The 72089-nt window shown below is 33.5% G+C and overlaps 1 pseudogene; it reads left to right on the top strand.

Annotated features, from left to right (window-relative positions):
- The first annotated feature begins 12459 nt into the window (after nt 1-12459).
- Nucleotides 12460-54476, top strand: LOC116422533 (annotated as a pseudogene).
- Nucleotides 54477-72089: the final 17613 nt, after the last annotated feature.

Genomic DNA, 72089 nt, shown 5'->3' on the forward strand with positions numbered 1-72089 from the left:
TTATGATTAGTTATACCAAAGAGTAATTATTAATAATGTGAAACAGATTAGTCATTTAAAATATGTAGCAATCAGGGATGCAATATTACAAAAATATGAGGCTCCAGTGCTGTCTTTAGGCTGCATAATAAAAAAATTAGATTTTTCTTTTCTTTTCTTTTCCACTCTTCTCTCCATTCAGTTTCTACTCTTCTACAAAGCATCCAATATATAATTTCTGTCTATGAGAATATTTCCTCATTAAAAAAAAAACAGTTCACCTGAAATTGTTACTAAATTAATGGAATATGCCTCCTGGAGAATTTGCATGGAGGTATGTGAATAACATACATGGTTTAAATTAACATACTTTAAGATTAATAAAATGACAGAATCAAGTCAAGTCTAAATAGTACCTGTATGTAAAGCTGGGTAAGTTTTAAATGCAGTATAATGAGTCTTGGAATGGGACTCAGGACATGTCTCATTGTGTCTTTGCCCTAAATTGATGAGGAATAGGAAAAGCAATATTTTTTTGTCTTTGAGATGGAATTTGTTAGCCTGTCAAATGAAGAATATGAAATAACAGATCTTCAAAGTCACTTTGTTAAAATTCTCTTATTTTGTTAAAACAAATTCATTAAGTTCATAAAGCAGAATTGCTATATGTCTAAAAAATATATATGCATATATATACATATACACATACACATATGTGCAAATATAAAAACAGGCACATGTGTATACATATGTGTGTACATATCTATATACATCAATGAAAGCATTGTTTCAACGTCACAGAGAATTAAAAATTAAAGTCAAATTTCTCCTCAACAGTTGAATGTGACTGGTGATATAGTCTTTATTTCATAGACAATATAAATATACTAAGTACTAAATTATATATTGTATACTAGTATAACTAGTATATATAAACTATATACTAAAATCTTTATTTTATAGATTGAGTAAACTGAATAGAATTATATTGAATCTCATTCAAGTTTTGGAACAGAAAAGATCAATATTCAGTTTGGAGAAGTGTGGTTGAATTTGTTGTGACTAATTTATATATAATGGCTTTGTGATTCCCTAGCTATGAGTCCATTTGACTCTAAAAGATTGAAACAAATTTATTTATAATAAAAATGGGAAATCAACAATTTTTATGATCTTTACTATGTGCCATACACACTGTGCTAATCATTAGTTCTACAAAGCTAGGCAGAAGAGGGGGCCGTTAAATCAAAGAACACACATCCTAATGGAGACATAATGTGAAAAAAAAGTGCATGTATGATAGACACAAAAAGATGCTGGCGGAGAGAAAAGGGGCTCCTACAGAAAGTAGCATTCAAGCAATGTTTTGAAAGAAGACTAAGATAAGAAGGGATATAGATTAAAATAGAAAACTTTCCAGGCATAAAGGGCATACTATTTATGGCTTCCCTAATTATTCCCTCCTAAAACACAATTTTAAAAGATGGAGAAAATATATCTTTAGTTACTGACAGAAAAAAATAATGAAATATGTGGAAAAAATTTATTTAGCTAATATTTTTTTCCTGTTTGCTTAAAATCCTTATGTTTATTAAAGACTTAATCAAAAGGTAAGGTCTATGGAACATCTCTTTTCCTTCTTTAGTCTTTCCAATTTTATTTTAAGAAAGGAGGGAAAAACCTCTTCATTTATGATAGGTAAAATATTTCCTTAGAGTATGCCATGGCTCCCATATAGGGAATATTTTGCAACACTTCTAGTCTTCCTCCTGATAGTGCTATTGTATCTGCAGCTGATTTTTATCTTATTTTTTTTACTAATTAAAAGGAATAATTATATTCTAGAGCTGATTTCAGCTAAATTAACAAATTCAAAAGGTAGAATTTAAATTTTATTTCCAAAATATCATGTAAGTTAAAGAATATACATATATTATTACCCCAAAATATCATTCTGATATCATCCTTTGGCCTATGTCTTTGAAAATAATCATTCACATTTAAAATGAGAATTTTATATCCTAAGGGAGAGAAAGAAAAGGATTGTGATTTATTGCTTGACTTTTGATTTCTCCACTTCAAAATTCTAATGCCAGTGGAAATGCTAGAAACAGCTGCTCTTATAATATCTTGTTTTATCATTAAAATTTTTTAATGACTAAAATGCTGAAGTCCACTAAGATTGAAAGTATAATTTTCTAAAGTTGGGAAATTGAATACATAAGAATCAATGGGGTTTTAAGGGACTTGCAGGGATTGACTTTTTATCATAAATTTAGGGAGCTTTATTTAGAGCAGCAGCAAGACTAAGGGCACAATGGAGGAGAATCAGCGTGACTAAGATAACCTATATATTCAAAGTTGTTTGCAATGTTAATGTATTTGTTTTATTAATCTTGTGCATTAATCTTTTTATTGCAGACAAAATGGTCAATATTTAGTATTATTTTTCTGAGAAGAAAAGAACTATGTCAACTACTTATTGAATTCAAAGCCTCAAGTTAAATGACTAGAATTGACTCTGTTTTCATTCATTATAGATGAATAAAGTAGCCAAAGTATTCATCCTCCTTTTCTTACCTATTGTGCTGTGGGTTCACTAGTTTATTTGTAATTGGCACATTTTTTTTATGGATGCATATGCCACTATAGTACTATACCTCATAAATATTGCCTTTTTGGAACAAGGCAATTCATTCAATAAATTTCTGTGTAAACTGAAAAAATCTTATTTAAGTTGAGCTAGACAGTATTGGCTAGACAGAAAAGACTATGAGTAGACAGAAATTAGACCTATATTCTTTTTATACATTAATACACAATTAAATACAGTGTATTCAGTAGTGGAAGTCCATTAGGCTTTATGAAGTTATATGTACATCAACTTACAAGAGCAGAAGGGGAAGTGAAAATCAATTTCTGAGTTGTCACTACTGAAAAATCTTTTTTCTCCCTGAGTTTGATACAAGATGTTCTCAATAATTAATATGCTTTCCATTGACTATGATTGTGAGGTTTGCAGTAGAATATGATCTCCTCAATAGAAGGCAGTCTTCATTAAGGCAACAACTATATGTATGCAATTTGATTCTGATGTTTTGAAAGTTCCTTCTGTCTTGGTATCTCCTGCTGTTACTACATTTCAAAAATGTAAATCTAGGTCCCAAGATGAAGGGTTTTCTCCTGCATTCTAACTTCCCTATCACTTAAGGTGAAAAGAGGCTGACTTTAATTACCCATGATCATGCTTCTTTGTTCATGCCAAGGACACTCATCACTGGCTTATTTGTTTAAAGAAATTTAAGTTAAGCCTAATGTTCAAATTTCTTAGTTCTGCTTAGGAGATATTTCTTTAGGTTTATTCCATAATGATAAATCCTAAAATGGGCTTTTTAACCTTCCAGTACAAGTTCTGTCCCAGAAAAGCATTCAAGTGCAACATCAATGAGCTGTTTAAGGCTAGAAGAGTATATTCATGTAAAAATATCATGATCCTACATTTGCAGTTATACCTACTGCCCCCCCCCCCCCACACACACACATACACCCTCTAAAATCCTCATTCTTTGAATCAATAGATTTTTATTTAGGTGAATCAACTAACACTCTAATAATTTTCACAATGTCCAGTGAAAATTTAAATTATTCCAGTCTGGACACTAGCCTATTATGCACGTAGTGGATAATTAATGGTTATTAATTGAATAAAAAACTTTATTTTGTGGCTTAAGGCACTATAAAATGGAAAAACAAAACACCAAGGTGAAGCAAGATAATGAAAACAATGGCAACAATATTCTTAGCTTCAGTCAGTGGGGTATTTCCCTGGACAAACAAAAATAAAAAGGTCTCAGAAATTCAATTAGAAATCTCTGCTATCATCTCCATTTGAAAACACCCAATGATTGTATCTGGCCTTCAAAATATCTTTATAATTTAGGCACAAAGCTTCTACACTGTGTATTCTCTGTTATCTTATCCATATCATAAATATATTAATATATTATTATATTATATATGGGTATCCAATTCATCTTCCAGAGTGCATAAATTCATAGGTGGAAGGCTAATTTTCCATTAACCAGAAGATAGCTGCCAATGATAAAAATAGGCTTATCTTGCCAAGAAGAGCTTACAGTGATGATTTCTTCCATATAAGGTATACTCTTTTTGTATACATGTTAATTAAGTTAAATAATTAACTGGTAAGGTATTGAAATAGATGCTAATAGTGATATATCACATCTTGTAGAAATGTGTATGTGTATGTGTATGATTGGTTGGATGTCTGTGTGTGCATGTGGGTGGTGGCTAAATGTGGATGGGTTGATGGGTGTGGGGATGTGGAAAAGGAAGTCAGGAGAGACTCAGACAGACAGAGACAGAGATAGAGTCAGGCAGAGAAAGAGTCAGAGACAGAGAAAGAGACAGAGAGATAGAAGCAGAGAAAAAGAGAGAGACTGAAACATTCAGATGATAAGCTTTTATAAATGTTGAAGCACAGTAATTGCTCAGAAAAACAAATAGACCCTTAAAAACTAGGAATGACAGAAAAAGAAAAAGAAAAAGATATGCTTGGGAGGGTATATATATCCATATATATATCCCATATATTGGGATATATATATATATCCCAACAAAATATATATATATATATATATATATATATATATATGTATATACACACTAATACTCTGTTGGTGGAGCTGTGAACTGGACAACCATTCTGAAGAACAATTTGGGACTATGTAAAATCTTTTACTAAGCAATACCAGTCTTTCTCCCAGTGAAAGCACATATTCTTACCTTTATTTTTCTTGCTTTTTTCACATCTTGGTTAATTTGGAAATATTTTACATTGCTTCAATGTATAATGGATATCATATTCATTGTCTTTCAATGTGTGTAGTAGAGGGAAGGAGAGAATGTGAAACTTGAATACAAATTTTTAAAAGATGTCACAAAAATTAAAAAAAAAATTCAGAAATGTTTTGCTCTTTTAGCATAGTAATTCTAATCTAAATGCAGGCCACTACGTGAAAAAAATATTTTTATGTCACAATATGTGTTATTTAGTATTTTTCATAGTTAATCTCTTACTAACAAAGTTGCAGATTGTATTGTTTACCAATTGTTTGATTTATAGTTTTCAGAAACAATGTGATTTTTTTCTATTAAAACTGTTTGCTGAACCAACCAAACAAAAACAATAGATTGTACTTATATGTGATCCTTCTTCCATATGGCATAAAATTATTTCAATTTTATCCTATTTTTTAAAAAAAAATTAATAAAGTATAATAGACAAGGATAGCACACTCTCTATCACACACTTTCCTACTACCCATTTGAACTGGTAAATTGGACAAGTAGGTGATAACAGTTTTTTTTTCCTTCTTTTTTCAGTGTTTTAAGGAGCATGAAGATGTGGGTGTAAATTTAAAGTACTATTTCTCGAGATGCCCCATTGACTAGTCCATTGATTACCTAGTTCAAATTAATTAGCAAGTCATTGTTAATTCACTTTACATAAAATATTTATTAAGGTATTACAGTTAATCCCAGTTAATACAAAATAATATTTTCCAATTTTAGGATACATTCATTCACTAATACAAAAAATACCCAAGGAAAATTGGACATAAGCTTAAGGGGTACATATGACAAAATGGCAACTCACAGATTCTGGCTGCTGGATCTTTCTCCTTTCATGAAATTCTCATGAATCTCTCCCAAGATACCCATAAGTCTCTTCTGGATCATGAGGGTTGGGACATTTAAGATATACTTCTCTCTGCCCAGAAGAATCACATTTTCTGAAGTTACTTTTCCTTAGAGGGTCAGTATTTTTCTCTCTTAGTTTCTGGATGGGTACATTGTTATTATAGATTCTTGACATGCGACACTTTCTTTAAACTCACTGCCAACCTCCAATTTCTTCTAGTTACAAAAGCAAAAATCTGATTTCTCACTGTGTTCCCAAAGAAAAGAACTTGAAATAACTTTTAGAAGCTAGCATTCCAAGTAGATAGATTGTTGAACATAGACTTTCAGCAGGTCAAATAGCCTCTTTCTGTTTCAGTTTACTGATTTGTAAGAACAGATTACTTGTAGAATCTATATCCCAGAGTGGTTGTTGGGATAAAATAAGATACTATTATCAAGTGTTATATAAAGGCTATTATTATTATTATTTTCATATATTATTATTAAGTGAATATATACATCTTTATGTGTGTACACGTGCTTGAAGCACTTTGCAACTTCACAACTTGATTAAATAGATAAATGATATTAATTTATGTCTGATTGAATGATTAATTCAAATGCTTTGTCTAGGGCTTGTCCATACTTATTTTATTCCTTTAATTGATTGATTCCTTAACCATCAATCAAACTCTCACCTAATAGAAGTATTAGGACACAGAAAATTTTGTTATATTCATTGGTGTGGAAAAATGTGAAACATCCTGATTATAGGACAAAAAAAAGATAAATACAGACAAAAATTTTAATTTGTCCTTTAAATTAATCATAAACTTTGTGAAATAAACAAATTTTTACCCAAGGATCTAGCACAACAGTCATAAGCCTGAATTAATATTCTGGGGACAGTTAAACTAGTGCAATCTGCCTGAGGCACCAACACACTTAGGACAGTGCTAGGCCTTGCTAAGTGAACCTGTAAAATTTATGAACTTTATAATGCCTTTGGTCATCATCTGTGCAATGTTGAGGCAACATTATCAAGGCTATTTAACTTTTGTTACCATGTTTCACTGTTATTTTGTTAAGGTTGCTACTGCTTGTGTTGTTGCTACTGTTATTGAACAAGGTGGAAGGATATTTTTAAAGACTCAATTTAAATTGCACAATATTATATATTCTGTTGGATTTCATACAGAATGGTCTTTCTCATTAATTTCCCTCTCTAAGAATTTGACAGGTATACTAAGATCCCACAATTCAGGTCTCTAATAGCTTGTGATATGGCAGTGACTGTATTTAGTTCTCATTTCACAATGCTGTGTTAAGGCATTATGGCAGTGAATCAAGGTCAAATTTATGAAAATAAATAAGTAAAAGTAAAAGCTTAAGAAGATAATTATTTGTATCTATTTTCATTTTTATATTTTCAAAATTAGACCTCATTCTGGAAGAAGGTACAAATGATTTTACAGTATTGGAAAAATATAGTATAGGAGAAAGAAAATTGAATTTGTTTGGGAGGATGATTGAGAAAACTGTTGTAATAGATCAAATTTTGGATTTGGACTTAGTAAATGGGTTGAAAATGCTTCCTCTTCTGTTGCAATCTAAGTAGAGTTTAGCATATTCCCTATGGTCTCAGGGCCACTAATTTCTCATTTGCAAAATAATGAGGTAGAAATAGATCATAATAAATGTCCCTCAACAGCTTTAACACTTTATTTGTTGGGATATTTACTTTGTTCTATTAAAATTTTCCAAAATTTAAATAATTGAATAAAAATTACAAGGGATTACTTGATTAAATCTGCTTTTAAAAAATTTTAAAATTTAACCAAATCTTAATTCAAACTTTTTTAGAACAGAATTTTAAATTTTTATAATCTTTTTGGAAATTTGCCAGGGTAATTTTTTTTTTATTTTGTATTTGTTAAGTCGTGTTTTTAAGGTGGGGAAGGAATTTTAAGGGCTCATTTTATTCCATAAAAGGATCATAAGAATTGGCTCAATTTCCTTTAGGAATTTGACCAGGAACAACCCACAATCAGGTCTCAAAGCCCAATTATTATTTCCTCACTTCTCTGTAAAAAATGTCATTTCCTATAAAATGGATTAAGAAAGGGTGGCAGGGAATTTTTTAATCATTTATTTTTTTTAATTATTTCTAGTCAAATTTTAACCTATGCTAGCCAAACCTAATTAATTTTTTTTTATTTTGGGAAAACCCGGTGGTTGCCATTGACTTAGAGGAGGGCCCCAAAAATATAACCTCCTCTTCTCAAAATCCAAAGGAGGTGATACCCTACCTGGCATCTCAAAGGGAATGAAAAGCCCAAGGGAAATGGGGGTTGTATTTCGCTAAAATTAATTCAAAACCCTAGATGGGGGATTAAAAAAATCAAACGAGGCTATTAGGGTTTTTCTGTGATTCAGGCTGATTGGTATAACAACATAATTTCCAATCGGAATGTAAACAATATAAATCAACATAAGTTGGAAAAATCAAGTTAGAGGTGGGTATGACAAAGTCCACATACACCTTCTTCAGCAGCCAAAATAAGTCCAAAAACCCAATCTATTTCCATGTTTCATTAAATCAATGTTCCCTGATTTGAAGCCCTATTTTTTTTTTTTTAAGGTCCTTGGTTAAAGTTTTGATGTTGAACAGTCTTATCAATTCAGGAATTCAATGATTCTGAGATTTTCAAGTCTTTTCTCCAAATCAATTTTGAAGGGTTCAAGTCCTATGTCCAGAATCAATGATCTGAGATTTCAAGTATGTCTAGAGAATCCAATGGAACCAAGAGTTTCAGGTCCTATGTAAGAATCCAATAAACCTGGGTTTTTCATCCTTGCTCCAAAAATCAATGATTCCTAGGTTTTGAAGTCCGGAAATCTTTATTCCAAAATTGATGGCCAATACTTGACGCTCTTTCAATTGGTGACAGAATCGAAAAGCCCACCCAATTTCTTGGTCTTCTTTTTTTAAGGTTCTGCTTCCTTCTCTCAGGACAAGAGGATGGCTCTTGGACCCATCGATCTACTTCCAGTAGGAGATACGAAAACCTCTCCCCAAAGCAGTTAAAAATCGGTTTTCCATTCCAAACGGCTTTAAATTCTCCACATCACCTGGCGATTACAAATGGAACTGCTTCGTACTGGAATGACCTTCCAGGTGGGCTTATAAAACTTAGCCGGCAGTGCATCCTTTTCAAAAATCCAAGAAGTTAATGTATAAAATAGATTTAGAATTCTTAGGTTACCTTAAACCCCTTTCCTTGTTTTGGAGTAGTGTCTTAATATCTCTGTTTTCCTCTTTATATTGCCTGGTCTAGGGATTAAAGGTATCTGAGTGTGTAAAATCTTATCTGCAAAATATCAAATGTTTGAATTAAGCTAGGAACCCAATTCTGATTTTAATCTGTCAGCACACATAATTTGGCAATCATAATTGAATTCCATGACCATCAGGCTGTCTCTTGCTGCGACAATAATCCTGAATTTTCAAACATGGATGAAAATATGATGACCAAATTTTAATGGTCACCCATTTGCCAGTTTCATTGGCTCAAACCACCCCGGGGTTCTTCCCGGAGGCCCGTTGGGCGGGAAAAGGGCAAACCTACAGGCTTTACTATGCTTCCTAGCCTTTTTAGTTCAAATTATAAAATCGAGCAGCCTGATGGATATTTAGATGGATGCCTGAGCTTCTTGGAATAAAAGGGTATAAGCCAACATAGTTAGAAGGCTATCTGTTTTAGTATGCATCAAATTGGCCCTAAGCTTATAGAATGGACATGTTAATATAGATCTTACCTGGTTTTTATTGTCTTAATTTTTAAAATATATAAATTTAGAGGCTGCAAATTTTATTTGGCTGTGCATTCTTTGACCACACCTACTGAATAGGCCAAATCAGATATTATATGTCTCCTTGGTAAAGGTAAGGAGATCAAGTACATTCCAAAATTCTGTGATGATTGAAAAGGGTCTCAAACCACTCTCTTTAAGTTTAGCATGAGAAGAACACAAAATTGGTTTGATGCATCCGTAAGAATTGTTGGTCTTAAGAGGAGAAACCCAACCTTTTTTAAAGTCCTCGCTTAATTATGTAATAGTTGAGGTTACTTAATGGGCCCATGAAAAATTTGACCATGGAATCAAATTCCACTCTGGAGTTCTACGCCTTAATTTTTATTGGTATAAAGATTGTATATCTACAGGCTTGTCAGATAATTGTATGCCTCCGCTTAGTGCCTTTTAATAAAAGATTCTAGGCCACAACACTTGGGTATGTAAGCTTTATCTGTTTGTGGAGTTAATCCTTATCACACTGTTCCTTATGGGACTCGTGAAGTTGTGTTGGTTGGAAAACTTCCATATCTCAAAGGAGGGTTTTTGGGCCTTTCAAAGGGCACATTGGAAAAGCCATTCAACTTCTCAAAGCCTCTTGATTCTTTTGTAACAGGCGTGGTGAATTTAAAGACTTGTCTCCTAAAATGTCTTTAAAAGGTTTAACCTGATAGGTAGGGGGCCTAATATGAAATCGGCATTTAGGTTACCTCTATCAATTTTGAAAATCTTCCCTTGTTTAGTTTCTGTTCTTAAAGGTTTTTGAACTGTACACCTTAGTATACCTTCATTCCTAAATATTGAAAAGACATGTCTTTGATTTTTTCTGGTTCTATGTTAATTCTTATCTTAGTGTTCTAGGTTTTTGTAGAATGCCTCTAACATTGTCCTCAAATTGCATCCCAAAATTCATCCATGTAATGTATGCTCTTTTTTAGGAAGTTTCTTACCTACAAGACAGCCAAATTACATTTGCACATATAGGCTGTTTTCATTCTGATGTTGGTCAAAATTCATATTTTATAGGAGCTTGCTTTAGAATTACCTTTGCCTGAACAAATTTTCATATCCTTTATCAAGGGATAGAATAGAAACAAACTTTTCTATGCCCAAAGGGCCATTCTCAGCTAGTAGGAGTGATTCCAGGCGAAATTCCCATATTTCCATTGTTCATTCCTTTCTCAATCGTTACATCCTCCTTTTTCCAGATTTCTTTCAACAAAACAGGGATTCTCAAGGGACTTAGAGTAGGTAAGGTTCCTTAGTCAAGCTTTTCCTGTACTATTATTCTAAATGGCTTGATTTTATCTTTTTTAAGGGCAGTAATCCACACTGGTTATTCTTTTCCATTGATAGAACAGGTAAAATTTGTACCTTAAGCAACTGCTTAAAACCGGGTATTCATTTTTAACCTAATTGGCTGTAAAGTCTCTTTCCCACGTTAAAGGGTTTTCAACTTAAGGTAAAAACTCCTGTTTTGCCTTCAAAATCCATCTCATAGGGAGCATACTTCAGCCTTATTATCCTCATACGGAGCAGTAAAGTGTCTGCTTTAATCTTTTGATGATGGGCCAGCGCACCTCTAATACATCCATCTGCACGTGTACCAACTCAAATGGAACCTTTATATAGATTGTGAGGATAGGTCGGTCAGTTTTTACTTGTCAGTAAACCTGCTGGATTGTGATCTGGAATCAGATCTGGGTGATATCACCAGGCTGCTTATTAATTCTGTATGTTAAACCTGATTACTATTTCTCCTGGGTATAATCACAATTTCTAATTGGGTGACTGGGATGATGTCACATTCCCAGTTCCCACATCAGTATGTGGATGGACACTGTTTTGTACTCTCTCCAGGAGGTAAAATGGGTCACCTACTGTCCTGGAGGCAAAGGGTATAGGCTGGAGAGGAACAGATTTCACCTCCGTATCTCAGTTTCCACTGCATCAACTCTATTCTCCCTAATTGTATCCTTTCTTCCATCAGGTTGCTTCTGGCTGATTGATTTGTAATCCCTGCCATCCTATGGCTTCCTGGCTGATTGGTCATTGGGTTGGCCTCTAGGACCTCTTGACCTGGCTGCCATCATGCCCCAAGTGTTTTCCTGGGGCCCGGGTGGCCCCTCATCCCATTCCTGAACTGTCTACCCATTCTCAGGCCCAATGGGGCTTCTGTTGCATTTGGCTGTGATACTGGGTCTTGTTCTCCCACCCTGCTTTCTCCTCTGTATACCAACATTGAGCTTTCAATCTACTTTACCACACTGAAAGCATTGACGTTTCTCTAGAAGTCCTTGCCGGAGGGACCCTGTCTACCATTTGGGATCTTGGGAAGTCTGCATCATGTCTGGTATAAAGGCATTTGTGCCTGTGGCACAGCGTCTTTGAACTCCTCTAAAGGGCACCGGGCAGTCCTAGTATAATCCTTCTGCCAACTCATTAGTTTTCCTTGTTAAAGTTGCCTTATTAAAACATCTTTGTTAGATTTTCCCATTAGTTCTTGTGATAGCAGTCCAAACGTCACAAAGTCAACAAAGCCATCTGCCTTCCATTATTTGTGAAGGCCTCCCTTTATCATTTTTTTAAATTTTTTTTTATTCTTTTATCTTATAATATTGGAAATACTTTTTTTTTTTATCCCAGACAATTGTATCTTTATCACTCTTGATACCTTCTTACAGGAAGGGTAGGTTCTTTTCCTTCTCCAATACATGCTCTTTATCATATTCTCTTAACATGTCCTAAAATTTACCTGTGTATATGCCTTTATCTCTTTATTTTTTTCTTTTAATGAAATTAAATGGCTTTATTGTTCTCTAATGCTGCTTTTTTTTTTATTTTTTTTTTTTTTTTTTATTTTTTTTTTTTCATTTTTCTTCACCACGGATATACATGGGCAACTCCACAGTATCAACAATGCCAACCTCCCGTTCCAACCCCCCCTACCCCCCACCCCCCAAATGGCAGGATGACCAGCGATGTAAATACATCAAAACCAACCGATACACAACAAGTACACATGACCAAACATCACCCTGCTCCAAAGAATCAGGCTCTGTTATTGTACATTGCTTGTGAAAATCAAAATCATGTGTTTAAATATAGGGAATGAATTTAATTAATGGTTTAGTCATCTAGTTTTTTTTTGGGAAATTAGTAGTTCGTTCATTACTGCTCCATTAAATGATTTGTTATCTCGTTTCTGAGGATGGCCTGTCCTCAGAACTGGTTCATCTAGTATTATTGTGAAATTAATGATCTCCTGGTCCTGCTCTTTCACTCAACTCAGTTCTGAAGTCTCTCCATTTTGAAATCTCATGGTCATTTCTTACAGAACAGTAATATTCCAAATTTTCATACCACAATTTATTAGCCTTCTCAACTTGTGGACATCCATTCATTTCAGTTCTATTAATAAGGGCTGCCAAACTTCCGTTGCAATACGGTCCCTTTCCTTCTTTATAATCCTTGGATAATCAGTAGTAACACTTGCTGGATCAGGGATACACAGTTTTAACTTTGAGCATGTTCAAACACTCTCCAAAATGGTTTGGATTCGTTCAACTCCAACAACAATGATCAATGCCCGTTTCCCTTCCCCTCCAATCATCATTATTTTCCTGTCATCTTACCAATCTGACAGTTGTGTGGTATCTTAATTGTCTTAATTTGCATTTCCTGATTAATAATGACTTGCATCTTTTCATAATGACTAAAATAGTTTCAATTTCTTCATCTGAGAATTGTCTGTTCTATCCTTGGCATTTTTCAATTAGGAATGGCTGATTTTTATAAATTAGAGTTTTCTCTATATATTTGGAAAAGGCCTTTATCCAGAACCTTTGACTGTAAAAATTTCCATTTTGGTTTAATCTTTCTCATTAAGGTTTTGTTTTAAAAAACTTTTCAGTTATATAATCGAATTTTCTATTTTGTGATCAGTATATCTCTAGTTCTGCTTTGGTCATAAAAACTTCCCTTCCGGTTAAGGTAAACTTCCTATTTCCAATTTATTAATAATTTCATTCTTTATGCCTATCAGCCCATTTTGATTATCTTGGTTTTCGCTTAAGTATGGATAATTTCGTTTCTGCCTATTAGTTTCCAATTTTCCAGCAATTTTATAAACAGTAGTTCATCCCAAAGCTGGGATTTGGGTTTTCAAGACTGGTTGCTAATTTGTTGACTGTTTTTCCTTGAACCTAATCTATTCACTGTCAACTAATTATTCCTTGGTTTCCAATAGTTTTGTTAACTGCTGCTCTATATATAGTTTTAATCTGTTTAGCTAAGCCCATCATTTGATTTTTTTTCATTGTTCCCTTGAATTCTTGACCTTTTTGTTTTCCATTTGAACTTTTGTTTTTTTTCCTAGGTCATTAAAATGTTTTTTGGTCTATTGGGTTGGGCTTGTAAATAAATTAGTTTGGTAAATTTCATCTTTATTATTTGTCGCCTTCCAAAGGCATTATTATTTCATTGGTTAGATCAGACTTAATTTGCGTGAAAAGTGGTCTGTAATTTTCTCATAAGTTTCTGATTTTCCTTGGCAGATAGATTCCTAAATATTTTATATTATAAGTTACTTTAAATAATTTCTCTTTGTAGCTCTGACTTTGGATTTTATTTAGTGAATATATAAGAATGCTGTGACTTATGTGGGTTTTTTTATAACAGCAACTTTGCTAAATTTGGATTATTTCTACTTTTAAGATCTCTGGGGTTCTCAAGTATCCATCATGTCATTCGGCAAAGTGATAATTTGGCTTCCTCATTTGCCTATTCTTATTCCTTTAATCTCTTTCTCAGCTCTTTATTCTATAGCTAGTGTTTCTAATACAATATTAAATGTAACGGTGATGTGGCAACCTTGTTTCCTCCAGATCTTATTGGGAATGGTTGCGTTTGTCTCCTTCCATTATGATGTACTGATGGTTTTAAATAGATGCTGCTGATTATTTTGGGAAAATCATTTATTCCTATACTCTAAGTGTTTTTATTAGGAATGGATGTTGGTTTTATCAATCTTTTTCTGCATCTATTGGATGATCATATGGTTTTTTAATTTGGTTATTAACATGCCCGAATTATATTGATAGTTTTCCTAATATTGAACCAGCCCTGCATTCCTGGTATAAATCCTACTTGATCTGGTGTATTATCTTGGGAGTGATTTTCTGTAGTCTTTTTGCTAATTCTTTTTAAGTTTTAGCATCAAATCATTAGGAGATTGGTCTATAATTTTCTTTTCTGTTTTCAGCCTACCTGGTTTAGGTTCAGTACCATGTCTGTGTCATAGAAGGAATTTGGTGGGACTCCTTCATTCCCTATTTTATCAAATAATTTCTAATTAGCATTGGGCCAATTGTTCTTTAAATGTTTGGTAAAATTCACATTAAATCCATCTGGTCCGGGATTTTTTCTTAGGGTTGTTTAATTGCCTGTTCTTTCTTTTTCTGAAATGGGACTATTCAAAAAATTCTTCTTCCTCTATTAGTCTGGAAGTCTGTTTTTGGAGGATCATCCATTTCATTAGGGTTATCAAATTTATTGGCATAAAGTTGGAAAATAACTCATTATTTCTCTTTTCCATCTTCATTGGTGGAAAGTTCTCCCTTTTCATTTTAAGACTACTAATTTCATTTTCCTCCCTCCTTTTTCAATCAGATTTTAAAACTTATCTATTTTATTGGCTTTTCATAGAACCAACTCTTGGTTTTATTAATTAGTTCAATAGTTTTTTTCTTTCAATATTTTAATTTCTCCTTTTAATTTTAATTTCAATTTAGATATTTGTTGGGGTTTTAATTTGGTCTTTTGGTTTTTAGTTCAGGCCCATTTTAATCCTTTTCTTTCTCTTTTTATTCGTAAGCCTCTAAGGATATAAAATTCCCTCTTATTACCACTTTGGCTACCCTGAAATTTTGGTATGATGTCCATCATTGTCATTATCTTAATAAATTATTAATTGTATCTATAATTTGCTGCTTACCAATCATTCTTTAAAGATGAAGGTTAGTTTCCAATTACTTTTTGGTCTATTTCCCCTAACTTTTTGTTGAATGTGGTTTTTGCAATGATCTGAAAAGCATTTATATTTCTGCTTTCTTGCATTTAATTTTGAGGTCTTTATTTCCTAATATATGGTCAATTTTTGAATAGGTTCCATGAACTGCTGAGGAAAATATTCCTTCTTCTCCATTCAATTTTCTCCAAGATCCAACATACCTAATTTTCTAATATTCTATTTACTTCTTTAATTTCTTTCTTATTTGTTTTGTGGTTTGATTTGTCTCAATTCCTGAGTGCAAGGTTGAGATCTCCCTATTACAGTTTTGTTGTCTATTTCTTCTTGCAACTCTCTTAACTTCTCCTTAGGAAGTTGGTGCCATACCAGGTGCATATATTGTTTAATATTGATATTGCTTCGTTGTTTATGCTACCCTTTAGCAGGATGTAGGTTCACTTCCATCTCTTTTAATTGATCAATTTTACTTTTGTTGATCTGAGATAAGGATGCTACTCTTTGACTCACCTGAAGCATAATAGGATTTGCTCCAGCCTTTACTTTTACTCTTACATCCCCCTGCTTTAAATGTGTTTCTTTAAACAACATATTGGGGTTCTGACTTTTGATCCAGTCTGCTATCTGCCTCCTCTTTATGGGAGAGTTCATCCATTTACATTTACGGTTAAATTACTAAATCTGTTTCCTGCCATCCCTAATAACCCGATTGTGCTTTACTTATTCTTCCTCCCCCAACCCTCTTTCCCCCTTTAAACTTTTGACCCCTCTTGTATCACGATACTTATCCTCTTTATAATCCCTCCTCCCCTTTAGGTCTTCCCCTTCCTTCCCATTACTCTTTTTCTTTTCCTTTTCCTTCCCCGTTTTTAATGGGCAGAGTTTCCTCTCAAATTCAATTATTTTTCTTTTGGCCAACTCTGTGAGTAAGATTCCACAATTTCCTCCCCTCCTAAATTCCCTCAGATATGATGTTTCCTTAGCCTCTTTGTGGGATGTGGTTTCCCTCTTTTGTATCCTCCTTCCACCTTTCTGCCATCATCCCTTTTCATATCTACTTCCCTTTTTGTTAATCGTAAAATCAATTAACATGTATTCTTTTGTATATCCACAACGAAGCCAATTCTCAAGAGTTATTTTACCTTTTCCCATCTCTTGAGTTCTATTCTTGGAGATCAAATTTTGTTTAGTTCTGGTTTTTTCTTCAGACATGGAATTCATTTTGTTTCATTAATTTCATCTTCTTCTAGAAAATGCTCAGCTTAGCTGGGTAGTTTATTCTTGGCTGCATCTCAAGTTCTTGTGCCTTTTTGGAATTAGATTCCAGGCCCTTCTTTCCTTTAATTAGAGCACCAGATCTTGGGTGATCCTTATTGTGGCACCTCGGTATTTAAATGGTTTTTTTTTGGCTGCTTTAAAATTTTTTCCTTAATCTTATAGTTCTGAAATTTTGCCACAATATTCCAGGGTTTTTTTTGGGTTTCTTTCAGAAGGTGTTCATTGAATTCTTTCAATGCCTATTTACCTTCTGGTTCTATTACATCTGGGCAGTTCTCTTTGATGATTTCTTGTAAAAAGTTCTAGGCTCTTTTTTTCATCATAGTTTTCAGAAAGTTAAAATCCTCAGATTATCTCTCTAGATCTATTTTCCAGTCTTTGTTTTGCAAGTGATTTCGTGGTTTTTTCAGTTTGTCATTTTTGTTTTGTTAATGATTCTTCTGTCTCAATGAATAATTAGTTTCAATTTGTTCCAGTTCTAATTTTAAATTTTTTCTTCAATAGCTTTTTACTTCTTTCTGTATATGTCCAATTGGAGTTTTGAATGTATTGTTTGTCTGTGGATTTTTCCATTTCACTAATTTTTTTTAGTGAATTATTCTTTCAATTCACGGATCCTCCTTTCTGGATTCTTTATTTTCCAGTTCCAATTTGTTTCCCTGCACTTCTGAAATTTTAACTTTCAATTCGTATTTCCAGGAAGTTTTGCCTCTTAGGAGCTCTCTTTCCCCCCATTTATCTTCAAACTCTCTTTTGGAGGACTTTTATGGTCTCTTCTATGAAGCATTATGTAAGAAGGGAACAGTCCGATCATTTGCTTTTGAGGGTCTCTTCAGGTTTGCAGAACCTCTCTTTTTCTGCATAGAAGCTGTAGATTGTTCTTTTCATCTTTTTATTCATGTTTTAAAGCCTTTAGGGTAGTCTCCTAGGCAAGGGGTTACAACTTCCTCTGAGGGAAAGGAGAGATGTAAACCAGTTTTCCCTCCAGTTATGGGATCTCTTGTGAGGATTTTCCCTTCCCAAAGGTGGATTCAGCCTGGCTGGGCTATCAACTGCTTAGTGGGGCTAGTGGATTTCGGTGCCTGTGGGAACTAAGTGGTGAAAGTGTCAGCCCAGGCCGAAGCCTCTTGGGGACTGTGGTAAGAGCTGACTGCAGACCCCACAACTCTGCCCAGGTGTCTCTGCCTGATGCAAATCGGCCCTGGAAAGCTCTATGGCCCAAGCCGAGCTCCCCACTGCGCAGGTGGAGGCTAACCGGGCTGCGTCCTCCTGCTGTGCAAGGATCCAACTGCCCAAAGGGCCCTGTACTGCGGTTGGGGCTGCACCTTGTGCTGAGATCGTGCCTTCACCTCGTTTGGCTCCCTGGGAACCTAATTTCTCTCCCGTCTCGCCGATCTCCCCTGGCCCCGGAACCAACCTTTTTGGCGGACTGCAGATTTTCTTTCGGCTGGTGGGTTGCTACTTCTTATCTTTACAATTGTAGCAGTCAAGACTTTTTAGCTCGATAATATTGATAAAGAGGGTGAGAAGGAAGCTTAGAAAGTCAATTTCTTCTCCGCATCTTGGCTCCCAACCTTATCATTTTATTGTAATCCGAATCCCTGCTTTAATGCTTAGCAGCAATTTGCTCATATGCTGCTCTGAATAATTCCTGTGTGTGATGTCTGCATATGGACCTATACCTTGTAGTTAGGTCATGGTGTCACCAGCAAACAGCATTTGACTATTTTGTTGGGCTTGTATCCTCAGGTACATTTTGAAGCCACATGTAATTTTGCCAGTTTCTAGGCATACCCTTGCTATAGATTTCCAGTCTTCAATCAAGTTTGAAGCCAAATTCTTACAGCACTTATACTGATGAGCCCAAATTAGTCGGCCTTTTAAGATCTTTGATTTCTATGTTAAAAGCAATGCTTTGTTACCTGAGGCTGGACTGGAAATTACAGGAAACATAAGTGGTTGAAGCTCCCGGATGTCCACCCTTTCTTTGGCACTAGTCTAACCCAAGGTTGGTCCCCTCCTGCCCCACTCCCTCCTCCTTCCATCAGAGGGTGGAGTTGGTGGAGGAAGTCAATCACTTGCTCCTGGGTGGGCTGAAGGCTGCCTCAGGGGAAGGTCACCACCCTTGCTCATATCTCTCCATGCCCTGTGGGAATATGGTATTAATCTCTTCATTTATTCTCCTTAATATCATTTGCTAATTTGAGGAGGGTTAAAAGGAAGACAAGGGTTTTTCTTTTCCTTCAGGTTCTTAGTGCTAACTGAAATACATTGTATAAATAAAATGCTCCATGGAAATTGAATGAGGCCTTTCTCTGAAATGTATGAACATCTCTTTCCCCGGGACCATTATCTCAGGGATCTGTCTCCTCTAAGTCCAAGAATGCAGTTTAATATACCCCAAATCTCACTATCTGTTCCCAAATTATAAAGTAACCCATGTATTTCTTCCAACTTAATCATCTTTCCATTGGCACCACTCTTGGTGGGTTGGGGCAAGGGATGAAGAGTCTTTAGCTAGCATTTGTCCCATTTTAAAAAAAAAAAAGATTACTGGTTTTAAGTTTTAGAAAAAAGTTCCTTAGTTATTAACAATTACTACCAAGTTCCTGGTCAGGAGACTTTCTTCAGTCCCTTGGTTCCCGTTGGGCAAAAAGTTAGATCGTGATTTTAAGATCACCAGGACAGAATTCAGTTGAGGAAAATCTCAGTCTTTTTCTCAGTGAAGAAAGATCGGGGTGGAAGAAGAATCGTGATAGCAATGTGCACCTGGTCAAGCACACTCCCGACCAGCAGCCAAAACCAGAACTCGGGTCGAACCAATCTCCCCATTAAGTTTCCTTGCTCTCTCTGCCTCCACCACCAAAATGTCATTTCCTATACAACAATCAGGACTTGCATGGAAGTGGGCGGGACCATTCTTATCAATCATGTATATTAATAGAGTATAGCCCAATTACTATCTAGCCTCATGTACTTGGACCTCAGTGCATCAGCTCAAACCTCAGCATTCAACTTGGTTTAGTTTCCCCTCCTCCTTCCTCCCTCCTAGATGGCAACGTCCTATTATATTTGGATTGTGATATCCTAGATACAAATAGTATGCAAATCAAACCATTTCTTTGTTTCACAGGGAATTGGTTGGTTAATAACCAGGAAGAAAAACAAAAATGCAAACAATTTCATTTCCATTTCTCAGTGTTTTTCTTTGGTGCTTCTTCTTCCATCATTATCATTGAACCTGAATTAGTTTTGTCAAAAATCCACTTCCAGAGAGTATATCTTCATACAGTATCGTTGTTGACGTATATAATGATCTCTTGGTTCTCTCATTTACTTGATCAGGTTCATGTAGTCTCTCAGCCTCTTAATTCATCCTGCTGGTCATTTCTACAGAAAATAATATTATAAATTCCTTCCAATATTTACCCAAACCTAATTAGTTGGGCATCCATTTTTTCAGTTTCAGACACTCAAACAGGGCTGCCACAAACATTTTGCACATACAGTCCTTTCCCTTTTAAGTTCTCCGGGTCTCAGTATCCTGCTTCAAAGTTGCAAGTTTGATAACATTTGGGGCATAATTCTAGAATAATCCTCAAAGTTTAGAAGAATTACCTTATTATGTTACAGTGGAACAGGAAAGAGAAGCAAACTTAAAATTAGGAAAAAACAGAGGTCATGTTTTGCCTATTTCAGACACTTGCTGTGATTGTGAGAAAATTACTTATGGAATCAATGCTCTATCTAAGGTTGCAAATTTCTTTTTTTTTAAATTTTCAATAGTATTTTCCCCCAATACATACAAAGGTGGTTTTCAACATTCATTTTTGTAAGTTTTTTCCTTCCCCTCCTTTAGCTACCACCTCCTCAAGACAGCAAGCAATTTGATATAGGTTAAATATGTACAGTAAGTTTAAACACTTCCATATGTATTACATTTTGAAAGAAAAATCAGACCAAAAGGGAGAAAATAAGCAAGGATAAATGTAAACAAAAAAAAGATGAAAATGTTATTTTATCCACATTCAGTTTCCATAGTTCTCTCTCTGGATATGGATGACGGTTTCCATCCCAATTCTATTATAATTGCCTTGAATCATCTCATTTTTGAGAAGAGTCTAGTCCATCACAGTTAATCATTACATAATTTGTTGTTACTATATACAGTGTTCTCTTGGCTCCATTTACTTTATTCACCATCAAATCATGTAAAGCTTTCAAGGCTTTTCTGAAATCAGCCTGTTAATTTTAAAAAAATATTCCTTATTTATTACCAAATTATTCCCATTTATAATTGAATCACCCCTCATTTTAATTCCTTCCCAAAAATTTCAAACTTTTTCACTGTCCATTTTCCCTCTTTAGAGTTGGTTTTACAGAATAATTTGCCCAAATCAAATATTACACTTTTTCCATTTGGAAATTAAATTCTTCAAATTGGAAAATTTCAATTCCACCACCAATCAAATGAATTTTCCCCCAAATCCTTATATTTATCTTTTCCTTATTTGGATTGAGGGTATGAGGTTTACTCAGGTTGTTTTTTAATTTGCTTTCTCTAATCAAAATATTTAAAGGATTTTTCATTATTAAATGGTTTTTTAATTTCTTCATCTGAAAATTTTCTGTTCATATCCTTTGAGCATTTATCAAATGAAGAATTATTTGTATTCTTATAAATTTGACTCAGTTTTCTAAATATTTTGGAAATGAGGCCTTTATTAGAGATAATGGTTATAAGAATTCCCTCCCCAGCTTTCTGCTTTGCTTCTCATCTTAGCTGCATTGGCTTTTTCTGTGCAAAATCTTTTTAATTTAATGTAATCAAAATGATCTATTTCGCATTTTATAATGTTCTCCAGTTTTTCTTTAAGCAGAAATTCCTCCCTTCTCCAAAGATATGATATCTAGATTATTCCTGGTTCTTCTAATTTTCTTATAATATTATCCTTTATGTCTAAATCATGAATATATTTTAACCTCATCTTGAAATAGGGTGTTAGATGTTGGTCAGTTCCTAGTTTCTGCCATACTATTTTCCAATTTTCCCAGAAATTTTTGTCAAATGATGAGTTTTTAATCCTAGAAGCCGAAGTATTTGAGTTTATCAAACACTAGATTACTATAGTTATTGACTATTTTTTCTTGTGTACTTAATATAAAGATGAACTACTCTATTTTTTACCCATTACCCAAAAGTCTTGATAACCACCCCTTTATAATATAGTTTTAGATTTTGTATGGTTAGGCCATCTTTATATTATTTACATTCTTGATCTTTTATTAGTCCAGATGAATTTTGTTATTATTTTTCTAGCTCTATAAAATAAGTTTTTAACAGTTTGATTGGTATGGCACTGAATAAGTATATAAATTTAGGGAGAATTGTTATTTTTATTATATTAGCTTGGCATACCCATGAACAATTGATATTCTTCCACTTCTTAAGAATTAACTTTATTTATGTAAACAGTATTTCGTAATTGTGTTCATATAGTTCCTGGCTTTGTCTTGGCAGGAAGGCTCCCAAATATTTTATATTGCTTATGGCCATGTTAAGTGAGATTTTTCTTTCTATCTCTTCTGTTGGGCTTTGTTAGTAACATATAGAAATGCCAGTGATTTACGTGGCTTTATTTTTTTATTCTTAAGCATATAAATTTCAAAGAAGCTGTTTATCTGCTTTTGTTAAAGCGTGTTTCCTTAATAGGAATTTTATTCCACTAATGAAATCACAAATCTAATCCCCATATACAATTTAATCAAATATAAATTAAATTTTAAATTTAAATGCTTTTCATATTTCAAGATGATTTTTCTTCATTATTATTATATTTTAAAATACAAAACTTAAAACATGACAATTGAAGTTGATCAATTAATATAAAATGATACATATTTATTTTGTGTATTCTCACTGCCAGTATTGGCCTTTAGCAAATTGTAAAGAATGTGTAATATGTAAAATATAATATAATGATAATAATAATAATGATAAAAATAAATATCAATTCAATACTGATGCAAATTAAACATAAATAAATAAAATAGAACGATTCATTCTTTTTTAGATATTCAGTATATTTAATAAATTTAATGACATAATATAAGCAATTTTTAAAAATATGACAAGTATTGATATGTTATACAAAGTAGACATATTCAATGGTCCTAAAGTCATGAAAGATTGTTAGTTAATTTGTGTGTGTGTGTGTGTTTGTAAAAGAGAAAGAGACAAAAAGATAAATATAAGCAGAGAAAGAAAGGAAGAATGGGAAGTGTAGAGGAACTGAGTTCAAATTAGGCCAAATAAACCAATGTTTCACATGGTAAGGATACAGAAGATAATTTTGCATTGTCTTAAATTAGCTAATTAGCTTGGGAGTTCATTTCCAAAAATTACATTTTGTAACAGAATAATAATAGTGCAGAAAGTAAATAAGCAGAAAAAAGTCAGAGAGACAGAGAGTGACAGAAAGACAGAAGAGATCTTCCAAATACACATCAAAGCATAGTAGAGAAACTACAAGTTCCTTAATGTTCTAAAAAATATAGGTAAAAATAAATATAACTTCTAAGCATGGGGAAAAATCTGAACAAGACTATAAAATGTTTTATGGGAGAATTGGAAATATCACTTTGGGAAATTATGATTTTAGCTTTCAATTTGGAAGGAAAAATAGAAGAGAGTAATTGAATTGAAAAAAAAGTGAAATCCTGATCATGGAGTTATAAATATATTAATAGAGTTTTCTCATGATTATTCTTCATGTTCATAGAAAGACTGAACTTGGACAATCCTAAAATCACAGACAATCAGCACCAAAAAAATTTACATAATGGGACATATTTTGTATTTATCTTTGATTACAATAATCAAAATACTAAAATCCTAAGGTGAATGGTGAAAAATTCAGCTGATTAACGGGTTTTGTCTACTACATGACCCAGACAAATGATTTGTCTGTGCTCACCATTCCAATTTCTTTTCACTGTTCATTGAATAGAATAGTTAAGTATCATTTGGGTCCTAGGGAATTTTATGGCAACCTACTTATGATGGAAAAAAGAATTCACAAACTGAAGTATCATTCCTTTAGACAAGAGATGCTATTTAAAACTATCACATGGTCAATTTGAGAAACTTAGTGACTTTTGATACTTAGAAATGTGTTATTTTATCAGTATGGATATTTTCTCTGATTAAAAAAATACTAAGCACTTTATGACATCTTCTATCGTATTATTCTTGTTCATATTTTCCAAATATATTCTCCAAGTATTACCTACCATAAAATATAAAGCATTCTATTCAAGACATTATTTGACAATTCAACAAAGTAGAGTGCCAGATGATAAAAATAATGTTAAATGAAAAGACAGTATTTTTAACTTTGAATAATACTTGAAACTGCTGAAAGAATCAAAACCTTTAGGTACATTCTCTAATAACTCTATTAAACCTCTGCCCATTCAATGAAACACACACACACATACACACACACACACTTTCAGACACCCAATAAAAGTTGTTTTGTTTTGTATGGTCAAATCTAGAATTTGTTCTCCAAAGAAACTTTTTCAGATTACATACACAAGTAGAGTCAAGTACATGGATGTTGATAAATATCAAGGACCATCAAAGACCCTATATCAAGGAAAGAAGAATCCAGATTTTTGCAGGTTAGAGTAAACAAGGAGAGGACACCCTTATTGATCATAAGGTTTAGCATCATTCAGGTCCTAGGGAATTTCATGTTGACTTACTTATGATGGAGAAAAGAATACAGAAAGTGGATTAGTTTTCTTCCATCTTTGTTTACATTGTCCACTAGATCTGAGCAGCCATATATGCAAAACTATTAATCTGAGTCAGAAATAGGTCAAATAGTTTAAGTTAAGTCTTTTTACTACAATATAATGATTCAACACTAAAATGTACTCATCTTACCTCACACTAGATATGATAATTTTTTTCTCTATTATTCTAGATATAATTTTGTATATGAGCTAGAATTTAGCAGGATGTATTACTCTTGTAATGCACTAATTTGTGAATCAATTCACCTCACAAGCTAATTATCTGCCAAAGGTTAAATTAGCTCATGGCCTCTCCTGAATTTCTTTTAACCAGAACTAGCACACAAACTTCCATAGACACCTATAAAAAATGCATTCATACCCTGGGCCAGTAGCAAGCATAACTCACAACTTATAACTTACAACCCATAGAGGTGATGTAGTCTTCAATTTAAATACAAATAGGAGGCTATGAGAGGAGAGATAGAACCACAGGCTTAAGTAAAAAGCCCTCACTTGCAACAAGTGTGACTGCATAATAAGGTAGTGTAATTTCCCTACTGGGAACTCCTACAGAACTGATTTTTTCAGCACTGTGGCCAGCATCTAGCTCTATGTTATGACATGTAATACCAATATTAAAACAGAATTTCACAATTATTTTTTAATTGAGTTGGACCTCAATTCTCTACTTTATTATGTTTCCTTTAAGATTTCTATCTAGTAACATATCTCTTAGTATACAACTTCCAAAACTTTTTGCTTGAATTTAATAAGTTTTCAGGGAAAGTATCCTGAGAAGATGGAAGAATATGTCAGAAAATTCCAAGCTTTCAAGATTTCCTTCAGAAACAAAACAAAATTACACCTCAGGGTGAACATAGACTGGTGAAAAATAAATAAGACTTGAGGCAAAACAGGGGTTCTCCTGGGACAGAGAGACCCAAAGAAAGACCCAAAGTCCAAGGTTTAACTGATGTGAAAGGTAAACACTATTAGGCTAGCTCTACAAAAACAGCAGGCTCTGGGGATCCTAAATTGGAAGCACAGAAATTTTCACCTCCCAGACACAGGAAGTCAGGGATCTGGGTTCAGGAAAACTGAGGGACTCTCTGTGGATTAGGAATGTCAAGCCCAGATGTACTACATAGACACAGCTCTAAGCAAGAAGGAACCAGTGCATCTTGTGAGTGAGAATCAACAGGGCATAGATATTGATGACTGTTGGCACTGGGTAGAGTGTGAAGCATTTGATTTATGGTTTCAGGTAGGAGAATATAGGTGAAGTGAAGGTGGAAATACCTCAGGATTAGAAGTGCTTACACTAATAGTTATTAATATTAAAAAAGAAGAGGCAAAGAAGAAAGAACCCAACCATAAAAACTTACTATGGAACTAGGGAAGACCAAGGTTCATTTTCAGAGGAGGAAAATAAAAAATTTTTTAAAAGCCTCTTCTACCCCAAAGAGTAATGTTAAATAGCTATCTGTCCAGAAAGAATTTATAAAAAAAAAATTTTTTTAAAAAGACTTCAAAAATTAAATGAGAGAGAATGAGAAAAAAAAATCACCAAGAAAACCTATTAGATTATGAAAAAAAAAAGTTGTCAACTATGAAAAGAGATAGTCTTAAAGAAGATGATGATTCTTTGAAAATTAAAATTGGGCAAGGAGAAGCCAGTTAAGTCATAAAACACCAAAAATTAAGAAAACAAAATGTAAAGAATGAAAAAATATAAGAGAATCTGAAACATCTTATAAGAAAAAGGACAGATTTAGAGAATATGTTGAGAATAAAAAAAGAATAAAAATAATTGGACAGCCTGAAAGCTGGAACAAAATAAAAAGAACTTTGAGACAATAATAAATAATTAGAGAAAATTATGCTAAAGTGATAGAACGCAGAAGAGGAAAATAGAAATAGAAAAAAAAATTCACTGATCACCACTTCAAAGAGATTCCTTGTGGAAAACACATAGGAATATTATTGCCAAATGTCAAAACCCTCAGATGGAAGAGAAAATTCTCCAAGCAAGAAACAAACAAAAAACAATTCAAATATGCTGGAACTACAAATGGAATTATACAGGATTTATCAGCAACCAGAATAAAAACAAACAATAACAACAACAACAACAACAACAACAACAAAAACTACAGGTCATGGAATAATATAAAGCAATAATCAAATGAGTTGGGCCTGTAGCCAAAAAAAAAAAAATCATATTTAGTAAAACTAACTACAGTAATGAACATGCAGATTTTCAGGACTTTATCTCAAGCAAACCTGAATTTAATAGAAAATTTAATATATAAGAACCAACATCAGATATTAATTTCAAGGGACTTAAAAAGGACAAATTGTTTATGTTTCACACATGGAAATGTACACCATAAGTTAAATTTGAAATCATTACTTGGTACCTTAAAAGAAAGATTGAAGCAGAGTATCTGACTCTTAAAAGAAAAAAAAAAGAAAAAGTTTGGGAAAAGCTAAAAATAACAATTTTGATATTTGAATGAGGTACATGGGTAGAACCAACAAAGAAGCATTAGAAGAGAAAAGGGGACTACAAGTTCTGAAAACTTACTCATATTGGGGATAAGCTAAATAACAATACATTATATACAGACACCCACAAATGTATACAGGTGTGTGGATTTATGGCAGTAGAAGAAGGTATGTAGATTAATGGGAAAGGGATAAAATGAGAAGAAAAGACATTGGATAAGCTGAGTTGCTGAGGAATAGTTTTTTTTTTTTTTTTTCAGGAATCTAATGAAAGAAACATTTTCTAAATCAATTTACAGGTAATTTGTTCATTGGAAGGATACAATTTATAGTTTTTTAACTGAGTATAGTAAGTATAGTTCAATATTTTGGATAATCCTATCAATTCATTATTATCATTTAAAAATAAATTCTCTAGTGAATCTTCATACCATTATTTTCTTCTTTTAAGGCATCAAAACATAGCAAAAAATCAATACCAGCCCCACATTCCTCCCCCATCTTATTTGGCTCCCTCTTAGACTTTCCACTAACATAATGATTCTTTTTTTTTTCCTTGTTTAAATTTCTTTGCATTTAATACACATTGCTTTATAGATCATATTGGGGGAGAAAAATCAGAACAAAGGGGAAAAACTTTGGGAGAAATAAAAAAAAAACAGAAAAAAGAAGTGAATATAGCATATGTTGATTTACATTCAATCTCCACAATTTCTAATTTGGATGCAAATGACATTTTCTATCCAAAGTCTATTGGGATTGCCTTGAATTATTGAACTACTGAGAAGAACCAAGTCCTTCATAGTAGATTTATTATTATTGCTGTTATTATGTACAATATATTCCTGATTTTGCTTGTTTCGCTCAGCATCAGCTCATATAAATCTTTCCAGGCCATACTAAAATAAGCTTACTCATCATTTTTATACAATGATAATATTCCACTACTTTCTTTACCATAGCATGTTCAGACATTCCCCAACTAATGAGCATTTATTCATTCTTTGCTAATATAAAAGAGTTGCTATAAACATTTTTGCCCATGTGAGTCCTTTTTCCTCTTTTATGATTTCTGGGGATATAATCCCACCAGTGGCACTGCTAGGTCAAAGGGTATTCACAATGTTATAGTTCTTTAGGCATAGTTCTATATTTTTCTCCAGAATGGTCTAATTATTTGACAACTTCACCAACAATGCATTAGTGGCCCTGTTTTCCCACATGCCCTCCAATATTTATCATTATCTTGTGATGTCATTTTACTAATCTGAAAGGTGTGACACGGTAATTCAGAGTTGTTTTAATAGGAATTTCTATAAACTGTAGTGATTTAGAGCATTTTTTCATATGATTATAGATGGTTTTAATTCTGTCATCTGAAAATTGTCTGATCATATCCTTTGACCATTTATCCTTAGGGAATGACTTGTATTCTTATAAATTTTGACACAGTTCTTCATATAGTTTTGAAATCTGGCTTTTATCAGAAGCACCTACTGTAAAAATTGTTTCCCACCTTTGTACTTCCCTTTTAATCTTGTTTCAAAAAAAAAAACCTTAAAAAAAGTTTAACGTAAGCAAAGTTATCTATTTTGCCTTTCATAATGTTCTCTAGTTCTTCTTTGGTCATAAATTCCTCCCTTCTTCAAAGATCTGATAGGTAAATTATCCCTTGCTCTCCTAATTTGTTAATGCTATTACCCTTTATCCCTAAATCATGTATCCATTTTGGCCTTATTTTGGTATGAGGTGTGAGATGTATGTCTATGATGAGTTTCTTATATATTATTTTTATGATGTAGTGAGTTCTTATCCCAGAAGCTGGAATTTGGGATTTATTAAATACTAGATTGCTATAAGCCTTGCTTACAGATCTTCAACGCTAATGAAAATAAAAAACCCTTAAGAAAAATTAACTTTAGGGGTAGTGCAGTGGATAGAGCATCAACCTTAAGTTCAGGAGAATTTGAGAGAGAAAGGGAGAGAGAGAGACAGAGAAAGAGAGAGACAGAGAGACAGACAGAGACAGACAGACAGAGAGAGAGAGAGAATTCTTTAATCTGTATTCAGTTCCTTCTCTGGGTATGGATAATATTTTTCATCATAGTCCTTCAGAGTAGATGTGGATGATTGTACTACTGAGAATAGCAGTCATTTACAGCTGGCCATCCTAAAATATTGCTATTGCTTTGTATAAAGTACACTTCTCTTTGCTTGAGTTTATGGAAGACGTTCCAGATGTTTTGTTATTATTGTTGTTTTTCTGAGAGCAAGCTGCTTATCATTTATCATGGAACAATAATTTCCCCTCACAAACACATATCATCCTTTATTGAACCATTTCCCAATTGATGTGTACCCCCTCAATTTCCAACTTTTTTGCCCTGAGAAAAGAGCTGCTATGAATATTTTTTAAACATATTGATCATTTTCCTTTTTTTTTTTTTTTCCTGAATCTCTTTTGGTATTCCTGCCTAGTAGTGGTGCTGTTAGATCAAAGGATATGCACGGATTTATAATCCATTGGGCACAGATTATATCTTTGAATCATTTGTCAATTGGGGCTTGGCTATACTTTTTTATTAATTTGACACAGTTCTTTCTATGTTTAAAAAATGAGATCTAGGGGCAGCTAAGTGTCGCAGTGGATAGAGCACCAGCCCTGAAATCGGGAGGACATGAGTTCAAATCTGATCTCAGACACTTAACACTTCTTAGTTGTGTGAACCTGGGCAAGTCACTTAACCCTAATTACCTCAACAAATAAAGAAAGAAAGAAACAAAGAAAGAGAAGGAAAGAAAAGAAAAAGAAAAAAAAAAAGAAAAATGAGGTCTTATCAGAGAAACTTGTTTTGAATTTTATTTTACAATTACTATTGTTAATTTTATTTCCTACCATTTATTCTCTTGTTCAATTTCTTTTTCTAAAATGGGAGTATTTAAGTAATTTATTTCCTCCTCTGTCAATCTGAGCAATTATGACTTTGTAAATATTCATTCATTTCACTTAGGTTATCATTTTATTGGCATATAATTGGACAAAATATCTCCTAATTGTTGCTTCGATTTCCTTTTCACTGGTGGAAAGTTCACCATTTTCATTTTTGATAAAAAAAACAATTTGACTTTCTTTTTTCCTTTTTCAGATCAAATTAACTTAAAGGTTTTTCTATTTTGTTGTTTTTTTTTCATAAAACCAGGTCTGACATTTTTATTATTTCAATAGATTTTTACTTTCAATTTTATTAATCTCCTCTTTTATTTTCAGGATTTCAAATTTGATATTTGGGGATTTTCAATTTGTTCTTTTTCTAACTTTTTTAGTTGCATGCCTGATTTATTGACCTTCTCTTTCTTTATTATATGCAGGTAAACATCTAGAGATATAAAAGTTCCCCTATGAACTGCTTTGTCTGAATCTGCTAAGTTTCGGTATGCTTTCTCATTACTGTCATTCTCGTGAATGAATTTATCAATTGTGTTTATGATTTGTTGTTTCACCCACTCATTCTTTAGGATAAGATTATTTGGTTTCCAATTAATTTTTGGTCTATTTTTCCTGGATTCTTTATTACATGTGATTCTTATTGCAACATAATCTGAAAACATTGCATTAATTTTTCTGCCTTTTTGCATTAGACTTTCAGGTTTTTATGTCCTAATATATGGTCAGTTTTTCTGTAGGTGCCATGAATTATTGATTAAAAAAAGTATACTGCTTTCCATCTCCATTCAATTTTCTTCAAAGATCTATCATACCTAATTTTCCTAAAATTCTATTTATCTGCTTAACTTCTTTCTTATTTATTTTGTGGTTCAATTTGTCTAGTTCTGAGAGAGCGAGGTTGAAGTCTCCAACTGTATAATTTTACTGTCTATTTCTTTTTGTAGCTCTTTTAACATTCTCCTCTAGGAATTTGGATGCTATACCACTAGGTGCATATATGTTAAATATTGATATTACTTCATTATCTAGGGTACCCTTTAGCAAGATAGTTTCCTTCCTTATCTTTTTAATTAGATCTATTTTTGCTTTTGTTTAATCTAAAATTAGGATTGCTAACCCTGTTTTGTTGTTGTTGTTGTTGTTGTTTGTTTGTTTGTTTGTTTTTACTTTACCTGAAGCATAATAGATTCTGCTCCAGCCTTTTAGTTTTACTCTGTTATGTACCACTCTGCTTTAAATGTGTTTCTTGTAAGTAACATATTGTAGGATTCTGGCTTTTAATCCAGTCTGATATCCGCTTCCATTTTATGGGAGAGTTCATTCCATTCACACAGTCAGAGTTAAAATGGCTAATTCTGTATTTTCTGACCATCTTATTTTCCCCAAGTTATGCTTTTCTCTTTCCTTTCCCATTTTTCTTCCTGCCAGGTATTTTACTTCTGATCACCACCTTCTTCAAACAGCCCTTCCCTTTGAACCCCTCCCCCTTTCTTATACTTTTCCCCTACTACTTCTGTTTTCCCTTCTATTAGCCTCCCCTTTTCCTTTCCCCTCCCACTTCCCTATAAGGTGAGACAAGTTTCACTGTGAAGGCAAATATATCTGATATTCTCTCTTTCAGCCAAATCTGATGAAAGATTAGCACAATGTTCATTCTCCTCCCTTCTTTCCCTCAATTATGAGGTCTTTGCTTCTTCATTTTACCTCCATTTTTCTCTTCTTCCATTACAATCGTCTTTCCAGCTCTAGTTATTTTTTTATATTATCACAATAAGAATAAATTATATCTGCATCCTCTAAGTATACCCATAAGAGAAATATAATTCTCAAGAGTTCTTTCTTTTTTACCTTTTTAATCTTCTCTTGACTTCTGTGTTTGGAGATCAAATTTTCTGTTCAGCTCTGATCTTTTTATAGGAAATAAATAAAATCCACCTGTATCATTGAATGTCCATCTTCTTCCTTGAAAGATAATTCTCAGTTTTGCTGGATAATTGATTCTCGGCTGCAATCCAAGTTCCTTTGCCATTCAGAGTACTGGATTTCAGGCCCTTCTATCCTTTGATGTGGAAGCTGCTAGGTCTTGCTTGGGTAATCCTGATTGTGGCTCCTCAATATTTTGATATTTGAATTTTTTTTTTACTGGCTGCTTGCAATAGATTTCCCTTGATCCAATAAATATAATTTAGCTATAATATTCCTTGGAGATATCTTTCTTTTTTTAAATTTTATTTAATAGCCTTTTATTTACAGGTTATATATATATATGGGTAACTTAACAGCATTGATAATTGCCAAACCTCTTGTTCCAATTTTTCCCCTCCCCCTCCCAGATGGGGATGAAGTAGATGTTAAATATATTAAAATATAAATTAGATACACAATAAGTATACATTTTAAAACCATTATTTTGCTGTACAAAAAGAATAGACTCTGAAATATTTACAATTGCTTTGAAGGAAATCAAAAAATGATGGGGAAAAAATATAGGGATTAGAATTCAATGTAATGGTTTTAGTCATCTCCCCGAGTTCTTTTGCTGGGCGTAGCTGGTTCAGTTCATTACTGCTCCATTGGAAATGATTTGGTTGATCTCATTGCTGAGGATGGCCAGGTCCATCAGAACTGGCCATCATATCAAGATTGTCCATTGTTGTTGAAGTATATAATGATCTCTTGGCTCTACTCGTTTCACTCCAGCATCAGTTCCTGTAAGTCTCTCCAGGCTTTTCTGAAATCATCCTGTTGGTCATTTCTTACAGAACAATAATATTCCATAATATTCATTTAAAAATTCAGCCATTCTCCAACTGATGGACATCCTGTTTTCAGTTTCTACCACTACAAGGGACTGCCACAAACATTCTTTAATACAGGTCCCTTTTTCTTTTTGATCTCTTTGGGATATAAGCCCAATAGTAACACTGCTGGATCAAAGGGTATGCACAGTTTGATAACTTTTTGAGCATAGTTCTAAATTGCTCTCCAGAATGGTTGGATGTATTCACAGTTCCACCAACAATGTATTAGTGTCCCTGTTTTCCTACATGGAATATCTTTCAAGAGGAGATTGGTGAATTCTTTCAACGGCTATTTTACCCTCTGGTCCTAAGACATCCCAGAAGTTTTCCTTGATGATTTTCTGAAAGATGATATCTAGGCTCTTTTTTCATCATGGTTTTCAGGAAGTCCAATAATTTTTGTGTCTTCTGGATCTATTTTCCAGGTCAATTGTTTTTAAAATGAGGTATTTTACATTTTCTTCTATTTTTTCACTTTTTTGGTTTTTGTTGACTGTTTAGTGATGTTTATTGAGTCATTCATTCCCATTTATTCAATTCTAATTTTTAGTAAATTATTTTTTTCAGTTACCTTTTTTAAGCTTCTTTTGTATTTGGCCAGTTGAATTTTTATAGTCTCATTCCTTATGCCTAGATCATGAAACCATTTTGACCTTATCTTGTTGTATGGTGTTAAATGTGGGTCAATGCCTAGTTTCTGCCATACTAATTTCCAATTTTCCCAGCAATTTTTGTCAAATAATGCATTCTTATCCCGAAAACTGGGGTCTTTGGATTTGTCAAACACTAGATAATTAAAGTTATTGGCTGTTTGTCCTTTGAACCTAATCTATTCCATTGATCAACTAGTCTTTTCAGCCAATCCAGATGGTTTTAGTAACCGCTGCTTTGTAATATAATTTTAGATCTGGTACAGCTAGGCCACCTTCATTTTGATTTTTTTTTTCACTAATTCCCTTGAAATTCTTGACCTTTTGTTTTTCCATATGACCTTTGTTGTTATTTTTTTCTAGGTCATCAAAATAGTTTTTGGGAAATCCGATTGGTATAACGCTAAATAAATAGATTAGTTTAGGTAGTATTGTCATCTTTATTATATTTGCTTGCCCAGTCCAAGAGCATTTAATATTTTTCCAGTTGGTTAGATTAGGCTTAATTTGTGTGGAAAGTGTTTTATAGTTTTGCTCATAAAGTTTCTGATTTTCCCTTGGCAGATAGATTCCTAAATATTTTATACTATCAATAGTTACTTTAAATGGAATTTCTTTTTGTAACTCTGACTGTTGGCTTTTGTTAGTGATATATAAGAATGCTGATGACTTATGTGAGTTTATTTTATAACCAGCAACTTTGCTAAAGTTGTGGATTATTTCTAAAAACTTTTTAGTAGAATCTCTGGGCTTCTCTAAGTATACCATCATATCATCAGCAAAGAATGATAATTTGGTTTCCTCATTGCCTATTCTTATTCCTTTAATCTCTTTCTCAGCTCTTATTGCCAAAGCTAGCATTTCTAATACAATATTAAATAGTCACGGTGATACTTGTTTCACTCCTGATCTTATTGGGAATGGCCAATTGAATTTTTAATTGAGTTGTTCTTTTCAAGAGACTTTTTTTTTCCATTTCACACATTTTATTTTTCAAGGAGTTTTTTTCTTTTTCCATTTTGTCAAATCTATTTTGTAAGGAATCATATGTTTCTTTAGATAATTTCTATGTTTCCTTTTCCAAATTCTTCTGCAATATTTTCATTTCCTTTTCCCATTTTCCCTCTCTTTTTTGAGATCCTTTTTTGAATTCTTCCAAGAAAGCCTTGTGAGATGGGAACCAACTTATATCACCTTTGGGGCTTCATCTGGAGATGACCTTCTTTTAGTGTCCTCAGGGTTTGAGATCTGTTCTTCTCTATCTCCATAAAAACTATCTATGGTCAGAGATCTTTTGCTTTTTTTTTGATAATTTTTTAAAAAGGTTTAAGTCTGCTTTTAGGACAAAGAGGAGATTGTCCAAACTTCCTCTATAAGTGACAGTGGCTATGCTGGATTGGTGCTGACTAATTTCTAATGATGTGGGGGCTGGCCAGGTCCCATATTATTCTGTGGTTCAGGGATCACAATTTCCTTTTTGTATTTGTGTTGGATATCTTACAGCTAATCTGCTGATCTACTGTCTTGCAACTAGGACAGAGTAGCCAACACTATTGTAGATTCATCCTATTATATTCCCCAGAGAGTGGAGCCCCCATCACCCTAGGTCTCTGCACTGTGCCTGTGCTTGGCCATCTCCCTTCATGCCTGAATGAAACAGACTTTTTTTGAAGTTCTTCCAAAATATCTTCTGCTGGAAAGATGTTACACTCCAAATATTTGTGGGTTCTGTCACTTAAAACCAGTTTAAAGACTCATTTTGATGATGGTTTTGAGGGACATCAGGGAGAACTCAGATAAATATGTCTCTTCTCTGCCATCTTGACTCAACCCACACTCCCCCATTTGTTCTCTGTTTCCTTTCAGTCTGTCCCTCCTGAACAGTATTTTGGTACTGACCACTCCCTCTCCCAATATGTCCTCTCTTTTATCATCCTCCTTCCTTCCCATATTTCACTCTCCTTCAATTTTCTGTAGGGTAAGATAGATTTCTATACCCCTACAGAGTTTGCATGTTATTTCCTATTTGAGCCAATTCTGATAAAAGTAAGGTTCACTTACTCCCTTTCTCCTCACTTTCTTCCCCTCCATTTTAAAAAAAACTTTTTTCTTGCCTCTTTTTATGGCCAATAATTTATACCATTCCACTTCTCCTTTTCCTTTCTTCCAACACATTCCTTTCTCAACTCAATTTCATCATTATTTAAAAGATATTATCCCTTTATATTCAATTCATATCTGTGTCCTCTATTTATACTCCTTAGAACTATCACAATAATGAGAAAGTTCTAATGAATTCAAGTGTTATCCTGCCATAGAGGAATGTAGACAGATATGCCTAATTAAGATCCTAATGATATCACTTTCCTGATTGTCTTCTTAAGTTTCTTCAAAAATCCTATATTTATTTTTTAAATTTTATTTTATTTTATTTTATTTTTTAATAATTATAACTTTTTACAGAACCCATGCCTGGGTAATTTTTTACATTATCCCTTGCACTCACTTCTGTTTCAACTTTTCCCCTCCCTCTCTCCACCCTCTCCCCCAGTTGGCAAGCAGTCCTATACATGTTAAATATGTCACAGTATATCCTAGATACAATATATGTGTGTAGAACCAAACAGTTTTCTTGTTGCACAGGAAGAATTGGATTCAAATGGTAAAAATAACCCGGGAAGAAAAACAAAAATGCAAACAGTTTACATTCATTTCCCAGTGTTCTTTCTTTGGGTGTTGCTGCTTCTGTCCATCATTGATCAATTGAAACTGAGTCAGATCTTCTCTTTGTCGAAGAAATCCACTTCCATCAGAATACATCCTCATACAGTATCGTTGTTAAAGTATATAATAATCTCTTGATTCTGCTCATTTTACTTAGCACTAGTCCAGGTAATTCTCTCCAAGCCTCTCTGTATTCATCCTGTTGGTCATTTCTTACAGAACAATAATATTCCATAACATTCATATACCACAATTTACCCAACCACTCTCCAACTGATGGGCATCCATTCATTTTCCAATTTCTAACCATTACAAACAGGGATGCCACAAACATGTTTGTACATACAGGTCCCTTTCCCTTCTTTAGTATCTCTTTGGGATATAAGCCCAGTAGTAGCACTGCTGGATCAAAGGGTACGCACAGTTTGATAACTTTTTGGGTATAATTCGAGATTGCTCTCCAGAATGGTTGGATTCATTCACAACTCCACTAACAATGCATCAGTGTCCCAGTTTTCCCACATCCCCTCCAACAATCATCATTATTTTTTCCTGTCATGTTAGTCAATCTGAAAGGTGGGTAGTGGTATCTCAGAGTTGTCTTAATTTGCATTTCTCTGATCAATAGTTATTTGGAACACTTTCATATGAGTGGAAATAGTTTCAGTTTCATCATCTGAAAATTCTCTGTTCATATCCTTTGACCATTTATCAATTGGAGAATGGCTTGCAAAATCCTGCATTTAAAAATCAAATTTTCCATTCAATTCTGGTCTTATCATCACAAATGTCTAAAAATCCTCTATTTCATTGAATGTTCAATTTTTTCCTCTGAAGAATTGTACTCAGTTTTTCTGGGTAGGTGATTCTTGTTTGCAATCCTACCTCCATTGCTCTAAAATATATTCGAAGCACTCCAGTTCTTTAATATAGAAGTTGGTAAATTTTGTGTTATCATGACCGTGGCTTTACTATACTTGAATCGTTTCTTTCTGGATTCTTGTAATATGTTCTCTTTGATCTGGGAGTTCTGAAATTTGACTATAATACTCCTGGGAGTTTCCATTTTAGGATGTCTTTCAAGAAGTAATTGTTGGATTCTTTGAATTTCTATTTTAATCTCTGGTTCTAGAATGTTAGAAAAGTTTTCCTTGATAATTTCTTGAAAGATGATTGCCAGGCTTTTTTTTTTTGGGGGGGGGATCAAGATTTTCAGGTGGGAGAACAGAATTTAAAATTATGTACAGTATAAAAAGGGATGGAAATAACGAAGAAGGAAAAGGAAATGAACAATTTGCAAAGAGTGTCAGAATATAATGTTGTTTTTTAATAGTATGAATAGAGAGGGTGAAAGAAAAGGTACATACTAATAGTATTCTTATTTGAGAAATGAAAAAGAATCAACATCAGAAGAAAAAATAAGTAAATAAATAAAAAGAAAGAGAAATTAGCATTTTAAATAAATTCAAGGAGCTTGGGATAAAATAGGTCGACAAGATAGGGAGGAAGTACAGCCTGTGGGAATCAATTAGCATCAAATAGTTGTAGAAACAAAATGCTTACTAAAAGAGGAAGGAGGTAAACTCAATACAAATTAAATAAATGGAAGGAACATACTTCTAAAAAATAATTGTATTTACTTTAAATAGATAGAAGTTCATAAAACAAAAGATAACAATACAAAGCCTAAAAAAAATAAATATACAAACAGAAAAGCACCCACATATACACAGAGAATGAAAATTTGAGAGTGGAATAAAATTTGATGTGAAACAGACTTCCTTTTTACTTTTCCCATTCAACAACCTAAATATAATAGGAAATTGTGATAATGAATGAGGTGCAACAGATTGGGAGAAGGCCAAATTTTGACCTTAAAAAACCCTCAGAAAATATGAATGTATAAATATAAGCCAGAGTGCTTTTCCCCCCTTGCCTTTAAAATATATTTTATTCATTTTAATAAATGTTTTGAAATTAGATGTAAAAATTCTTTTTTTTAAAGTTTTGGGTTGTAACTTCTGTTCTTGCCCTCTTTCTACCTTGTTCTACCCTCTTCCTTTAAAAGGTAAGAAATTTGAAATAGCCACATCATAAACAAATGTAACTCACTGGAAAAAAAATTTCTAAAGTTGAGAATGATTGAAGGCAAAGAGAGAAAGGTGTTATATAAGATGACATGAATAGTGTTGGAGAGACAACAAATATGAACTTGAACAGAGATAATGGAAGTTATAAGGGCCTGATGTGCTCTTGTCCATGGAGTCATATATTGTTTGACATTACTGAATGTCTGAAAAACAACAGTGAAAAACATATTTCCATATTAGCCCTTGCAAAAGAAAATACAGACCCCCCTTTCAAAAAAGCAAGAAAAATAAAGAGAATTCAAACAATAAAGTACTTTATGCTTCAATCTGCATTCACACTTTATCTCATCTTTCACTGGAGCATTTTTCATCACAAGTTTTTCATAATTGTCTTGGATCATAATACTGCTAAGATTATCTAAGTTGTTCACAATTGATCACTATACAATTTTGTTATTCAGTATAATATTCTCTTATTTCTTCTCATTTTACTTTGCAAGACTTCATAGAAGTCTTATTTGGTTTTTATAAAACCTTCTTATCCATCCATCATTCTTTATGGAATAATAGTGGTTCATCACAATCATACACCACAACTTGTTCAGCCATTCCACAAATGATGGGCATCTTCTTCATTTCTGTTTCTTTGCCAATACAAAAAGAACTGCTATAAATATTCTAGTACCCTTTTTCTTAACAGTGGTATTTCTGGGTCAGAGGTATAATCCTTTTCTCAACAATTTAAGCATAGTCTAAATTGTCCTCCAGAAGTGGATATAATTGCACCAACAGTGCATTAGTGTTGAGGACTTCTGGCCAAGATGGAGGTGAGGAGGCACACAGCTGTGTAAGCTCCGCATTTTCTCTCAGAATCCATCTCATTACAAGCCTCTGAATTAATGCCTGACTGAAAAAAAAACCCACAAACAGTTACCAAGAGAAGACATCCTGGATTTTCAGAAAGGTCTGTTTTGCTCGAGGCAGGATGGTTTTAGATCGGGCACAGGCTGAGGGCAGCAGCGGTGAGAGCTCAGAGGAGCCCGCCCAGCAGACTGGGGGTTGAGTATGACCAGCCATCTCTGGGGAGAGTTTCACCAGGATTGGATACTTGCCTGGCAGCAAGTCAGAGCCCAGAAGCTAAACACGGGGTGAAGAATACAACCCCAAACAGCTGGAGTTCCTGAGAGGCCACCCTCCCCACAGCGTCTCAGCACACTCAGAGTCTCAGGCACAGGCCACAACTGCTAGGCCCTGCTGCTGCCCTCAGTCTGTAGAGGAAGCTCTGAACGCCACTCCAGCCCCCCAAAACAGATTCATTTGGGGTTTTTTCCTTTTTTCTTGCTAGTTTGTCTCCTGATTTCTCTGACAAAATAGGAAAAAGTTAAAAAGGACTTTTAACAATTGACAGCTTTTATACAGACAGAAACAGACTCTAAACCTGAGGAGACTAAAACAGATTATCTTCAGGTGAACTCCCACAGAGGAGATCATCATTCCTCAGCAAGATGAATCTCTAGAAGATTAAAGGCTCTCACAAGAGAGCTAGAAGAAAATGGGAAAAGGAGAGGAGGCTTGGCAAGAGAGACTAAAGCATTCCACTCATTTAAAGACAGAGTGGATAAAAGAAAACAAATCCTTGAAAAATAGGATTAGTGAACTGAAACAGAAAATATTTCTAAAGAATAAAATTGGCAAAATGGAAAACATTCCATAGAACAAATTGGACAATTAGAAAAAGATATAAAAAGGAGTGAAAAAGACTTCATTGAAAATAAGAATAGAACAAATGGAATTGAATGACCTGAGGAGACAAGAAGAATCAGTCAACAAGACCAAAACCAAACAATGGAGAAAAATGTGAAATACCTTCTGGGAAAACAAAAGACCTGGAAACAGGTCTAGGAGAGACAATCTGAGAATCATTGGACCCAGAAAATACGATGAAAAAAAAGAGCCTGGACACTATTTTCCAGGAAATTATCAAAGAGAACTGCCCAGAAGTCATAGAAACAGAGGGTAAAATAGACATTGAAAGGATTCATCAATCACCCACTGAAAGGGATCCAAAAATCAAAAGACAAGAAAATATGGCCAAATCCAGAACCCTCAAACAAAGGAAAAAATACTCCAAGCGGCTAGAAAAACCCAATTCAAATATAGAGGAGCCACAATAAGGATCACCCAAAATCTAGCAGCATCCACATTAAAAGATCGAAGGGTCAGTTGGAGAATGGTTGAATAAATTGTGGTATATGAAAATTATGGAATATTACTGTTCTGTAAGAAATGACCAACAGGATGATTTCAGAAAGGCCTGGAGAGACTTACATGAACTGATGCTGAGTGAAATGAGCAGGACCAGGAGATCATTATATACTTCAACAACAATACTATATGATGACCAGTTCTGATGGATCAGGCCATCCCAGCGACGAGATCAACCAAATCATTTCTAATGGAGGTAATGAACTGAACTAGCTATGCCCAGAAAAGAATCTGGAGATGACTAAAACCATTACATTGAATTCAACCCTTATTTATGCACACCTGCATTTTTGATTTCCCCAAGCTAATTTAAATATTTAGAGTCTGATTCTTTTTCAAAAATAACGTTTTGGTCGGATACTTATTGTGTATCTAATTTATATTTTAATATATTTAACATCACTGGTCATCCTGCCATCTAGGGGGGGGGGGGTGGTAAGAGGTGAAAAATTGGAACAAGAGGTTTGGCAATTGTTAATGCTGTAAAATTACCCATGTATATATCATGTAAATAAAAGGCTATTAAATAAAAAAATAAATAATTAAATAAAAGATCGAAGGGCCTGGAATATGATATTCTGAAAGGCTAAGGAACTTGGTATGCAACCAAAAATAACTTACCCAGTCAAAATGAGCATCTTTTTCCAGGGAAGAAGATTACAATAAATAAGTGAATTTCATATTTTCTGGTTCACCTAACCAGAACTTAAAAGAAGTTTGATCCAAATATAGAACTCAAGAAAACCTAAAAGGTAAAAAGAAATCTTGGGAACTATATTTCGCTGTAAAGATGTATAAAAAAATACATGTACCTTTGTTCTAGAAATTAGAGGGGAAAGGACATTGTATCATAAAAAGGATAAAGTGGGGGTTATATCTCACAAAGGGAAAAGGAACCTTTATTCTGAGAGAAAAATGGAGGGGATGAATATAGTGGGCATTTACGCCATAAGAATTGACTTTTAGAGAAAAATGTTGAAATTCAAATATGGTGAAACTTTCCCAATCATTGAAAGTGAGAAGGGAAAAGGAAAAAGGGAATAAGCTACAGAAGGGGAAACAGAAACTGAGGGGAAAGGAGTAAGATGGGGGGAGGGAATTTAAGGTGGGGAGGAGGGATACTAAAAAGGGAGGGCTGGAAGAAGTGGTGTCCAAATTTAATCAAAGGGGGTAAGGGGAAAGAAGGGAGAAAAAGCATAAATAGGGTTCAAGATGGTAAGTAATACAGAATTGGTAATTTTAACCATAAATTGAAAAGGGTAAACCCCCATAAAGAGGAAGTGATTAAGAAGGATTGCCAGAATTCAAATGTTCTTTACAGGAAACACACCAAGCAGGGAGATACATTCAGAATAAAGGTGGATAGAGCAAAATCACTATGCTTCAGGTTGAAGTCAAAAGAGGGGTACCATCCTGATCCGATCAAGCAAAATAAAATTGATCTAATTAAAAAGATAAGGAAGGGCACTATATCTTCTAAAGGGTGATAAATAATGAAGCAATATCAAATTAAACATCTATGCACCAAGTGGTGTAGCATCTAAATTTTAAAAAAAATTAAAGAGCTGCAAGAAGAAATAGATAGCAAAACATAATAGTGGGAGATCCAACCTTCTGAATTAGATTAATCAAATCACAAAATAAATAAGAAAGAAGTCAAAGAGGTAAATAGAATACTAGAAAAGAATGATAGACTTGAGAAACAAAATGGAAAGAAAGATACACTTTCTTTTCAGAGTTTATGAACCTATACAAAATAGACCATATTTAGGACATAAAACCCCAAACCAAAATGCAGTAAGGCAGAAATAGTGAAATGCATCCTTTTGACCACAATGCAATAAAAATTAATTCACAAAATGGGGAAAGGGACCAAAAATAATTGGAAACTAAATAACTCAACTAAAGAATGATTGGGTGAAAACCAAATCATAGAATAATTAATAACCACCCAAGAAAAACATAATGAGAATCATATCAAATATGTGGGATGCAAAAGGGTAATAATGGGAAATTTCATATTCCAGAGGCTTACTTGCATAAAGTAGAAAAGAAAGGTCAATGAATTAGGCTTGCAACTAAAATGCTGAAAAGGAACAAATTAAAACCCCCGTCAAACTAAACTTGAAATTTAAAATAAAAGGAAGTCAATAAATTAAAGTTAAAAACATTGAATTAATTAATAAAACTAAGAGTTGGTTCATGAAAAAACCAACAAAATAGACAAACCCTTTGCAAAATCTGATTAAAAAAAAAGGAAAAAAAATCAAATTGTTAGTCTTAAAAAATGAAAAGGAGAACCCCCAATGAAGAGGAAATTAGACAATAATTAGGTTATTTTGCCCCAACTTTATGGCAAAATTGACAACTTAAATGAAATGAAGAATATTCAAAAATATAGCTTGCCCAGATTAATAGGGAATAAAATCCAAAAAGTCCCATCTTAGAAAAATAAATAGAAAAGCATTAACCAACTTCCTAAGAAAAACCAAGGACCGATGGATTTACAGAATTCTACCAAACATTTAAAAAACAATTATCCCAATGCTATATAAACCATTTGAAAAAATAGGGATTGAAGGAGTCCACCAAACCCTTTTATGACACAGACATGGTTGATACCTAAACCAGGTAGGCTGAAAACAAGAAAAAAATTTAAACCAATTCCCTAATGAAATCAGCTAAAATCTTAAATAAAAAATTAGCAAAAAGATTGAAAATCATCCCAGGAAATAATATGACAAGAGGATTTATACCAGGAATGGGGCTGGTTAATATTAGGAAAACAAGCATAATCGACTAATCAATACAAACCAACAAAACCAATGATCATCTAATAGATGAGAAAGCATTTGAAAATCCAACATCCATTCCTAATAAAAACACAGAGTATAAGGATAAATGGATTTTTTCTTAAAAAGCAGACAACATTTAAAACCATCAGTAACATCATATGCAATGGGGAAAAACTGGAATCTTTCCCTAAGATCTGGAGGAAGGGTTTACTTCCCATTATTATTAAATTGTATTAGAAACACCAGCCCTCAAAAAGAGTCAAGAAAGAGATTAAAGGAATTGAACAGGCAATGGGAAACCAAAATACCTTTGAAGATGATATGATGGTATACTTGAGAACCCTAAGATTCTAAGAAAAAGCTATTAGAAATAATCCAAACTTTAGCAAAGTTGAGGTTATAAAATAAACCCCAAAATCCTCAGCATTTTTAAAGATCACCAACAAAATCCAACAGCAAGAGATAAAAGAGAAATTCCATTCAGAATAACTGTCCACAAATAAAATATTTGGGAATCATCTACCAAAGGAAAGTCAGAATTATATGAGCTAAATTAAAAAACTTTCCCACAAATAAAGCAGACTTAAAAATTGAAAATATCAAGTGTCTGGATAGGTGAGCAAATATAATAAAGATGAAATATCCCTAAACTAATCATTTATTTATCTAAAATAGAAAGAAAAGATTTTAATATCAGAAAAAATAACAACAAAATTCATATGGAATAATAAAAGGTCAAAATCTCAAAAGAATTAATGAAAAAAAAAAATCAAATGAAAGTGCTTATGTACCTGATCTAAAATTTAAATTATAAAAGCAATCACCAAAATCATTTGGATTGGCTAAGAAAAGATTAGTTGATCAGTTCAGGATCAGGTTAGGTTACAAGACAAAAAGTCAACTATAGCAATTTAGTGTTTGACAAACCCAAAGATCCTCACTTATGGGATAAAATTCATTATTTGACAAAAACTGCTGGGATAACTGAAATTAGTATGGAGAAATTGCATGGACCAAACCCTATACCAAGATAAGATCAAAATTCCAGTTTAACAAAAGAACGAGATTATAAACAAATTGGAGGAAATAGGATAGTTTATCCTCCAGATTTGGGAAGAGGAAAAAAATTTTGACTAAAGAGGAACTAGAAACCATTATTGATCAAAATAGAATATTTGGATTACATCAAATTAAAAAGCTTCTTACAAAAAAAACTAATGTAAACAAGATTAGAAGGGAAGAAAAACTGGGAAAACATCTTCACAGTTAAAGGTTCTGATAAAGACCTCATTTAAAAAATATAAGATGACTCTATAAGAAACCAACCATTCTCCAATTGATAAATGGTCAAAGGATATGAACAAAAATTTTTAGACAATGAAATTGAAACTACCACTCATATGAAAGAGTGTTCCAAATCATTATTAATCAGAAAATGCAAATTAAGACAACTCTGAGAACCACCACACCTTGCGATTGGCTAAGATGCCAAGAAAAATAATGATGGGTTTGAGGGGATGTGGGAAAACCGGACCTGATACATTGTTGGTGGAGCTGTGAACAAATCCAACCAATCCAGAGAATCTGAATTATGCCCAAAAGTTATCAAACTGTGATCCCTTTGATCCAGATGTTTCTACTGGCTTATACCCCAAGGGAGATACTAAAGAAGGGAAAGGGACCAGTATGTGCCAAAATGTTTTGGCAGCCCTGTTTGTAGAGCTAGAAGTGGAAACTGGTGGATGCCCATCAATTGAGAATGGTTTAATTGTGGTATATGAATGTTATGGAATAATTTTCTGTAAGAAATGACCAGCAAGATGAATACAGAGAAGCTTGGAAATTACAGAACGTGCAAGGAAATGGAGAACCAAGAGATCATTAATAGTCAACAATGATATGTTGAAGATGTAATCTGATGGAAGGGATTTCTTTCACAAAGAACCTAATTCAGTTTCAATTGATCAATGATGGACAGAAACAGCTACACCAAAGAAAAATATTGGAAATGTGTAAACTGTTTCTTTTTGTTTTTCTTTCCGGGTTTTCTACCTTCTGAATCCAATTTCCTGTCCAACAAGAAAACTGGATCTGCACAATACATTGTATCTAGGATATACTAGGCCTATTAAATATATAGGACTGTTGCCATCTGGGAGGGAGGGAGGTGGGAGGGAAAAATGGAAAGAAGTGAGTGCAAAGGATAATGTTGTAAAAAAAATTACCCTGGCATGGATTCTGTCAATAAAAAGTTACTGTAATAAAAAAAAAAAAAAAAACAGTGCATTAGTGTTTCAATTTTTTGATATACATTTTAGCCATTTTATTTAGTTAATCACAAAGGTATGAGGTGATATGTCAGTTTTTTAAAATTTGTATTTCTGTAATCAGTAGTGATTAAGAGCATTTTTCATATGACTATTGATAGCTTTGGAGTTTTTTCTTCTGAAAACTGCCTATTCATGTCCTTTGACCATTTATCAACTAGAGAAGAGTTTCCTCGTTTCCATCTAATTTTGGCAGTATTAATTTTGTTTGTGTGAAAAAGCCTTTGGTCATAGATCTCACAGGTACATTTTTAAAAATATGTTGCCCTAATTTACTCATGATATCACTTTTTATGTCTAAATCATTTATCCATTTTGACGTTACATAGTGTGAGATGTTGAGAGATAATGTTTCTGGAAAATTACATTCTAGTTTTCCCACCAGTTTTCCCCCACCAGTAACTGAGTTCTTACACCAAAACTTGAATCTTTTAGTTTACCAACAGAGATTACTTAGTTATTTGCCACTGTGTACAGCATGCCTTATCTATTTCACTGATCCATCACTCTATTTCTTAGCCAATAGCAAATTGTTTTGTTGATTACCATATTTTCAATAAAATTTGAAATCTTAAGCTTCTAGACTGCTAACACCATCAAAATCAGAAGTTAGCAAAGAAATAGCATAAATCTCTAATAAAAGCATTGATTACAAAGTTCTGCATTGACTTCATTAAGAACAAATCTTATTAGACTAATTCCATTACCCTTTTTGACAAACTTTTTAAACAACGAGACCAAAGAAACACTACATATATGACATTTTTTTTCTAATACTTGGCACAGTCTCATAATACTTTTGTAGTAAACTAGGAGGGAAATGGGTCTGGAATATAGAATATTTAGTTAAATATTGAACTAGCTTAAATATTAGATGCAAAGATGAATCAGTGGACTAAATACAACATAGGTATAATAACATTTAATATTTTGTCATTGACAAATTCCTTTCTATTCCTTATTGCTCTAAAGTAAGGGCAAGTAATCTTCTAAGAATAGGACAAACCATTTATAATCTCTTTCATATCACAATTAGGGCATTTGAAAACTATTACAGTACTGATTTTTTTTTTTGTCAGTTCCTTTTATCCTAGGGAACTGAATGTTCATAGGCTGGTTTTCTCTTTGAAAATATAAAGAAGTCCAGACGTACATTTCCTCACCAATATTCTTCATCATCTAATTAGATCTTAACAGATCTTTCTATGTAGCAAAGCACTTTCCAAACCGGCCTTTATTCTTTATTCTTTCCATTTTAAACAAGAGAAGTTAGCAAACAAGGATCAGACACTTCTGAGAGGCTTCCCCTCCATAGACTTCAATCAGTTAATCAGGAACGAACAAAGAGTTCTTATCAACTGCTTTCCCTGGCCACAACTTCAAAAAGACTGCTTGTTGAGTCCCTGCTGAGTCCTTCCTCTCAAGATCATTCTTGGTGACTTCATTATGTATGCTATCTTTCTGTCAGTTTTATTTTTTTTTAAATCTTCAACCTTGCATATACACTCCCAGTGACTTAAGTTAGAGATTTCTAGAAATCAGTGACTCAACTTTCAATTGAGTTTAAAATATCACCAATTTTCCACATGCTTAGTTTTCAATACTTTTCATTGTTTTACATTCAACTTTCAAAATCTTGAATCTCAAAATATTTACAGACAAAAGATAGAAGTCAAAATGTCTTAAAATTCCAACTACTTATCAGTTTGCACAATAGTACTTCACTAGCTAGTATCCTTGAATTTTTTTTTCATATTTGCATCTCCTAAATTTCTAATGAATAAAAGTTCTTTCTCTGTTTATTTTAACCACAAGATCAATTATATCATAAAAGAAAAATCATTATACATTCTTCACAAAATGAATTAAATCTTTACCTCTTTATCACATTTGTTTCTTTTGTTTTTCCCCAAAATATTCAAATATCATTTGGAAAATATGTGTGTGTGTGTGTATGTATCTGTATGTATGTATTTGCAGTGTTTATTACACTAAATCTTTTTTGTTACTACTTTTAGATGTCAGTTTTATGAAAGAAATGATACTAGATATATTTTACCAGATGACTTGACAAAATAAATATTCTGTAATCCACATTCAGCAATTAAAAAGCTCCATATAGAAACCAAATAATTTCAAAATTAGTATGGTATTTGATATTCCTTATATACAAAATAAATGAAAACAAAACGATTTTTTTAGTAGTTGAGGGTGAATAATTGGTGAGATCAGGGAAAGATTCATGTAAAAGGCAGTATTTAAACTGTTGAGCCGCACTTTGAAGGAAGAAAAGAAAAACTTAAGGCGTTCATTACAGGAATGAGGATAGCCAATATAAAGTCATAGAGATGGATGATGTGCTTCTATATATGAAGAACTGATGTGGCTGAGCCATATATGGTAGTGAGGAGAATAATATAAAACCAAGCTTAAAATGTAGTTTGGGACCAAGTTGTGCAGACATAATTAGCATATATTTGATCTTAGAAGTGATAAAATGTCTCCAGAGTGAAAAGGAATGAGTACTCATTACTGACTAAAAAAGTGATTTGACCAATCTATATTTCTGCAAAACTCATTCTTTTCAGCTATGTGGAGAATAAATTGGAATAAGGAGAGACAAAGATCAATTAGTTATTCTCAAAAGAAGAGATGATTAAAAATTGTACCAAGGTGATGGCTATGTTAGGGGAGAGAAAGGGTAAAGTGTACTGTATGATGTAAAGGCAGAAATGGCAAGAAGCTGGTTACTAAACGAATACGTGGATTGAAGATAACAACAACGTTAACTGGCAGAAAGGGAGATTGGTGGTATCTTTGCTGTATGGAGATATTTGGGAAATGAGTGAATTTAGGAGAAAATATAAAACCTCCTATTTTGGGCATTTTTATTCTGAGATGTCTCTAGGATATAGAATTTTAAATCCAAAATGCCCAGGAAAATGGAACAGAAAAGCATAATCTCTCTCTCTCTCTCTCTCTCTCTCTCTCTCTCTCTCTCTCTCTCTCTCTCTTTCTGTAAGGGAATTCTAACAGATCTGAAGGAAAAGGGATTGGCATCCTGCTGATTCTAATTCTGCTTCCAAACTCCAGAAGCTACTTGTAAAAAAAAGAGTGAGGGATTGCCTAGAATGAAGAGTTTGAAAACGCTTTGATGTGCAGTCTCTTGGAAAACAGCTATCTTTGAGTCAGAAAGTGAACCTTACTGCTCATAGGGGAAAAAAGAGACATGAAATTACCAAACATCTTGGGGGGAGAAAAGGAATCTAAGTTAAAGACATTAAACACAAGCAGATAAAAGGAGATAGAAATAAATTAATGACTGATGAATTTGATGAATGCTTATTTGGCATGAGAGGTTAACATGATAAATCTGATGAATTTAAAGAACAAAATCTGGTTTTATGAACTTGTTTGCATTTCATATGATATTTCTGTAGAAATATAGAAACTTTCAAATATTATAACTTGTTTTAGTGAGTTTGCCTTATAATACCTGAAGGTGAAGAAGAAATAAAGACCATTGTTCAAAAATGTGTGAGAATATGTGTAAATTTCATTTCTATGTTTTATTTGTTCATACTTTTCTATGGCTTTATAAAAATGATACATATTTAGACTTATGGAAGGAAGAGCACAAAAAAATCATTACTATAAGGAAAGTTTTAATTGTTTTTATTTATTGTGGTGGAAAAAGATGACATTATATTTGAATACATTGTTTTGCATATTTCTATTCCCTGCCCCAAATATATTTCTCTCTATAGTTTGGTGAAAGTCTGTGATCATTTCATAGAATCCAGGGAATGTCTTGCTTTTCTATTTGAATTTCCAGTGCATAACAGAATCCTTGGTACATAAAGAGTGTTTAATGTCTGCTTCCCCTTCCCCCATTTATTCATTCATCATCACCTTCACACTGTCTACTGTTTTTGTAGGTTCTATATAAACCCAGTCATTGACATTTAGAATGTGATTCTCGAATATTGTACTGAAAATAAAACATAAAAAACAATAGAATCGATACTTATTCTAGAATACATGCATCTATTTGTGCTTAGTAGACCTATTGTCCTCCTCCTCTTATCTCACTCTTGCTTGTGGAGATATTTTTCTATAGAAATGTGAAAGCTTTAAATGAAATATATGCCTCTCTTTATGACTTCATATTTCTGCACCATGATCTTGGTTTGATGCTCTGAAAGGAAGACAATAGAGGATGAAGATGAAGCAGATTTCTCTAAGGAGGGACAGATCTACATGAAAGTTTTGATTATATAGTCACCAATGCAGGCATAACTGGCCTAGAAAGCTTTAAATCATAACGTTATTTTTTTTACAGACAGAGAAATAGTGGATTAAGAAAGTTGGTGACATTATAACTGTCTCTGTGGTAATGGGATGTTTGGATATCTGCAAAGGATTAAAATTACAGCTTATTATCCTTTATTTTCTATACATTATAAGCAAGACCCTGCTAGGGACTATACTTAAAAATTATATGAGTTCATTATTTAATATCTATGAGTACTTTGATTTCTTTCCTTCCTACTCTTGGGAAGGAGGAAAAATTAAAATCATTTCATTCATATTCACTTCCAATAAATATTTAAGCATCTGCCAATGACATTGTACCAGTCTCTAAGGGAAATAAGCAATACAAAACAAAAATAAATAAGACATAGTGACTAAGGGGGGAAAAAAGCAATTTTTAGTTATCTTAAGTTTTTATTAGTTTAATAGAGATTCCAATTTATCGTGATTACAAATATAATGAGAATTTAGTTTTGTGGAGTAGTATGTCAGCTTAATGAGCTTAGAAATGAGATGCTTGACCCCAAAGCAGGTCTAGATGGTATTACTATGTAATCGGTGCATGATCAGACTGCCTATTTCTTTATCAAGTGTTAAAAACTTTCATTACCTTAAGAGGCTTTTTGATGGGGATGATTTTGTTTTCTTGCCAAATGAACTGGTCCAATGCCTTTATAAACATGTAAATTTATGAAGAACAGTGACAAAGACATTTGTATAAAATATGCATTATCATTAATTAGCTAGTTTTCCATGCAGTAAATAGCTAAGGAAAATGTTCTCTTTGTTTTGATTATATCTTTCATGTAATAAGACAGTATATGTTAATTTAAATAATAAGGATTTTTTTAATCTCATAGAATAAAAATATATGGCCTTGATTTTTAGTATCTACCTGTAGAAAGCTTCCTACGTATGATATCATGGAAGCTTCACAATGGCCTTAAATATTTGTAGTAGCACAGGTCATATGATTGCCATTTTACAGATTTGCTGTAAACTAAGGCAAAAAAAAAAAAAGTAAATTACTTACTTATCCATGCCATTATATCTGTTGCAAGTCAGAGATGGGCTTGAAACACATCTCTTCTAATTCTAAACCCAGAATGATTTCCATTATTGCATAAGTTCTAGGAATAAAAGACTAAAGAATTTGTTAAGAATTAAAGGACTAAAATGCAATAATAAGAGAAATGTGAAAATGATATAGGAAATATCCACCAGTTAATCTCCTCACTACCTTCAGGTAAGCTATTTGAATACCTACTTATAGCCTGTCACACCATCTTGTTCATAGTGGATGATTAAGAAATGGTTTTTGAATTATATTGAACAAGATTTACTTACATTCTTCCTTCCTGAGATAGTGCACAAATTGTTCTACATCAAAAGACTTTTTGAGATAATACATTTAAAATATTTCAAAAGCCAAAGATATTAATTTTTATTAATATGGTTTTCTTTTGGGGAGCTATCTAAAATAATGACTTTTGAGGGAAAAGGACCATTCCTTTTGGATTATGATGAATAATTATATGTATAAAAGGTTTTAAAGCTCACAATTTTTTGTTCAATAATAACGTGAGGAATAAGGAAGCTGAGGTTCAGTAAAATGTAGTGTGTACCCAAAGTCACATTAGAGATAGGTGCCAGAAACTAGACTCAAACCTAGATCACATGACTGAAAACTGAATTAAATCAATGATACTATTATGGTAACTGGATCATTCTGATTATATTTTATGAAAGATTTTTTTTTATTTTAATCAATAAACATTTACTAAGCACCTATATATGCCAGGCACTGTGCCAACTCTTTTTATATATGCTATAGTGTTTTTCTTAAATAAATGTTTATTTTTTCTAATTATATGTAAAGATAGTTTTCAACATTCATTTTTGTAATATTTTTGAGTTCCAAATATTCTCCCTTCTTTCCTTCCCTTTCTCCTTCCAAAATAGTAGATAATCTAAAACAGGTTATACATGCACAACTATTTTAAACACATTTCCATATTAGTTACGTTGTGAAAGAAGAATCAGAACAAAAAGGAAAAAAAATACAAGCAAGAAAAAAACAAAAAAGTGAAAATAATGTCCTTTGATCTGCATTCAGTCTCCAGAGTTCGGAATTAACTGTATTGCTGAGAAGAGTACTTTTGTCATAGTTGATCATCACATAATGGTAATGTTACTGTGTACAGTGTTTTGCTTCTGACCCCTATCCCTCTCAAACTGTTTTCCCATCAGATCTCCTCCCATTTTTTTCTCCTTTCCCTCCTATTTCCCTATGGGATAAGAACATTTTCTATAATCATTTGTGTTTGTTATTTCTCCTTTGAGCCATATCTGATGAGAGTAAGATTCAAACAATGCTCTCTGCCTCTTCTTTTTCCCTTTACTATAACAGGTCTTTTCTATCTCCTAATGTAATATAATTTATCATACTCTGCCTCATACTTTGCTCTTCTCCCACTACAATCTTTTTATTCACCTCTTATTTATTTACATAATCACATCTATGTATATATCCCATCTAACTTCCCTATTAAAGATACATTTCTTAAGAATTAAGTATCCCATTGTTGGTGGAACTGTGAATGGATCCAACTATTCTGGAAAACAATTTGGAAATATGCTCAAAAAATTATCAAACTGTACATGCCCTTTGATCCTGCAGTGTTTCTACTGGGCTTATATCCCAAAGAGATACTAAAGAAGGGAAAGGGACCTGTATGTGCCAAAATGTTTATGGCAGCCCTTTTTGAAGTGGTAAGGAATTGAAATTGAGTGGATGCCCATCAGTTGGAGAATGGCTGAATAAATTATGATATATGAATGTTATGAAATATTATTGTTCTGTAAAAAATGACCAGCAGGATGATTTCAGAGAAGCTTGGAGAGACTTACATAAACTGATGCTGAGTGAAATAAGCAAAACCAGGAGATCATACATAGAAACAACAAGACTATATGATGATCAATTCTGGTGGGCATGTCTCTCTTCAACAATGAGATCTTTCAAACCAGTTCTACTTGTTCAGTGACAAAGAGAGCCATCTACACCCAGAGAGAGGACCATGGGAACTGAATATGGACCACAACATAGCATTCTCACTCTCTCTATTGTTGTTTGCTTATATTTTGTTTTCTTTCTCAGTTTTTTCTTCTGTCTTGATGTGATTTTTCTTGTGCAGCAAGATAACTGTATAAATATGTGTACATATGTTGGATTTAACTAGTATTCCAACATATTTAACATGTGTTGAACTACCTGCCAGCTGGGAGCGGGGAGGGGAAAATTTTGGAACAAAAGCTTTTGCAAGGGTCAATAATGGAAAAATTACCCATGCATATGCTTTATAAATTTAAAAAATTAATAAAAATAAATAAAAAAGAATTAAGTATTCAAGCCAAGATTGGGGGGGTCAAGGCAGGAACTCAAAGAGCTCTCTCCCAAACTACTGCAAATTCTTTTAAATAATGACTCTAAATAAATTTTTGAGCATCAGAACATTAAAAATATGGAATAGAAATATTTTTCAGAGCTTAGCTGTCTGCACTGCAGCCATCTCAGAGCTGCTCCATTCTTCCTGGACATCAATGGCAGCACAGAACCCCAACCTGTAGTGGCTCTCCCAGCACCATGGGGCAAACCGGGTCAGGCCACATGACCGTCAGCAGATGCAGGGTAAATGTAAAGCACTGAAGCTAATTTTGCAAATTCACCTTTCAAATCTATAGCATGATTTACCCTGATACTTCAGGAGTTCAAAATTCACAGAGAGACTGAAAATACAGAGCAGTGAATCATTGAGAAATCTCCCCTAAACAGCACAAGGACTTCACTGCAGAGGACTTGAAATACCTTGGAATAATCAGAGGAGGAGCTTATGGTTCTGTGTTCAAAATAGTCCAAAAACCAAGTGGGCAAATAATGGTAGTTAAAAGGATTTGGACTACAATGGATGAAAAAGAACAAAAACAGCTTCTTATAGACTTGGATATGGTGATGCGAAGTAATGATTGCCCACATATTGTTCAATTTTATGCAGCACTCTTAAGAAAGGGTGACTGTTGGATTTGTATGGAACCCATGTCTACCTCATTTGACAAGTTTTACAAACATATATATATATATATATATATATATATATATACGCACACACACACATATATAATGTAATATATGATGTTATTCCAGAAGAAATTTTAGGCAAAAATCACAGTAGCAACTGTGAAAGCACTAAACCACTTAAAAGAAAATTTGAAAATTATTCACAGAGATATCAAATAATATGGCACCTGAAAGGATAGACCCTAGTGCATCAAGACAAGAATGGGAGGTCCGTTCTGATGTTTGGAGTCTGGGAAACACACTGTAGGAGCTGGCTACTGGCTGATTCCCTTGCGCAAAGTGGAAAAGTATATTTGATCTGCTGACACAAGTAGTAAAAGGAGACCTCCTCCACAGCTGAGTAATTCCCAGGAAAGGGAATTTTCCCCAAGCTTCATTAACTTTGTCAACTTGTGCCTTACAAAGGATGAAGCCAGAAGACCAAAGTATAAAGAACTTCTCAGATATTTCTTTATTTTGATGTATGAAGAGCACACAATGGAGGTTGCATGCTATATTTATAAAATCCTGGATCAAATGCCAGCAACTTCCACCTCTCCCAAGTATATTGATTGATATTGCTTCTATATCAAACTTTAGAAAAAGGACTGAGAGAAAACAAGATGTAAAGAATTTCTTTCCATCTATCACAGTGTTTTATTTCTTGCCCAGACACCATGTGCAATAAGACTGGTGTTCGTTTCCATCATTTCTGTATACTCTTGTAATATAGAAAGCACATTACTGTATCTGATTTGATTACACAGTGTTAGTGATGGTCATAGATATCTCATCTTTTTCTTTTGTGATAAGCATATTCATGATATATGGAAGTTAGTATAATTGATCTATTGACAGTGATTGGATTTAATTTTAAATTCATTTCTAAACACAAAACTTAGATACAGCTACTAGAATGATGTTTTCCAATTCCCAAATGTTTTAAGAAAGAGACAACATAAGTGTGTTATGTTCAATGTAGAAATGGGAGGACTGAATGAGAACTATACTCCTCTCTTACCCAGGTATGACAAATCTTTCCTGCAGATCTTCCAAATTGTCATAGACTAGTAAATTGTTTCACTCCATCTTTTTGTGTGTTCTGATGCTGTTAAATTTCTTTAAATTCTTTATTTAAAGTATTTGGAGGGATTTAGAAGAAAGCTCAGGTGAGTCCCTGGCTTTACTCTCCCATCTTTGTTCTCTCTACCAGTAGCTTTAATGCACAATTTCTTTTGTGTATTTCACAGTAGGAGATAGAACAGACGACAGCAAATCACCTATTAACATCTGGACTTTGAATCATAATGTTCTAAGAAAATAGTGTCAAACTACTAGGATCTTATTTTCCCTTTGCTACATCTCTCTGTGCCTTAACAATATCCATCATTTACACAAATTTAACCCAGTTTCTCATGAAGAGATATCTCTTCTAGATAGAAATGAGTGCTTTATTTGTGCTATTGTGCCATTAGTTTCATCCTCCCCCCACATCCTCTTGAAAATTTCTTCTGTCATGATGTCATTCTTCCCCCCCTCCCCCCCAAGCAACTAGGGTTAAGTGATTTGCCCAGGGTCACACAGCTAGGAAGTGTTAAGTGTCTGAGATCAAATTTGAACTCAGGTCCTTCTGACTTCAGTCCTCTATTCACTGTGCCACCTAGCTGCCCACTCATTCTCTTTTTAATTGTAAATAAAATTTTATTATATTTCTTCCTGATTTCTAAAAACAAAAAAGGGCCATTTAATTATTTCTTCTCTTTCCTTTAAGCTATTATCTCATATCTCTACTCAATTTCAAAGTCTACAGAAAGTTTCCTAGAATCATTGCCCCCATATATTTGCTACTTTTAGTGTAGATGCCATTGTGAATAGAACATTAGATTTGTTGTCCAAAAACACTCTGGTTGGATCCTAGCTCATCAATTTATTAATTATAAAACCCTGTGCAAGTTACTTAACCTTCCCAGCTTCAATTTTATCATCTATAAATTGGGAATGAAAATAATAAATACCTCCCAGGGATGTTATGAGATCAAATATACTGACATATGTAAACTGAAAGGGATACATAATATACTATAATTAATTTTTTAATTGCAATATGTAAATGATAGTGATGATTCTCTAATTTTAGAGTTATCTGCTTTATATCTCTTGATTTCAGGCACCACAACCCAGTCTGGTCACTTCTTCTTAGTCTCCCTTTATCATCTGTCTTGCCCTGTACTTGTGGTTGTATACCAAAGATCTCTCTTTTTTATCTTCTCCTCACTCTAGTCCTTTTCCAAATTTCCTTATTTCTGTGAAGTACCTCCATTATCCCTCTAGTTTCCCAATGCAACAGTATCAGAATCTGGCTTAATTTATAATTCTACCCCATTAAGCATATCTTATTAGTTCCCGTGATTTGTGGTAATTCTTTATTATTATTTTTACCTATACAACATATTTTTTAATCTATCCCCTTTATTCCACTACTATAACCAGAACCTTATTATAGAAACTCATTAGTTTTCACTTGGATTATTACAAATATACCTGCCTCCCCGTTGTAACAATTGATATTCTTGTTTTTTGAGTATCACACACACACACACACACACACACACACACACACACACAATATTTTTTTGAAAATCATGATTCCTTCCAGAGTTGAGGTGAGAAGCAGGGGTGGGGGAGCTAGAACCTTTGCACTATGATGGCAAGGGAGGAGGCTGCAGAGAGCGGCAATTACAGCGATCCATCAAGTAAAAAACCATCCTATGAGTGGAGACAAAATAAAGAAGCAGGAGCAGCCCCCAAATCAGGTAGAGAGAGAACCCGCCTCCAAGGCTGCCCAAAAAAAGAGGATTGTAGTAGAAGCCGAGAGTGAGTCACCAGTGAAGAGGCAGGTGAGGAGAATATCCCGAGCCCTGGGCTCGGAGGTTGAGGAAGTGGCCCTGTCAGTTTCCTCCCCCTTTCTTCCCTTCCCCACTCCAGAACAGGAACCTAATCGATCCTCCTCGTAGACCACTTCACTAGTCAGCTCTAGCCATTCTCCCTCAGACTCATCACTCAGTAACCATTCACGGAGCATTCCTAGCAGCATTCACGGAGGTGATGACCCTCACACCCCCAGGCCAGGAGCTAACCCCGGGTCGTGATGAATGCTGGGAAAAACTAATCAGTGGAAGCCAGAAAATGTTGGCTGGAGGAGAAAGGACTGGTTCTGAAGTAGACCTTCTTCGAGGTGCTTGACTTGGACCGGATTGCTCCTGCCCTGTTCAAACACGGTCCCCCAGCATGCCAGCTCACACCAAGGGTACCGCTGAAATCCATGCTGGCCCATCCCATCAGCGTTTTTTGGGGAGATGTTAAAGCTCTTTTAGGAGCCTCCTTTCACATGTGAATATAAGTATGACGGAAAAAGGGCACAGAACTACATCCTGGCCAACTAGGACCGAAAGCAAGAAAACATCATAGGTCCATACCTGGACTTCATCAGCTGCATCCCAAAGGTGAATAAGTATCCCTCAGTCGTCTCCTGCATCTTAGATTCAAAGGCTGTAGCCTGGGACCGGGCAAAGAACTAGATTCAGTCCTTCCAGGTGCTCAGCACCCTAAAACTGCTAAAGCTTGTGTGATATGGACTATGGCTGCATTAATTGTTTCCTTTTGGATACTTTCAATATTTTTTCCATGACCTGAATGCTCTTGAATTTTTCTATAATATTCCTGGGAACTTTCATTTTGGTATTTCTTTTAGGAGGTGATCAATGGATTCTTTTAGTATCTAGTTTATCCTCTAGATATATGATATATTTGCATTTTTATTCTCTTTTAAAAAAATCAACAGTATTTTATTTTTTCCAAATACATATAAAGATAGTTTTTAGCATTTATTTTTGTAAGAATTAGTATTCTAAAATTTTCTCCCTTCTTCACTGCTCTTTTCCCAAGACATCAATCATCTGATACAGGTTAAATATATGTAATCCTTTTAAACAGATTTTCACATTTGTTATATTGTACAAGAAAAATCAGGACAAAGAGGAAGGGGGAATATGAAAAACAAAAACAAATAAGCAAACAAAAACTGTGAAAATAATATGCTTTGACCTATATCCAGTTTCCAGCGATCTCTCTCTGGGTGCACTTGGCATTTTTCAGGAACTTTTTTGAAGCACTGCATTGTTGAAAAGAGGCAAGTTCATCCCAGTTGATTGTCACATAATATTATTGATAATGTGTACAGTGTTCTCCTGGTTGTGCTCATTTTACTCAGCATCAGTTCATGTATCCAATTGGATTGCATTTCTTATAGAACAAGAGCATTCTATGAACTTCATATACTCTTATTCAGCCATTCTCTGATAGGCATGTACTCAGTTCCTTACCACTGCAAAAAGAGCTGATCACAAAAAAATTTTGAATATACGAGTCCTATCTCCTTTTTTAAAATATATCTTTGGGATCCAGAAGTGAGACTACTGGAACAAAGGGTAGAGTTTTATAGTAATTTGGGCTTAGTTCCAAATTGCTCTCCAGAACAGTTGGATCATCTCACAATTTCATCAACAATATGTTAATATTCTAGTTATCCCACATCCCCTCCAACATTTATCATTATCTTTTTCTGTCATCTTAGCTAATCTGAGAAGTGTGTAGTGGTACCTTAGAATTATCTTAATTTGTATTTCTTTAATCAATAATGATTTAGAGCATTTTTTTCATATTACTAGAAATAATTTTAATTTTTTAATTAAAAATTGTCTGTTCATATCCTTTGACCATTTCTCAATTGAGGAATGACTTGTGTTCTTATAAATTTCACTCAATTCTCTGTATTTTAGAAATGAGGCCTTTATCAGTGATACTGGCTATAAATTTGTTTTACCCCCAGCATTCTGCTTCCCTCCTAAACTTGGCTGCATTGACTTTTCTGCATGAAAGCTTTTTAATTTGATATAATCAAAATTAATTATTTTGCGTTTCATAAAATTCTCTAGTTCTTCTTTGGCCATAAATTCCTCCATTCACTATAGATCTGACAGGTAGAATTTCCCTTACTCTACAATTTGCTTATACTATTAACTTTTCTGTCTAAATCATGAATCCATTTTGACCTTATCTTGTTATAGTATGTTAGATGTTGATCAATGCCTAGTTTCTGCCATATTAATTTACAATTTCCCAGACATTTTTGCCAAATAGAAAGTTCTTATTCCAGAAGCTGGAGTTTTTGGTATTATGAAATACTTGGAGTACTATAGTCACTGACTATTGTGTCTTCTATATCTAACCTATTTCAGTGATCCACTTTTTTAAAAAAAAAATTGCTTCTCAATGTGCTGTGGATTCATTAGCTTTTAGCTTCCCAATTCTAATTATTTTATTTGATTTTTAAAATTTTATTGTCAGCTGTGGTGTTCTCTTCTTTTTCTAAAATATGATTGTTCTCTCTGGGAGCAGGTTTCTTGGGGAGGTTTTCTGGAGGCAGCATTAGTTTCAGTTCAGTGTAATAATCACCTCAAATACAGCCAGCTGATAAAATCCAAAAGTTTATTTTCTCCTTCCTTGATTCCAAGAGCTCTTGCCGCTTGCCCTTTGCTTCTGCCTCTGCCTCAACTCCGACTTGTGGCGTTCAATCTTCTGAAGTGACTTCTGGCTCTAGCTCAACTCCCACTCAAGGCTTCTTCTGAACTGATGCTCCTCCAACTCTGAAGCTTTTCAACTGAACTCTGCTGACTGAGCGCAGCTGTTTTTATGCTCTCTCAAAGGTTGACTCCTCCTCTGAGAGAGTGGGATTGTGGTTTTCTGACTTGTGAATCTCCCAAAAGTGTGAACTCCAATGAGTACCATGTTAAATTAGGCAACTGACTTATCACTTTGTAAGGATTGTAAGTCAGCTTTGTATCTCTCTTTTTCCCCCCATTTGCCAGATTCTGTTTTTTAAGAAAGTAATTTCTTCAGTGAATTTTTGTAGCTTCTTTTCCATTTGCTCTATCCTGATTTTATACCACTTCCTTCAGTCAATTTTTGAGTCTCTTTTGCCATGAATTAAAATCTGTTTTTTAAGGTATTACTTTTGTCATTATATTTTGTGCCCCTTTTACCAATTTATTCATTCTATTTTCATAATTTTCTTGCATTGCTAAAATTTCTTTTTCCATTGTTTTTCTTTTACCATTCTTACCTTTTTCTTTTTTGTTTTATAGGAATTCTTGCTAGTCTGAGGTTCAATTAGCATTTTCTTTGAGGTTTTGTTTATAGTTTTTTGGCATTATTTTCTTCTGAGTTAAAAGTATAATTTTCTTGCCAGTGTAGTAGCTTCTTATAGTTAAGTTCTTTTCCATTTTTCTCTCATTCTGTTATCCTATTTCTTAATTTTGAACTGTAAATTAAAATTTGAATTTACTAATCTTGGGTGTGAAGACACTCTCCCAAATGTCTTCATTTTTTTGGCATGTGCTGTCATTGTCAGTGTTAGTTCTGGTGGTTGCAGGTTTTCCATGCTTCCGGGATGTTTTGATCCTATGAAAGTTGTTTGTTTGTTTGTTTGTTTGTTAGTTAGTTTTTGTTGTTGTTTTTGTTTTGTTTTTACCAAGGAAGGTATCTGCTCCCTTTTAGTCTTAGCTCCCTTGGAACCAACCACAATTGCTCCTTTCTTACCCCAAACTGTGACTCAGACATGTTTACAGGAAATAGAATTGCCCTTAAGTGCCAGTTGCACAAAGTATTAGCAAAAATTCCCCTGTACAATCTCTTCCTGTCCCTTTCCTTCTTTCTGTCCTTCTGCCTTTCCCTGTCCCTGTCCCCTCCTTCTCCCCCTTCTCCCCCTTCTTCCTCTCCTCTTCCCCTTCCCTTCTTTGTCTTCTTTTCTTCTTTTTTTCTTCTCCTTCTCTCTCTCTCTCTCTCTCTCTCTCTCTCTCTCTCTCTCTCTCTCTCCAATTATCCTACTTCCTTAAAAAAATCCCTGAACTGAGAGCTCACAAACACTCTTCTGTGGTGACTACTGCTCTGATGGCTGTCTCCAAGGTTAGCAGATCTCTACGGGAGACTTATTTTGACTTCTTATATTGTCTAGGACTGGGAATACAATTCATTCTGAACTTCTGCATACTTTGCAGGTAAAATATTTGATTTGCACAGGGATTTTATAGTTATTTTAAGGGAAATGTTGGGAGAGTTAAATTGTGTAACTCCTTGTACTTCACCATCTTGGCTCCGGGTCCTCTTAGATGTTATTTTCAAGATATTAATAGACATATTACAATAATTCTCTCATATACATATTTACCAAAATAATGTATTATAAGTATGTTTTCACTTACCTTCATGTTCAAAATGAAGGAAATCTCTGTAATAAATTTTGTCAAATTTAGTACATAAATGAAACAAGCAACTGTTGGGTATATTTTGTAGTAAGAGTTGCTGCTATAGTCTGGGCTTTTTTTATTACTAAACTATTTTACCAGGTATATTGATTACCAACAACCAGTTCAGCAAATGACCTTGATTTTTATTTAATAAAGCCAAAGACACAAATACCGTATGTCATGCATGTGGGGTGGTGACAGATATAAAAAATGGGTTAGAAAAGATTCAATAAGTGGAAAGTGAAGGAAACATGAAAGACTAGAGGAAGTAAAAATTCTCGATTTTAAACACACCCAGAGACAAGACCCTTTGGTTTTCCCAGGGTTTGATGGGGCATAAATTCCAAAACTATTTATTGCCCTAGCTAGATATTTTATGAAAGGACAATATAGGTTTTCCTTGGCACTCATTTTCAATTATATAAATCATGTCATAATTAAATTTGTTTGGGGATTTTTCTGTAGGAAATATTCTGTATGAAAATAAATGGTTCCTTATTTGCAACTTCAAATACAATTTTCACTAATGAGACTCTTTAAAGTCATATCCCTGCCTGCTAAACTACACTTGGGGACTTTCAAGGTACACTTAAAGATAGTGTAAATAGATAAAAATAAAAGTCAATAAAAATAATTAATTAGTTCTCCCAAGTGTGTAATGATCTTTTATTTCTATTCATAACAATACAACCTAAATATTTTTAAAATAAGAAGCTTAGAATTTCCTATTCAGAAAAAGACTAATAGAAGTATATTGTATAATGAAGACAGAAAACAATTTATTTGCAAATACTACTTTGCCTTGATAAATTATATTAATTTCTTTAAAGAATTAATGGATTTTTGTTAAATCCCCATGTTTTAGAATGAATGTTTTTATTCTTATCAAGTAAAATAGTTGAAACATAATATAACATTTAATAAAATTGTATTTTTATAATCTTCATAAATCAATTGAAAGGAAAATGTTTTGGTATTGGTAACATAATATTATGGGACTTCTTTGTATGAGAAAAGTTAATCAATATGATGGTTGCAGAAAACCATAACTAGACAATAGGCTGATAGAATCATATATTTCAAGGTGGAAGGGACCTCATTTTACAGTCCCTCATTTTAAACATTAAATGTCAACTACAGAGAGGTTAAATGACATGACAAAAAGTAACTTAAATATCAAATATTTAAAATAGGATTTGGATCTAGGTCTTTCTAACTTCATGTTCAGTATCTTACCTCCTATAGAATACTATATGTTTTCTATGGTTTAGGAAAAAAAAGTATTGTACAAGGATATAGGAAAAGTAAGTCTTAATCCCAATCATTACAATCTAATCATGTAAACCATTAAATTTTTCATCTAGCAAATTCCAAGGTTAGGCAAAATCATCTGTCAAGTTCTGTATAATTCAAAGACTCTAAGATTATGTCTTCAAAAGATACAACTTCATTGTGTGAAGACAAGAACAGTAATGTGAAGCACCAATGAACACCAAATTGTCTATTTTCTTTGTCTACTCAGTTACCTGACTGATACAGCGTAACCCAAACTTTAAACTGTTCTAAGTCTTTGAAATACTCTGTATAATGTAATTAAAGGACAGAACAGAAAGCATACATATGAAAATACTCATCTTATTGTTAAGAATATAAGAGCTTTTAAAAAAAATTAATGCCTTACCCAAGCTCCTATAAAGTTTTTCAAACCGAAATTCAATGTGTCTTATGTTTCTCTTACACAAGAACAATTTCACATTTCAGTAGATAGTCTATACTGTATACTGTGTATATGTAGTTGTGAGAAACAGAGACAGAGAAAGAGACAGAGAGACAGAGACAGAAATAGAGAGACAGAGGGAGGGAGGGAAAGAGGAAAGGAGAAATAAGAGAGAAGGAGAAAAGAGAGAGAGAGAGAGAGAGAGAGAGAGAGAGACAGAGAGAGAGAGAGAAAGAAAGAGAGAGAGAGAGATTACAAAATAAACCCTTTCATTGGAGAAACCCCTCCATAATATCACTGGCATTATCTCCCTCCTAACCTATTCTTGAAAATTAACATTTGAAAGAATGTTTAAGGCTGTCCATTTTGGTTTTTGAATGCCTAACTGTGAGAGAGTTATTTCTTTGCTGCTATAATGTCAATAGTTTCCACATTCTAAAGTCACTGAAATAAATTACATGCTTTTCCCAGATAATATCACTTCAAATATTTAATAACCATTATCCACAAAACTTATTTCTTCCTTACCTTAGTCCACCATTCTTAGTATAATCAATCTGCTTTGTTTAGTAACCTCACATTCCTTTGGTCAAAATAATCTGGGAAGAAAAACAAAAATGCAAAAAGTTTACATTCATTTCCCTGTGTTTTTTCTTTGGGTGTAGCTGCTTCTGTCCATCATTGATCAATTGAAACTGAATTAGGTCTCTTTGTCAAAGAAATCCACTTCCATCAGATTACATCTTACTGTATGTATCTTTTCCATACAGTATCATTGTTGATGTATATAATGATCTCTTGGTTCTGCTCATTTCACTTAGCATCAGTTCATGTAAGTCTCTCCAAGCCTCTCTGTATTCATACTGTTGATCATTTCTTACAGAACAATAATATTCCATAACATTCATATGCCACAATTTACCCAACCATTCTCCAGTTGATGGGCATCCATTCATTTTCCAGTTTCTAGGCACTACAAACAGGGCTGCCACAAACATTTTGTCACATACAGGTCCCTTTCCCTTTAGTATCTCTTTGGGGTATAAGCCCAGTAGTAGCACTGCTGGGTCAAAGGGAATGCACAATTTGAAACTTTTTGGGTGTAATTCCAGATTGCTCTCCAGAATGGTTGGATTCGTTCACAACTCCACCAACAATGCATCAGTGTCCGAGTTTTCCCATATCCCCTCTAACATTCTTCATTATTTTTTCCTGTCATCTTAGCCAATCTGACAGGTGTGTGGTGGTATCTCAAAGTTGTTTTAATTTGCATTTCTCTGATTAATAGTGATTTGGAACACTTTCATATTAGTGGTAATAGTTTCAATTTCATCATCTGAAAATTGTCTGTTCATATCCTTTGACCATTTATCAATTGGAGAATGGCTTGATTTCTTATAAATTACAGTCAATTTTCTATATATTTTGGAAATGAGGCTCTTTTATCAGAGCTTTTTACTGTGAAGATGTTTTCCCAGTTTGTTGGTTCCCTTCTAATCTTGTTTGCATTAGTATTGTTTGTACAAAGGCATCTTTCATAGGGCTGAGAGATAAACTATCCCCTGTTCTTCTAATTTATTTATAATCTCATTCTCTATGCCTAAATCATGGACCCATTTTGATCTTATCTTGGTATACAGTGTTAAGTGTGGGTCCATGTCTAATTTCTGCCATACTAATTTCAGTTATCCCAGCAGTTTTTGTCAAATAATGAATTCTTATCCCAACAATAAGGATCTTTGGGTTTGTCAAACACTAGATTGCTATAGTTGACTATTCTGTCTTGTGAACATAACCTATTCCACTGATCAACTAATGTATTTCTTAGCCAATACCAAATGATTTTGGTGACTGCTGTTTATAATATAGTTTTAGATCAGGTACAGCTTGGCCACCTTCATTTGATTTTTTTTTCATTAATTCCCTTGAGATTCTTGACCTTTTATTATTCCATATGAATTTTGTTGTTATTTTTTCTAGATCATTAAAATCTTTTCTTGGAAGTCTAATTGGGATAGCACTAAATAAATAGATTAGTTTAGGGAGTATTGTCATCTTTATTATATTCACTCGGCCTATCTAAGAGCACTTAATGTTTTTCCAATTATTTAAGTCTGACTATTTGTGTGGAAAGTATTTTTGTAATTTTGTTCATATAATTCCTGACTTTCCTTTGGTAGATAGATTCCCAAATATTTTATGCTGTCAACAGTTATTTTGAATCGAATTTCTCTTCGTATCTCTTGCTGTTGGATTTTGTTGATGATGTATAAAAATGCTGAGGATTTGTGGGAATTTATTTTATACCTGCAACTTTGCTAAATTTATGAATTTTTTCTAATAGCTTTATAGCAGAATCTCTGGGGTTCTCTAGGTATACCATCATATCATCTGCAAAGCGTGATAGTTTGGTTTCCTCATTGCCTACTCTAATTCCTTTAATCTCTTTCTTGACTCTTATTGCTGAGACTAGTGTTTCTAATACAACATTGAATAATAATGGTGATAGTGGGCAACCTAGTTTCACTCCAGATCTTACTGGGAAAGATTCCAGTTTTTCCCCATTGCATATGATGCTTACTGATGGTTTTAAATATATACTCCCGACTATTTTAAGAAAAAATCAATTTATTCCTATACTCTCAAGTGTTTTTATTAGGAATGGATGTTGGATTTTATCAAATGTTTTTTCTGTATCTATTGAGATGATCACATGGTTTTTGTTAGTCTTGTTATTGATATAGTCGATTATGCTAATAGTTTTCCTAATATTGAAGCAGCCCTGCATTCCTGGTATAAATCCTACTTCGTCATAGTGTATTATCCTGGGGATGATTTTCTGTAATCTTTTTGCTAATATTTTATTTAAGATTTTAGCATCGATATTCATTAGGGAGATTGGTGTATAATTTTATTTCTCTGTTTTCAGCCTACCTGGTTTAGGTATCAGTACCATGTCTGTGTCATAAAAGGAGTTTGGTAGGACTCCTTCAATCCCTATTTTTTCAAATAGTTTATATAGCATTGGGGATAATTGTTCTTTAAATGTTTGGTAGAATTCACATGTAAATCCATCTGGTCCTGGGGATTTTTCCTTAGGGAGTTGGTTAATAGCTTGTTCTATTTCTTTTTCTAAGATGGAACTGTTTGGATATTTACTTTTTCCTCTGTTAATCTGGGAAAGCTATATTTTTGAAGGTATTCTTCCATTTCATTTAAGTTGTCAAATTTATTGGCATAAATTTGGGCAAAGTAATTCCTAATTATTGCTCGAATTTTCTCTTTGTTAGTGGTGAGTTCTCCCTTTTCATTTTTAAGACTAACGATTTGATTCTCCTCTTTCCTTTTTTAAATCAGATTTACTAAGGGTTTGTCTATTTTGTTGGTTTTTTCATAGAACCAACTCTTAGTTTTATTAATTAATTCAATAGTTTTTTTTTTAACTTTCAATTTTATTGATCTCTCCTTTTATTTTTGGAATTTCAAATTTAGTGTTTGACTGGGGGTTTTTAATTTGTTCCTTTTAGTTGCAAGCCCAATTCTTCTATTTTATGTAAGTAGGCCTCTAGAGATATGAAATTTCCCCTTATTACCACTTTGGCTGCATCCCACACATTTTGGTATGATGTCTCATTATTGTTGTTTTCTTGGGTGAAGTTATTCATTATGTCTATGATTTGCTGTTTCACCCAATCATTCTTTAGTATGAGATTATTTAGTTTCCAATTAATTTTTGGTCTACTTTCCCCTGGCTTTTTGTTGAATGTAATTTTTATTGCATCGTGGTGTAAAAAGGATGCATTTACTATATCTGCCTTATTGCATTTGAGTTTGAGGTTTTTATGTCCTAATATATGGTCTATTTTTTTATAGGTCCCATGAACTGCTGAAAAGAAAGTGTACTTCTTTCTGTCTCCATTTCGTTTTCTCCAGAGATCTATCATATCTAACTTTTCTAGTATTCTATTAATCTCTTTGACTTCTTTCTTATTTATTTTGTGATTTGATTTATCTAATTCTGAGAGTGCAAGGTTGAGATCTCCCATTGTTATAGTTTTGCTGTCTGCTTCTTCTTGCAGCTCTCTTAATTTCTCTTTTAAGAATTTAGATGCTACACCACTTTGTGCATAGATGTTTAATATTGATATTGCTTCATTATCTATGCTACCCTTTAGCAAGATATAGTGCCCTTCCTTATCTCTTTTAATTAAATCAATTTTTGCTTTTGCTTGATCTGAAATCAGGATGGCTACCCCTGCTTTTTTGACTTCAACCTGAAGCATAGTAGATTTTGCTCTAACCTTTTACCTTTACTCTGCATGCATCTCCCTGCTTCAGATTTGTTTCTTGTAAACAACATATTGTAGGATTCTGGCTTTTACTCCATTCTGCTAACTGCTTCCTCTTTATGGGGGAGTTTACCCTGTTCACATTTATGGTTAAAATTACCAATTCTGTATTACTTGCCATCTTGTTAACCCCTTTTTTGCTTTTCTCCCTTATTTCTCTTTACCCCCCCCTTCCCAGTATTAAACTTGTGAGCACCACTTGCTTTTCACATCCCTCCCTTTTTAGTATTCCTCTCTCCCACTTTAGAGTTCCTCCCCCTATCTTATTCCTTTCTTTCACAGTTTCAGTATTCCCTTCTGCTTAGCTTATTCTTTCCCTTTTCACTTTTCCCTTCTCACTTTTCAATGAGATAGGAGAAGTTTCACTATAAATTGAATATGTCTACAATTTTTCTCTTAAAGCCAATTCTGATGGCAGTAAAATACCCACTATATTCAGCCCCCTCCATTCTTTCTCTCAGATACAATAGGTTTCCTTTGCCTCTTCATGAGATGTAGTACCCCTACTTTACCCTTTTTCTGGTACAATGTCCTTTCCACCTCCAGTTTCTAGAACAAGGTATACATGTACTCTTTATACATCTTTATAACAGAAATATAATTCCCCAATATTTATTTTTACCTTTTTGGGTTTCTCTTGAGTTCCATATTTGTAGATCAAACTTTTTGTGAAGTTCTGTTTTTTTCATCAAAAATAGGTGAAATTTCCTTATGTTGTTGAATGACCATCTTCTTCCCTGGAAAAAGATGCTCATTCTGGCTGGGTAAGTTATTTTTGGTTGCATACTGAGTTCCTTAACCTTTCAGAATATCATATTCCAGGCTCTTTGATCTTTTAATGTGGATGCTGCTAAATCTTGGCTGATCCTTATTGTGATTCCTCTATATTTGAATTGGGTTTTTTCTAGCCACTTGGAGTATTTTTTCCTTCGTTTGTGGGTTCTGGCATTAGCCACTATATTTCTTGGGTGTTTTGATTTTAGGATCCCTTTCAGTAGGTATTGGATGAATTCTTTCATTGTCTATTTTACCCTCTGTTTCTATGACTTCTGGGCATTTCTCTTTGATAATTTCCTGGAAAATAGTGTCCAGTCCAGGCTCTTTTATTCATCATATTTTTCTTGGAGTCCAAAAATTCTCAGATTATCTCTCCTAGACCTATTTTCGAGGTCTGTTGTTTTCCCAACTGGGTATTTCATATTTTTTTTCCATTGTTTGATTTTTTTGGTTTGGCTTGACTGATTCTTGTTGTCTCCTCGAGTCATTAAATTCCATTTATTTGATTCTGATTTTCAATGAAATATTTTCTTCACTCGCTTTTTTTATATCTTTTTTTCTAATTGTCCAATTGAGTTGTTTTGTTCTATGGAATTTTTTTCCATTTTGCCAATTTTATTTTTTAGAGAGCTATTTTCTGTTTCCAGTTCACTAATTCTATTTTTCAAGGATTTGATTTCTTTATCCACTCTGTCTTTAAATGAGTGGGATGACTTCTACAGACTCTCTTGCCAAGCCTCCCTTTCCTTTTCCTGTTTTTCTTCTAGCTCTCTTGTGAAAGTCTTTTTAATTTCTTCTATGAGATTCATCTGTGTTGAGGAACAGATGATCTCCTCCTTTGGGGATTCACCTGGAGACAGTCTGTTTTTAGTCTCTTCGGGGTTTAGAGTCTGCTCTCTATCCATATAGAAGTTGTCAATGGTTAATGTCCTTTTCAATTTTTGTTTTTGTAAAAGAATCGGCAAACTCAAAGGAAAAAAAACCAAATTTTTTTTTGGGGGGGTTTAAGAAACCCTGTATTTTAAAATAGTGGGTCAAGAATTCTTAGGGGAAAATTGTAACTTTTTTCTTTTTTTTTTTTTTTAAAGTTTTTTTTACAGGTTAAATGGGTAAAGCTTTTCAATTTGCCAACCTCTTTTCCTTTTTTTACCTCTTTAACTACCCCTCCCTAGATTTGGGGAGACCAGTAGATGTTAAATTTTAAAATAGAACTTAATCCAATAAAGGGCAATGAAAAATTTTATTTTGCTGTCAAAAAGAATCAGGCTCGAAAAGAAAAAAAATTTGGAAAATCAAAACATGTGTGTAAATATAGGGATTGAATTTAATGAATGGTTTTATCTTCCCTTTTTTTTTTATAAAGCTATTCAGTTTTCTGCCCATTAAAATGATTTGGTTTTTTCTTAACCTACCTCAAGAATGGTAATTATATTTTGTTAATATATAAAGATTGTCCTTTCCATTTACTCACATATTCTGTAAGTTCCAGGCCTTTCTGAAATATTGTTGGATTTCTTTAAGAACAAAAATTTCCAAAATTTTAATAAAATTTTTAGCCATTCTCCAATAGGCATCCATTCGTTCATTTTGCCATAAAAGGGTGCCCCTTTGCCTGGGGTCCTTTCCCTTCTTTTATAATCTTTTGGGAATATATATACTTGGTCCTTGCCAATTTAAACTTTTAGATAGTTCCAAATCTTCCAAAGGCCTTTGGGTTTGTTTAAATCCACCCAAAATCACAATTCCCATTTTTCCCGCATCCCTCAACAATCATATTATTTTTCCGTCACAGCCAATCCCCATGTGAGGATTTTTTCTTAATTTTTGTTTGATTAAAATGCTTGGGGACTTTTCGACTAGAAATAAAATTTAATTTCTTCACTGAAATTGTCGTTATTACACTTTTCAATTAGAATGCGGTTTTTTATAAATTGAGTTTTCTTATTTATTTTTGAAATAAGGCCTTTTCAATGACTTAAAAAAATATTTTCCCATTTTTTTCCTTCTAATTTGTCTGTTATTTTTTTGACAAAATTTTCATTGGATTAAATTTTTTTTTTGATTAATTTCTATTTTTTGGAAAGACCTTTTACAGGCAAGAGGTAAAAATATTGTTCCTTCTAATTTATTAATAATTATTTTTATGCCTGGGTCATGAACCCATTTTGACCTTATCTTGGTGTAGGCTTATGGATAAAGTAGTTTCTGCCATATTGGTTTCCAATTTTCCCAGCAATTTTTATCAAAAGTAAGTTCTTATCCCAAAATCTGGGAACTTTGGGTTTTCAAAGACTAGGTTGCTATTTTGTTCACTGTTTATCCAACCAACATTCCACTGATGAATTAATCTATTCCTTTAGCCAATACCAAATAGTTTTGGTAACTGCTGTCTATAATAAATTTTAGATCTGGTACAGCCCCCATCATTTGATTTTTTTTTCATTAATTCCTTGAAATTTTGACCTTTTTTTTCCATATAATTTGTTGTTATTTTTCAGGTCATTAAAATGTTTTTGGGAGTCTGATTGGTATATTAAAAAAATGTTAGTTTAGGTAATATTGTCATCTTTATTATATTTGCCCTATCAAGAGCATTTAAATTTTTTCCAATTGGTTGATCGACAATTTTTAAAAAGTGGTCTGTAATTTTTCTCATATAGTTTCTGATTTTCCCCAGATAGATTCAAATATTTTTATTATCAGTAGTTACTTAAATGGAATTTCTTTTTAACTCTGACTTTGGTTTTGTTAGTGATATAAAGAATGTGATGATTTATGTGGGTTTATTTTATAACCAGCAACTTTGCTAAATTGTGGATTTTTTAATAACTTTTTTAGCACAACTCGGGGTTCTCTAAATAATCATGTCATCGGCAAGAGTGATAATTTGCCTCATTGCTATTCTTTTCCCAATCTTTTTCTCAGCTCTTACTGCTATAGCTAGTGTTTCTAATACAATATTAAATAGTAACGGTGATAGTGGAAACCTTGTTTCCCAGATCTTATTGGAATGGTTCAGTTTGTCTCCCATTTTATGATGCTTACATGGTTTTTAGATTGCTGATTATTTTTAAGGAAAATCCATTTTTCCTATCCTCAAGTGTTTTAATAGGAATGGATGTTGGATTTTATCAAATGCTTTTTTCATCTATTGAGATGATCATATGGTTTTTTGTTAATTTGGTTTTTTACGGTTTTATTGATGTTTTCCATTGAAGCCCTGCATTCCTGGTATAAATCCTACTTGATCATATTATTATCTTGGGATGATTTTTCGATTTTTTCAAATTTTTTTAAGATTTTAGATCAATATTCATTAGGGGATTGGTCTATAACTTTCTGTTTTCAGCCTACCATACCATGTTGTGTCATAGAAGGAATTTGGTGGGACTCCTTCATTCCTATTTTATCAAATAATTTATATAGATTTAAAGTTCTTTAAATGTTTGGTAAAATTCACATGTTCATCTGGTCCTGGGGATTTTTCTTGGGAGGTTTAATTCCGTTCATTTCTTTTCTGAAATGGGACTATTCAAGCAATTTCTTCTTCCTCTGTTGTCTGGGAATCTTATTTTTTGGGGTATACCATTTCCTTAGGTTATCAAATTTATTAAAAGTTAGCAAAATAACTCTTATTATTTTTAATTTCCTCTTCATTGGTGGAAAGTTTCCCTTTCATTTTTAAGACTACT

Source organism: Sarcophilus harrisii, chromosome 3 (genome assembly GCF_902635505.1).
Source record: "Sarcophilus harrisii chromosome 3, mSarHar1.11, whole genome shotgun sequence".
NCBI lineage: Eukaryota > Metazoa > Chordata > Mammalia > Dasyuromorphia > Dasyuridae > Sarcophilus > Sarcophilus harrisii.